This window comes from Lycium ferocissimum, unplaced genomic scaffold, assembly GCF_029784015.1.
Source record: "Lycium ferocissimum isolate CSIRO_LF1 unplaced genomic scaffold, AGI_CSIRO_Lferr_CH_V1 ctg258, whole genome shotgun sequence".
NCBI classification, from domain to species: domain Eukaryota; kingdom Viridiplantae; phylum Streptophyta; class Magnoliopsida; order Solanales; family Solanaceae; genus Lycium; species Lycium ferocissimum.
In genome coordinates this window covers 411,625-483,713 of record NW_026722498.1, presented here as the reverse complement: position 1 = coordinate 483,713, position 72,089 = coordinate 411,625, and the positions used below count along the sequence as shown (strand labels likewise).

Below are 72,089 nucleotides of genomic sequence, written 5' to 3'. Positions count from 1 at the left end.
TAACGGTTTGATTATAGGTTAAAGGCGAGTGGTAACATAGGCGACAATACATTTCAAAACGACAATTACTTCGATCTTCGGTGCCGACGGAATGGAAATCCAAGTATATCTTGTGTGATCGCCAGCAAATGGTGAGGAAATAGTTTCTTTTATCAAATGTAGGAGATATAAGGACCCCACGGATCTAAATGAATCAACTCGAAAAGCTTATCGGCTACAGAAATCTTCAAGGGAAATTGCATTCTAGTTTGCTTTGCCAAGGGACAAATCTTACAATTGTTGTGAACATTGTCATCAATCTTATTTGAATTCTACCATAGTCTTCGTAGTGGAGATAGAAGGATGACCAGTCTCCTATGCCATAAAGCTGCGTCTCTGCGCCAGTGCTAGGTAAACTTGTTTTTAAACTTTCTTGCTCGGCATGATCTTCGCACGACCATGAAAGATGTACAATCCTCCTTTGGTCTACCAGTCCCTTTGCTGCTGTACGGGTCACGAAAGATACGGTGATCGGGGAAAAAGTTGGCTTGACAACATAATTCCTTGGTCAATTTTGACACTGACAATAGATTGTACTTAAAATCAGGTACAAATAGCACATTTGATATTTTCCTTTCCGAAACGATTCGTATATCCTGTATGTGTGATTGGTCTTGTGTTCCATTGGGCCAGTCATTCTTAATTCCTTACTAGCATGTGTACTATGTATGTTCTTTAGTAACTCTTACGTTGCGATAACAGTGGTGAGAGGCACGAAATCGATATCCCGGCTGTCGCTTTGCTAGCGGGACATCGTCGGACGAGTTACTGATGCACTCGTCGTATGAGCTTGATATTCTTGAAGTCCTTGCCATACATGTTGGTGTCTTTGCTTGTATGCTGTTAACCCACGAGGCATAATGGCCTTTTTGCCATCAACTCACTGTATATCATCGGCATCGGCTTGGCTTATTAGAGTTTACTTTCACTGCATGTTTCCTTTGAGCAAAATGCGCATTGTTAGCTTGCTATGTGTGTCTCTTTCTCGTCACAAATTATTGTCTCTTTTGTATCTATCCTTGTATGTGTCCTTTCTCTCGTCCTTCCCGGTGGTTGTTGTACCATCTTGAATTTTTACCTCGTTTTACTGTTAGGTTTTATTATCCGCATTACCGAAGGATATCGATGATCTTATAACAATCGTTAACATTATGATTTCTCGTATGGCAATTCTCTGATACATGGAGCCTCTTCACTTGTAGTTATCATTTCTCTTAGCCTGCATTGCTATTGGATTAGATTTCTCGACATTTGCTGGCGACTTTCATCTTACCTTTATCGAAAGCATAAGCACGATTCATTCGGAAATTTGGTGCAATAGACTTCATCAGAATTTGCCTCTTGCTTTGATCGTATATTTCGTTTAAGCCACTTCAAAAAGCTAGGTAATCTCTGGCATTGCAGGTACTCGTATAGTCCTTGGACTTTGGACAACCCACGGGATTTGGAGAAGGAGCTATCGAGATCAGACTGCAAACTCCACGGTTCTTGATTTGAAAAATACTGCAAACCTTTGGATTAGTTCCTTGCTTAAGACTACTTAATTCTTTGTGTGCACTTGAAAAATTCTCCACGATTCTTTGTCAAAACTCTCAGCTTCAAATCTTCCCAAACTAAATGTGCGTACGATCATGATACCAACTGGCGATTTTCGATCTTGTGTTCATGATCCGTAAGAAAGAACAATCGCATTAATTTGTCTCCCATTGTTCGTAGACGATTCATCAAATGACTACTTCGTGCATGTTCCCGATCCTGAAAACTAGCTTAACAACCAGCTAAAGAGAAATTCGCATGGCTCGACTCCGTACTCCATGGTTTTCCGATCCGATGAGTTTCCATTGGTGCTAAAACTAATCCCGATGTGTCGATGGATGCACGTACAAGGGATGACCATGTTCTACAATTGTTATTCCACTCGGTGATTGGGATTGCGGAAAATCGGTGGTTCGATTTTGGTGTTAGTCATTGTTCTTGATTGATCTTCGAGATTCTTGACTTCGAGCTTGTTTGATCGTCGATTCTAGGGTTCCAACCATTTCCGATACCATGTTAAATTGGGATGATTAAGATGTATGATTGGTAGAGTTGAGAGAGAATTGGGAATTTTCTGGTTTCATTTTTTATTCAACTGAAGAAGAAAGAGAAAGGAATCCACTACATATATCTTTTGTCTAACTAACTTAACAAACTAACTAACTACTTATTAATGTGGGACCCATAGTAACTAACTACCAACTAATAGTAACTAACTACCAACTAATCTATTCCAATACACGTGATCACTTCCAATAGATCCGCCCTTGCCTATACATCACTACCAAAAAAAAGGTAATTTATGGAGGTTAAAGTTGTTAGCATTCGCGGGGTTTTAGCCTCCTCGAAGCAATTAGCGGACTCACAAACCCACCGTGCAACTTTCAACCTCCATGAAATTATCAGATTTTTTGTAGTGCATGCACATCTATGTAGGATAAAAATTGAATTTGGCCAGCCATTGCGCAATCTTCAGCTTCACGTTTCCTCGAAAATGAATCTCCTGGATAACTTGCTTCACTAGTCTATCAACAGGCTGTTGTGTGTTTTGGAAGATTCTGGAATTCCTTTCTTTCCAGATATAAAATACAGCAACAACAAGAGACATCCTGTAAACTTCAGCTCTAGCAGTCTTTCCTCTAGCATGCCTAATAGCCCATGTAACTTCATCTTCCCAACTTTTACTTATTCTAGTGATACCTTGCGATCTCAAAAGCTTTTGCCATACTTGTCCAAAGAACGTACAAAGAAAGAAAGATGTGAATGAGATTCATCCACCAAATCACATAGAGGGCACACCTTTATAGTAGTAACACCCCATTTACTCAACCCGTCCCTTGCATACAAATTACCATGAGCAGCCAGCCTAAGTGTGAAAATCCATTTAGGCAGCCCAATGTTGTTGCAAACAAGTCTTCTTCACTCTCCTTTAGGAAAATCACTCCTCAATTTCAAGTAGAATTGCTTTAATAAGGAACCGGTTCATCTGAATAATCTCATTAATTGTATAGCCAGCTGCAGAGTAGTACTTACCAGGCTTCAACACCTTCTGCATGATCCATGAAATCTGTTTGGGAGTACGTAACAATACATAACTCTTATCAAGCGTGTCAGCTTGATATGACAATTTGAAAACTAAAGTCGAAACTTATTATGCACCAGTTAAATTGCACATATAGTGTAACAATGCTTAAACCCAATTGGATATGTAACATGTTAATCTAAATGCTAGGTTGCCATGTTAGTTTGAGATCCATTGCAAACTATTTTTTAGTCGTTATGTCAAATCTTCCAAAAAAAATAAAATGTTTTAACATGTAAGTGATTTGATAATAAAATATGTGAGAACTTTGGAGGGCCATTTTCTTTTATTCAAATTGTACATTTTCTCCAAAATTGTTATGAAAAATTATATTCATGTTATAATAAAATCTAATGATAGAACAAAAAAACTTTATACAAGAACATAACTTAAGACCATGTGGCCAATTAAGTCGCGAGGTTCGCTGATGGAAACGAACTTTTTACGTAAATGCGAGATAAGGCTGCATACACTCTTGTGGTCCGATCCTTTTTCCAGACCCCGCGCATAGAAGGAGCTTAGTGCATCAGGCTGTTTTGTTTTTTCTTTTACACATAACTTAAGACTCACATACATATACAAGTTATTCACAAGCACCACTTTTAAATTATATAACATACAGGATATAGGCTGTATAAATCTGATTTCACAATTAAATTTAGTACATTACTGGATAATAGTCTATCTCAAGTCACATAAGGCTAAATAAGCATATATACGACTACGGTATATAAGAAGTGAAGTACAAGACTGTATAATCTCTATGGTCATTGTTGTGCGATACTATCATATGTCGAGCGGACTATTTATTTTGTTATCGACTTAGAGAAAACAAATGACTTACTGGCAACAACGATGTATACACCCTTTGGAGCCTTCTCTCTTAATTTTTGTTTTAGATATTTTACTCTATACAAATACTTTTTTACCTTACACAACATGGTTATAACGAAAATCTTGGCATAAAATTCGTATTACCGAAGTTTAGACTGCGTATGGAGAACTTTGATATTATAAAGTATATAAGTTTGCAAGGCTGTGGTTGAAAAGTTATGGTAAAAGCAAATCTTTAGTACATATATAAAATTTTGAATCTCCAGATTTTTTTAATTTTTAATTTTAGAGTTTTTTTAATCCGTCGCTAGTCACGACTGTTTTCTGTCTTTTTTTGGCACCTTACTCTCGTGCCTATCTCCCAATTAAGTATATAAATAGTTTGTCTCTATCTTGGATTTGCCACTAATGGTATGTATGCTAAGCTATAATTTTTTTTTTTTTTTTTTGACTTTGGAGAAAACCTTGTCTGTGGTTGAAGGTCAATTCTATACGCGGTTCATTTCTCCTTTATTTTTTAAGCTTTTGCCTTTGTAACAGCTACTCATGTAATAGATAAATAGAATGTGCTGAGCACCTCTGTATATGTACTAAAACGCTCTTTCAGAAATACAAGTTGATGTAATTTTGACAATTTATTTGTATCTTATTTCCCTTGAGTTGGTCAGTATTAGCTTATTAGGTTCCAGATAATCTATGTGAAACCTACAATAATATCACTCATTAATTTCTCACCAGAAAGGCAGAAGGAACGATAATAATAGTATTATTCTCGAAGTAAATAAATATTCTGTCTCTGTTTGGAATCTTTTAAAAATGAATATTTGAAATATAAGATTTTGGTATGTCGTATTAGTTTTGTATACGTTTCTAAATATGTATGTTTAATGTATAGAAATTAGTCAATCGGTCGTTCTGATTTACAGAAAAAAAGAAGAAGATAAATTTTACCTCTTGTTTGAACCTACCATTCTTTTGGGGTGTTGAATTAGCGGAAAATCAATATGTACAACTTAGCATTGGGTGTCGTCACCCAAATTTATACAATGTATGTTTAAAATCAATATTTTTCTAAAAGAATAATATGTTCATATACAATAGGCCGATACCACTTGCAAATAATCCAAGTGAAATATCTAATTAGGATAAGAAGTAAAAAGATTCAAATCCAACACAGTCCTAATTATAAGATGTCTCGTTTACATGTTGAATTTCGACAATTCACAATAGCTGAACACTTTGTACAAAATTCTGCAAACGTCACTGCTTACACATTAACAAGCGTAATTATCAGTCTTACAGAATTTCGATAATTCACGATAATTAATTGACACCATATGTACAAAAATTTGCAAACGCGTTTCCACTTCTTACATCTCTCTCACACACCTCTACCAAACATTCCTTCAAATCCTCTTCTCCATTATGTCCCCATTTTCTACGGAGAATTTCATAAAGAAGAAAAAAACATGCTCCCATCACCTATCCTCTCTCTGTCTCCAGCTAAACAAACATGGCTCATTCAGAAAATAATCAATTCATTCAAATTTTAATTAATTAGCCAGACAGATTCCTATAGTTAATTATATACGTATTTATAATGTCCATTCTCCATTAATTGCATTCTTGGGTCTCTGCATATTCACAAAAAGACCCGTGTTTTCTTTAACATTTCTTGAGAAAAATTTAAGGTTCGACGCTATAAAAATGAGTCTTTTATAGCAAGCAACCTTTTTGTCGTCAAGATTTTGAAAAAACAGCAAATAGCATCAACATTTGAGAATTTGCTTCTTTTTTGGTTCATTTTTTGTTATCTTTTTTGTTTTGAGAATTGGAAGTCATAGGTGCAGTGTGTGGATCTTGTATTAGAATAATAGACATGAATTGTTTTTCATGTTTTTCGTGTCGTGAAAATAAGACACCTAATAAAAAGAGATGTAACAAAAGAAAAGAACAATCAACTTCTGTTCATCCTCATAGAGAAAACCTCTCACCAGAACAAGCACAACCTTTGTCTAAGCCAAAGACGCAGCATAAGCCACATTCTCAACCGCCTCAACGAACGAATCCAGGTAAGCAGAGACAGATCCAAAATTTAAATTTGATCGTTGAATATATATATATATTCTTATCACCTTTTTTTAAATGTTCTTATTAGTGATCGTACTAATTTTGAAATTATGGATTTAGAATTCAATATTTATTGAAAATTCTAGTTTAAATTTGATCATTTAATCTATATGTTCTTGTCACCTTTTTTTTATTTTTATTTTTTATATGTGTGTGAAAAAATACTAATAAAGCTAACCGCCGCAGTAACAAGGTTGCCTTCCATATTACTTGATTGTTTAGGTAAATTTGAATACGGATTGTTCTGATTAGTGATCAATATTAGAGAACCTTTAGGATACGCCACATCTATCAATTTACAAAAATCAGGGGTGCGTTCAAGATATAAAAATAATGGATTGCGAATTATATTACATATGTCTATGTCTTAATTCTTTCCTTATTTGTATGTATGATTGAGTTTTCTATTGTACATTAGTTGTTGGACTGGATGTAGTCTCCTTATATAGAACAATTCTTATCTCATTCTCATAAGTTAGCTTTTTGATGTGGAGGTAAACTACTTACCATCTTCTTTGTATCCATTACTCACCCATCGAGATGCTTTTCACAGCCATCATAGCATAATTATTTTTGATAATCACATGCCAATAGAAATAATTCAGTCGATGCATTCATTTTCTAATTATAATTAAATGTTCAATTCTCAGAGAGCATAAGAAATGTTGCAGCAGAAACCAGAAACCAAAAGACTGCTAATAAGAAGGACGAAGGCAACAAGAATATTGCAGCTCAAACTTTCACTTTCAGGGAACTGGCAACAGCCACCAAGAATTTCCGCCAAGAATGTCTCATAGGCGAAGGTGGATTCGGACGCGTTTACAAGGGCCGCCTTGATAGAACTGGCCAGGTACTTCTAACATTAAAGTTAGACAATTTTGTGACACAATTGGTGATAAAATTTCAAAAAATTGCAACTTTTTAACTCCTGTAACTTGAAAAATAACCATTGATATGGAGTTTTAAATTCCAGCACATGAAATTCCAGGCGTTATCATGGAGTCTTACTTATGAAATTTGAAACTCCATGACAAATGGCTATTTTTCAGCTAAATGGCTAAAAAGTCGTTAACCCACATTATTACTACCACAATTAGTGGTGGCAAATGTGCAGTTTGGACTGAATTGGGCGGGTTAAAATGGGCTGGAACAATAATTTAGTCCACTGTTCAATTCTGCTCAAAAGTTAGTCAGGCTGGGTCATATGTAGCTCAACTCGTCCAACTTTTACCAAGTTCTATCTTTGTTGCTTCTTATAATTTGTTTAATTACCAAACATAATTAATAAGTTTTCTTCTTCTTTATTGTAGCTATATAGTTGCTCCAAACTTATTTAAGGTTTCTCAATTTTGCGCTACATAGTTGATCCAAATCAGTCCAACTTTTAGATTGTATGTATTTGAGCGGATTAAGATGAATTGAGTTAATAAAAGAACGGGCCATTAGCCCACCTAAAGTCGGCGGACATATTTTTATGGGTTAATTTTGCTGTCCCTAATATATATGTAAATAATTTGTCCTATCCTAAAATTCAGAATCATAAACTTAAAATCTTGGATATGCGTCTGCAATTGGAACAATATGAATTCCCTGAATCCCTCCATAATGCATTTGTACTTGAAATTGTACTATCATATTTCTTCGTTTTTTTCTTCAGATTGTAGCAGTGAAGCAGCTGGACCGTAATGGGTTACAAGGAAACAGAGAGTTTCTTGTAGAGGTGTTGATGTTGAGCCTTCTGCACCACAATAATCTTGTTAATTTGATTGGTTATTGTGCTGATGGAGAACAGAGACTTCTGGTGTATGAGTATATGCCCTTGGGAGCCCTGGAGGATCATCTTTTTGGTATGAGTTTAAGTTTTTATACAATTAGGGCACTTATAAAATAATTACAAATAAAATTCTATGACAATCATTAATTGTTAACCTGAGAAAAATAATGTAACTAGTATCCCCTTCATTTCAATTTATGTGACATAGTTTGACACGCCATGAAATTGAAGAAAGAAATGAAGATTTTTGAAACTTGTGATATTAAACATGTTATAACATTTACGTGCCTATAAGGCTTTTGAAACTTATTGTCTTCTTAAACATGCCATAACATTTGTATGGCTATAGAAGTTTCTCGTTCAAATGGGAAGTCTAAGTCAATTGTTTTTTCCAAATATAGAAGTCATTCTTATTAGAATGGACCGATAAGGAAATAATGTCGCATAAATTGGAATTGAGGAAGTAACATGTTATCACAAGTGAATCTTCACGAAATTTGATGCATTTTAAGTGATGCCGAATTCACCAAAAATAACAAAAGTTGAAGACTTAAGAGTGAAAGTCTTCTTACTAAAGCATGGAAAGATACACTAACTGATGTTGAATTATTTTTTTAGATGTTTCACCAGATCGAACTCCATTAGATTGGTTCACAAGGATGAAAATAGCAATAAATGCAGCAAAGGGTCTAGAATATTTACATCATAAAGCCAATCCACCAGTCATTTACAGAGACTTGAAGTCCTCAAATATTTTGCTGGATAAGGAGTATAATGCAAAATTATCAGATTTTGGATTAGCAAAGCTTGGACCAATGGGTGATAATTCACATGTGTCTTCCAGAGTTATGGGAACTTATGGTTATTGTGCTCCAGAGTATCAAAGAACAGGACAACTTACTGTTAAATCAGATGTTTATAGCTTTGGGGTTGTTTTGTTGGAGCTTATTACAGGAAAAAGAGCTGTCGATATCACAAAGAATGGGAATGACCAGATTTTAGTTGCCTGGGTGAGCCAAACGTTTCCCTCTTCCTCAATTTTTTTTTTTTTCACTTTAGAAGTATTTTCATGATTAGCTAGCAGTAGTGATCAGTGGCGGATTCAGTAATTATACACGGAATTCAAAAAAATAATTCCTAAAGTAAATTCAAAACCTTTTCCGATTCTAGAATCCTACCTGATGTAGTGATGCCAAAGTCAACAGTTTGCATATAATTAGAAATATCCATTTTTACTTTATTTGCACAATATAGTTTTCGTTGAAGGGATTCAGTTGAACCCCTTAGCTCTACTCTATATAGCTCCGCCATTGGCAGTAGCAGATGTAGAAGGTTTACAAGCATGATAGAATATCTGATTTTTTCCTTGAATATTGTGTATATGTGCAAAAAATAAGTATATCTTGATGGTAATATTCATTAAGCATTTGAGTTTTGTAAATTGACATGTTATAAATTTTGTAAATTGACATGTTATAAATTTTACACCTTAATAAAGGTTAAGTTGACTTATAATGACAAGTAACTTCCTTATGGAAAAAAACATGATATAAGTATAATAACTTAGTAAATAGGGTAATAATTTGTTATATCTTTGTTAAAATACATTGATAGATAAAAACTATTTACTTTTACATCTTAATAAAGGTTAAGTTGACTTATAATGACAAGTAACTTTCTTATTAAAAAAAACACTATATAAATATAATAACTTAGTAAATAGGGTAATAACTTGTTATATCTTAGTTAAATTACATTGATATATAAAAACTATTTACTTTGCGTATATAACTTATATCCTTCCACTAATTTCACGTCTAAGTGAGATTTTATACTATCGATATATTTTAACCTCTAATACCAAAATCAGTTAATACTATTTTACCAGATTATCAATTAATTTTTATTATAACAAGTTATTTGTAGAACTTAAACTCATCTATTATTTTCAGGCGGAACCAATTTTCAAAGACACAAGTAGATACATAGAACTGGCAGATCCACTATTTAAAGGAGATTTCCCAAAGAGAAGTTTCAATCAAGCGGTTGCTATTGCTGCTATGTGTCTACAAGAAGATCCAGCCGTTCGTCCATTGATCAGTGATGTGGTCACTGCTCTCACTTTCCTTTGGGCCGACTCGGATACGGGCTTCGGGTCACCCATTTCTCCTCCATTACCCGTTTCAGATAATGAAGAAAATCATGATAAAGAAAAAATAACATCTACAAAAGAAAGAGAGAGAGCAGTTGCAGAAGCCATAGAATGGGGTTCAAATTCAAGAACCCAAAATGAAAGAGTACCATAATATGTATTTTCTGCAGTGGCGTACGTAAAATTTTGCACGAACAGTGTCCGTTCTTGTCATAATTATTCGACTCGGAAGTGAGTCTGAGTCTGAGACTATAGTGGTCTTAAGGCTTTAATTACTTCATATGTCAAAATTGATATTTATTTTCTATTACTCCCTCTCTCTCAATTTATGTAATACTTTTTGCTTCTCGAAATTCAAACTGCATGAACTTTGACCAACATTTTAAGATGTATTTTTTTATAAAATTGATATGAGAAAAATAGCTGCTTATAGTAATTTTCATGTAGCTTTCAAATTTATAAATGTTAATATTAAATTATTCAGTTTAATCTAATCCAATTTATGGTGAAAGTTCATGCGATGTGTAGACACGTAATTTTGATCCTCCCCGGGTGTTTCACCTTATAGTGTCTAAATATGTTTTTAATTTTAATATTGATGTGTCAATTTTATTCTATTTTTATTTAATAGTCTTATTTGCTAAAATCAAAAAGAACAAAAATATTTGCTATTTCTAGAGTACTAGTTGGGTGTTTCAAAAGAATGAAAATTACAAAAATATGCTTTTCTTTTTAGGGATTTAATTTTGTTTAGCTAATTATTTTCTATTAAATAGTATATTGTCTCTATCTAGGAATAGTTATTAAATATTTCTCATTTTTACAATTAAATAAAAGGTAAAAAAAAAAATGACAAAAAGGGGGAAATGAGCAAATGGAATTATACCACCTTACCACAAAATGATAAAACTTGATACCAAACCCTTTTCACAAAATGGGAAAGGGGTCACGCTTTTGGAAGGATATTATTATTGGGGTTCTGTTTTGTTTTCAAAGGAAAACAAATGTGTACACACATCACAATACACATACACACCAGATGGGGATAGAGACACGGACAGATCAAAAGAAGAAAAATATCCATCATCTTCTTCAATTTTTTGGTTCACCGGAAGAATCCCATCATCCATTCCCCACCACTGTTTCACGAAACGGACCCTTCACCGCCAACCTGACCACCACCCTTCTCCACCGCCACGAACCCACCTGAAAAACTCGTAACCACCTCTAACCCGCCACCTCTCATCATCGAAACCACAACTAAAACACTCTTGAACCACCGGAAACAGCTCCATCTCGACACCTTCAACACATCTCAAAACCCCAAGTTGAACCGCCTTAAAACAGCCATGGAAATACTATAAAATACCGGACAACGATGAATCTAAACAGAGGGGTTGAGGTTTCTGTCTCTGTTTTCAGTTTGGGTTGCGGGTTGCCGTCGAGGTTTCGGATTCTGCTCAAGCAGCGGCGGATTTAGCTTAATATATGGGGGTTCCCAGCCCCCATGTATTTGTTCGGATCCTGAATTTGTATTGAAAAATTCAGTAAATATATATCAAATACGACTTGGGAACCCACAAGCATAATCATTCTCTTTATATTTTTTAATTTGATATGGGTTGGAATCCACAAGCATTAAATCCTGAATCCGCCTCTGCGCTCAAGTTCCATTATTGTTATTTCATCGGGTTCGTGGAGACATATTTGAGGTCCATCTTTACCGTCTAATAATATTTCTAAATCGTAGTTTTTTATGAGTGATGAATTATTTGCTTTGATCGTTTGGTGAAGACAAGTTGGCACAAGTTTCCTACTCAATTTTGTTAAACTTGATGTTATGTGTCGTAGAATTGAAATGAGGAATCAGTTAAGAAAAAAAAAAATTAATCGTGTGGTTTAGGCTAAGGAATTAAGATACTTAGGCTTGGTTTCATTCGACAGTTAATGGGTTTGGGAAGATAAATTTTGACTCGAACGCTGTTTGTTGCTCTTACATAATTGCTTTGACGAGTAGAAAATGTATGTTTTAAGACCGACGACATACTGGGTAGGCAAACTTTAAGTCGGATTAATTGCTTGTTTGCTTTTACTCGTTTTCAATCTCCTGTATTTATTTTCGGGTGGGATGTCCCGAAAGAAAACTTAATGTAAAAAATAGTGGCCATTCGTGGAGAAGACCCCGCGATGTCGGGGATGGCTTAGTACAGTTTAGCATAGTGTAGTATAAGTTTAGTTTCTCGCATTTTTTATTTATTTATTTTTCGGGTTGTAATAATTCGGACTTTATTTTCAAACTTTTCTTGTGCGCGTGCTTGTGTGATTGTTTGAGTTAGCTGACTGAGTTTCTATTTAAGCCGATACGAGTTAATTAAAGCGAGCGTGCTAAAACCACGGGACTCGAGGGATGTCTCACACCTTCCCCTCGGTCAACAGAATTCCTTAATCGGAATCTCTGTCGCTGATAAGTTTTTAGAGTCAAACTTGTTTTGAAAGGGATATTGATTTTACGGTGACTTGACACACCAAAACTCGATGCCAGGTGGCGACTTTTTTTCTCGTAAAAAAAAAAAAAATTCCTTTTCGAAACACAATTTTGTCACTTTTGATTTGAAAACCCTTTTAAACTTAACATAAATAAATCATGTTTGTGGGAAAAAAGGCGTGTGACAGTTTGAACTTCGGGAAGCGAAAAACATCACATAAATTGGGACCAGGGGAGTTTTATTTTCAAGGGGGTCTGTTTGTTGTTGTATATATAAGTATTGTTCCTTCTGTTTCAATGTATGTGCGGCGTTTGAGTGAGCACGAAATTAAAGAAAGAAAAGATTTTTAGAACTTGGAAGTCTAAAACAAGTTATAAATATTTCAGCAGCTATATTTCAATTATCATTAAAGCTAAAATGAAAAGTTTAAAGTTAAATTATTATATATAAGGAAGTATAACATTCCTATTTGCATAGATTGAACTATTTATTTATAAGGAAAGCATGACACATAAATTGGAACACAGATATATTGACCGAAGGAGATTCAATTGATGAATTCCTGCCGGGCTGTAGTATTTTTTTTCTACTGCAAATAGGGTATAAACAATTTTTTTTGGCCCATACAATTTTTTTAGATTATACTCATGACCAACATATGATTCAATGAAGGTTTGAATAATCAGTGGAAAGTATTTTCACCGGAAATCAAAAAAGAAAATATTTCTACAGCAACAAGCTGAAATGTCGGTATATTTGGGTCCAGATCAGTTTCAATAAAACCACACACACATAAAATAGTTACTACCTCCAGTTTATATTATTTGATATTTTTGACTTTGACACATCCCTTAAAAATTATTTATTCCTGAGAAATAAATTGACTAATTAAATTATCCTTAATGAAATTGGCATCTTTCTAAGTTGATAAGTATAAAGAGCATATGATAATTATACTTACACTATCCAAGCAACAAAGCATTAATTGATAAGACTAATAGCCTGTTTGGCCAAGCTTCTAAAATCAGCTTATTTTAAAAAGTACTTTTCAAAAAAGCACTTTTAGCGAAAAGCAGTTTGTGTTTGGCCAATTAATTAAAAAAACACTTTTGAATAGCAATTAGTGTTTGGCCAAGTTTTTAAAAAGTGTTTCTATTTGTATTTTTCTCAAAAGTACTTTTAAAAAAGGTGCTTTTGGGCAAAAACAGTTTTTTTAGCTTTTCCGAAAAAGCTCGCTTACCTTATATAAACACTTATTTTCTCCCAAAAGCTTGGCCAAACACCTCACTTTTTTTCAAATAAGCACTTATTGAAAAAATAAGTACTTTTGGAGAAAAAATAAGCTTGGCCAAATAGGCTATAACATAAAGAAGTCAACAAAAGAAATTTAGTGAAAGTATAACTCAAATATATTATTTCAATTATACTCGGTGAGATTTCATCTTTTAAAATATCTTTATAATAGTCTTATTAGAAAGTAAGTACAAGATACTTTTCTTTCTACGAAAGGTATTATGCAATCCCCTAAAGAATTTCATTGTCTATTTATATGTCATTCTTAATAAACTTCATTGCCGAAAAACTCTTTAAACAATTGCAATGACAATTTCTATTGTGATATGTAGTGGTATCAGCATAATTTTAGATCGAGGTCTAAAATGATTTCAATGTTATTCACATTAATTACTTAAGTTTTGAAAGTGAACATACAAAGTTTAGGTTTCGTTCTAACTTCTATGAAGAAAATTATAAAGGTTTCTATTAATTTCTAGCGAAAATTGGAATGTTATCTATATTTATATACATTAGATTACCTTTGGTTTCTTCCTAATTACAAATTTGATTGCATCTTTGAATCTTCTTGTCGGCAAAACTCATATAATAATCTATATTATTTTAAAAGCATGAATATAAATGTTGGTTGACCAAAATATCCTTTAAATATTAAACGATTTTTATACCCTTTAAAACTTAAAGCTGGAATCCAAGTCAGTTTAAGATTAAAACATTGTCTCACCCAAAAAAAAAAATTAAAACCAAAGGACTCCAAGTCAGAATACAAGACTAAAACCAACGAGGTGTTAATACACCCACACATGGTAAGAAGCCGGTGAAAAAAATATCAACGTGTTTTGCTCCAAAAAATTTATAGCACGAGTTTTGTTCCTTCCGGAGAAATTAAGGTGGTCTTATAGCTTAGCTATAGAAGAAGGATGAGCCGACCACTTCTACATAAAAAATAAAAAAAATAAAAAAAACCCCACTATTTTATATTTTTTTATCATGAACTCTTTAGCGAGTATAATTTTTAAGTTGTGTGCCACACAAGAATGTGATAAAACTCCGTAAAATTTCTCAAAAGATATTAGTATCAGATATGTCCTTTCAAAATACTAGTTGCAAAAGAAAGAGGGATTTTTAAAAAAAAAATTATATCTTCTCATGTTTGGGGTATTACGTGCAATATTCTTGAGGTTTCAAAAATTAGTAGCAATTTTATAATCATTAGAAAACCCATTATTTCAATTTCCAAATAAGTGACAATTTGATTCTATGACGAAGAATTTCTTATTAGCCAAAACCAACGAGCGTCGGGGATATACAGGACAAAGGAGAACCAGTCATACTATTATGAATTTCTACAAATTTTTGAAGCTGAAAATCTAATAAAAAACTTCTTATTTATGATTTTAATTTTATTTTTTAAGAACTATATTTTAATATATTTAGTTACAAATACTCTTCATAAGGGGTGTAAGTGTAAAATTTCTATTATATTGACATAAGTATTTGATTTTAAATTAAATACAGAAGGTATATAAAATAATGAGTCATATTATAGAAATGTTGATGTAATTAACACTGTATTTAACGTCGAGAAAGACAAAGGGGAAAAAGAGATCTCCGTAAGGAAGTAAGAATTTTGATCTTACACCTCGTAAATTTGCGTCGTTTGTGTGTCATAAGGAAACTAACGTAAGCCCGAAGAGGCCATGGAACTTCTATAAGGTTAAGGAAGACCTTTAAACAGTGTTAAGTAAGTATTTAAAGGTTCCGGGGTCAAGCGAATCGAAGGAATTAAGTTTGTTAAAAATCAAGAAAAACCTGGCAGAATTTTAGACAGGATTTTGGTCCAACTTTTGGAAGGTATATCTTCTACAATATGAGGAGTTATGGAATGCACAACCTATGTAAATTCAAGTTCAGAGAGTCTTCTTTCCAATGCAACTGACATATCTCAAATTTGAGAAGTATGGTATCATGTATGTCCCGTACAAAAAAAAAAAAAAAAAGTACGTATTACCCCCCCCCCCCCGCCTTATTTTTTCTGTATTTTTGTACCATTTTCGACTGACGTGGCAAAAAAAAATTATGGCTAGTGAAAGCAAAAGAAAAATAGTTTTTATATTTTAATAAAAATTTATTTATATTTTATCCTCTCACCCACCCCCACCCCGCCTTTCTTCCACATTTCAATTGTTAAATGCAATTTATTTTTCCCTTTCTTCTTCTTTCTCCTCAACCACCCCGCGCCGCCGCCACACACCGCAATAAAGAAGAACAACACACGCAAGAAGAAGAATAACAACAGTAAACACTGGATATGTTAGCCCAAAATAATTGGAGTAATTCGTTTCTGCATCAATATTGTGATCCAAATCTACAGTGAGATTTCAGACCAATATGAAAATGGGTCTGACCCATTAAAACATAATGTCATTTCGGTGGAGGAGTTATTTTGGTGTTTGATTTGCCTTCAAATGAATGTGTGTGTTAATGGAGGAAGAAAATGGGTTGAATGTGTGTGTGTTAATGGAAGAAGAAAATGGGTTGAATGTTTCTTGAAAATAAGCTCTTTATGATTGATGATTAAATTGAATGTGTACTGTTAATGGAGAAAGAAAATGGGTTGAATGTGTGTGTTAATGGAGGAAGAAAATGGGTTGAAGAAAATGGGTTGAATGTGCGTTGTTAATGGAGGAAGAAAATGGGTTGAATGTGTGTGTGTGTGTTAATGGAGGAAGAAAATGGGTTGAATGTGTGTGTGCTAATAGAGGAAGAAAATGGGTTGATGGATTTCTTGAAATGAAGAAGAAGAAGAAGACAAAATTAATGGTTAATTAGAGGTTAATTAGTGTAAATATAATTAATAAAAGAAAAATCAAATGAAAAAAAAAAGGAAAAGTGGCAGTGACGAGGCAATGACGTGGCAGTGACGTGGCACCAATGTGGCGGAGAGTATGCAACACTCTCCACTGTGCAACTGGGCATCAATTTTTTTTTTGTGCCACCTCAACCAAAAAGGGTACAAAAATATAGAAAAAATAAGGCCGGGGGGGTAATAGGTCGCCCGCAAAGGTTGGGTACGTCATAATTAATCCGGCTATACGTTGGGGTTTTTTTTTTTTTTTTTTATGTATTTTCCCTTTTTTTCATTCCCAACAGACCCTAGAGACCTCTAGAAACCCTCTCAAACATTTTCTAAGTAAACCCAAGAAAAATCAAAGATCAAAAGTGAGAATCAAGTGCTAAAGGTTTTCAAAGTATAGTTGAAGCTTGTTTCTCCTTCTTGTAGAAGCTTTGGAGGACACTTCAAGGTGAAGTAATCTTGGAATTGAAGTTCTTTTGAGTTATTGAGGTAAGATTCCATCTTATTTCCATGTTTATGAGTTTATATGATGGTTATGCTAGGTTTGGAGGAAGGGAAGTTGGAGGAAAGGTTCAAATATGAACTTGAGTTTATGTTGAGATGTAATCTAACTTGAGTTATGTTGCTAATGTGATTTTAAGCTAAAAATCTTGTTGTATGGATGGTAGTCGATGTTGAGATTGTGTTCGGGTTGTTATACTTGGTATAATTGGAAGAAGGAAGTGTATAAGTGTCGTATGCAAAGCGTATAACAAGCTGCTCTATTGTAGATCTCTAAATGTTAATGATATAAGTTTAAAGAGAATCATATGAGGTTGTTGTGTTGATTGTTGGCTATTGGATGTGTTGTGGTGATTAAGAAATAGGGGAAATGCTGAACGTTTCACTTTAGAATAAGTTATCATTTGATATACGTGATATACTAGCACCATCTAAGTTGTATATGTATTCCTTTATTATAGGATTGGCGCTCTAGTGGTGATAAGCTCGTTATTGGATTGCTTGGACGAATTGAGGTATGTTAAGGTTAACTGTCCTTCTTTTGACATGATCCTTACGACGAAACATAAACGTAACGGTACTCCATGATGAATTCTATTCTTAGTAGCTAGGGATATTCCATGTTGATTCATGCTCTAGAATGTTATTCTCAGTAAGTTCTTCTTCAGATTCAGTATGATTCATAGAGTCACTTATTGATGAAAATGCTATCTCATAACGATGGTCGGAGTTATAACGACTTTTCGTCATTCCAACAAATTCAGGATGTACTCTTATCATATTCTTGTACAGATGTATGACCCCTTAGGCGTTATATACGTGTATATTATGTATTATATATATGTATGGGGTATGAGGAAGGTAACGACGTTATATACGCACTACCACTTGATCAGATGATCACATGACGATGATGATGATGCCCACAGAGGCCGATATGATACGATGGGATGCCCACAAAGGCTTGACAGGCGTATATATATATATATATATATATATATATATGCATGCATATACGTACGTAATTTATGTATATCATTGGCCCACAGAGGCAGTTCAAACATATAGGTTGCACACATTTTTATGTTTCTTTCATGCCTTACATACTTTATCCATACTGACGTCCTTTTTGCGTTTCATGCCTGCTGGTTCAGGTAGACAAGTTGATGATCCGCCACTGTAGGCTGTTGTTCAGCTGTTATTGGAGAGCACTCCTCTTATTCCGTAGTTGATGTTGTGTTTTTGGTACGTTATACTTTTGTGTACATATGGGTACGGCGGGGCCCTGTCCCGACCTTGCTACGTCATATACTCCAATAGAGGCTTGTAGACAATCATGGTATAGTTAGACTTTGTACGGCCCTTCGGCCTATATTTTTGTTGTATAGTATTTCATGATGACCTTGTCGGCTTGCACAGTTTTGACCAGTATAGTCGTATAGTATGTCTTCTTGGGCTCATCCCTTTTTCAGCATATTTCTCATATGATTTAGTAGAATTTCATCTGGTGACCCCGGAGGTCTACTCTTGTTTATGATCATGTTAGGAAAGCATGTTTAGCGGTGCTCGACAGGTAGGGCTCGGGTGCCCGTCATGGCCCTCCAGTTTGGTCGTGACATTTGATACCCAACATAGAAAATCACTAAAAAAAAAAAAATATATAAGACTAGGAATGAACTATTTAGCTTATCTCGAAAATTAAGAGAAATGAAGGCATATGATTTCATGTATGATGGAGATCTGGATCTAATTTTTATGTTGCAAAATTGAAGTCCACTATGTGTTCAATTTATTTGCAAAGTATATTTGATGCAGCGTCTACATTTAGGACTAAAATAAGTAGGACTGAAATGCTATGATGCATAATGATTTTAAGGACCAAATCTTACTATAATTGAGTTGTTCGTTAATATGCAAACTCACTTTAGATTACTTTCTAATTATAGTTATGATATTTTACGAAGTATTTATTTATTTATTAAAGAACTTGCTAATATTGCTAATAGTTGACATGGTATTATCGTGCAAGGCACGATTGTAGAAACTAGTTATTTTAAAAGCATGAATATAAATGTTGGTTGACTGAAGTAGCCTTAAAATATTGAAAGATTTTTTTACCCTGTAAAGATAAATTATGTCTTAATAAAATAATTACATACCGGATAAAATTGTAAATTTGAAACTCTCCTCATATGTATGAACTTCTAATCTTAATGAAAGTTCCAACAGTTCGTTTACCACTATTATGTCAAATTTGTTATGGTTTAACTCCTTGAGGAGTTCCAATCACTGCCTAAGATATAGGAGTTTGAGACCAACTCAAATAAATAATAGAATGTTGGATTAAATTGTGCCTAAAATATCGGAATCAAATTCCCCATTATAGAGGTCAACTATATAATTTAAGATGTTATTGTATGTGGAAAAAATCTGTAAAATTTAGAAGTTAGTACCAAGGAGGAAAAATATTCGTTCACTTTAAAACAAGTTACATCAAAAAATTGAAAGATAAAAGTTTTTTTTATTCGTGTTTGAGAAAGAACTTGCAATATGTTGCTGAGTACTTGAGTACATTTAAATAAATATTTTTAGGAGGGAATCTCATGTTTTGCATCTTTCACTGATTAAGATTGTCTTAAGTGTGAATTTAGGAAGATCTAAAAATTATTCTTTGTAACAGGATATTTATTTAAGAATTCAATGGGGATGTGATAAGTCTAATAGAGTTGAGACAAATTTCAGTTTTGTGTGCGAACACATGAGCCAAGTGTTGGTAATTTTTCATTTTTTGAAAAGCTATTTCCTTTTCTTTATATGAAATACATATCTCAAGGTTTTGCTTTGAAATTGAGGCCGCTGATAATTCTTGAGCTAAGGCTTGATGGGAGAATTGATTTGTTAATTTAATTCCTAATAAGAAAAGAATTTAGAAAAGATAGTGGCGTGTTATAAAAAAAGAAGAAAGAGAAAGAAGCTGGTATGGGACTCTTTCCTCATCTTCATATGCAATACATGTTTAATGGTTTTGGGTGAAAAAATTTGTGTCTTGAATCCAGAATGCATTTGTCAGTTTAATTGCTAAAGAAAGATACTTTAATGGAAAAATGGTGTTTTTATATTTAAGAAAGAAGAAAAGGAAAAATATATATGAATTTGGATAAGTACATTTGAATAAAACGAGGAAGAAGAAAAGGGAATTTTTTTTGGAATAAGAAACAGAAAAGAAAAGGAAAACGAGTTGAGAAAATGGCTAAAAAAGGTTAGATATTCATTTTTCGGGCGAAAAATCCATATGCTATAGCAATATGTTCTCAATTTTGGAAGGAAAATCCGTATATTGTCATGTCAGCAATGTGTTTCCTTATAGCCACATTTTGCATAGTTGTTCGTTACAGAGGTTGTAAACTAAGGTAACCATCAAAAATATGTTAAAATAAATAGCAGTGATAAACTAATAATAAACATAGTTATGAGAATACTTCGGAGCACCTGCGGCGAAACATTAACTAATAAAAATAGTTATGTGGTTATTATTGTTGTTGTTGTTCTTATTATCAAAACATGCATCTACAAGGAAAATTATTGATTGATTATATATGTACGTGTAATTATTTATCAACTGAAGATCAACGTGCAATTATTAACGTGCAACCGCACGTTCGTAGAAACTAGTAGTGTATTAAAAAGACAAACATCTAAGAAAAAATCTTCACTGAAAATCTGACTTTCCTAGAACCAGCAAGGCGATCGATGAAACAATGAAAGCGTTAATAAAGAGATTATGACTTATTGAATTGTGAAAAATGGGTATAAGATTGGATTTTCAGTACTGTGGTGCTAATGGATAATTAAATTATTGATATAAGATGTTTTGAGCTCAAAGGTGTAGTATTCTGTTTGTAAAGCCACCTGGTAATTGAAATTGGTGTAATTACTAGGGTAGTAATTACACAGTCTAGTAATTACACAGTATTATAATTGCAACTACTTGTTTGGTTTTCATCACATAATCACAGTGTATTACAAGCGTACTGTTTGGTTGCACAAGTGTAATTACACAATTAGTTTAATTTTAAAATAAAATTTAATTATCAGAACTTAAAAATTAATATTTGAAAAATATGCGCTTTTATAAATTATATTAAATATGTATTTAAAAACACATTATTTTTTAAAAATATATTAATTAATAATCATATATTTGTAACTAATATTGTAAAACATATTTAGTTTTAATTAATTATAAAAATTAAAAGTAGCCTTTTTGTGAGAACATCATGGATTGGATGTTTGACAAAAAAAATAATTTTTTAAATATAATACCATAACATTATTCAAATGTTTGACAAAAAAAATCTATCAATTGTAAATGAAAAATAAACAACACGCAATGTGAAATAAAGCAAATAAATTAAAATCGAAAATATAACCTAAATTCAAAATCCAAAAAAAGGTTGACATAACACTCTCATGCCAAATTCCAACTTTATATAAGTAAGTTATAACGTAACTTAAGTAAATACGATGTAAAAGAAAGGGAGAAAATATAAGTCTATAATCTCATTCACAATGAAATTTACTTTAATAACATCACTCATTATATATCAAATTTGTTAATGACTCATTCTTTCTGATACTAAGAGGCGTAGTTTTAAAAATTAGAATAATAATACAGTTATGCTAATGAATAAAACAAAAAAAAATAAAAAAAATACGAGCAATTACATGGAATCACAAGAAGTAAAGGTTGGGAATGAGCAAAAAAGGAAATGAATGATCAATAATATAAAAAGAAAAATAGTATATTTTAAAATAAAAATAATTAAAAAGTAAAAATAATATAATAAAAATAAATTTAAAAAGAAAAGAAATTAAAATAAAATAAAAGGAAAAAGAAATAAACTAAAAAGTAACCATGTAATTACAGGGTGTAATTACATCCAATTCTCAACCCCTCCGCCCCCACCCCCCATCTCCCTTGAGAATTGGAGAGTGTAATTACACCCTCTCAATTACATCAAATTCCCACCTAACCAAGTAATTACTTGATCAAACAACCCAACTGTGTAATTACACCCAATTACAATTACGTCGTGGCTTTCCAAACAGGCCCTAAATGATGAAAGTACATAATTGTGTTCGTAAAATTTTCGCTATTATATGGGTAGTTTTGTCCAATTAATTTTCTCCTAATATTAAATGGGTCACATTTGGTATAGCTTTTGAGAGGGACGAAATATACACAGTGGTCAAAAGTGGGTCGTTTTTGAACTCTAACCACTATATTATGGTTAAAAGGTTGCAAATGTAAGAGAGACAAAATATAAACAGAGGTCGACGTTACCAAAAATTAAAAACAGTGGTCAAAAGTGGGGATTTGTTATAAAATTATATAATTGGAAATAAATAAGAGAATCAAACTAATAGATTTATAGAGAGGAGGAGCGATTGTATTTCACTTGTTGATGATGTTACAAATGAGTAGGCAAAAGTCTCAATTTATAGAAGAATTTTGCCCCTCAATCTACAATATTCAACTTGTCAATGGTTTATAACAAGATATATATATATATATATATATATATATATATATATATATTAACTTTAGCCACTATATTAGTACTATTGTTTTAATGGTTGGTTGCAAATATGTGAAGATAAGAGTTCAAATGGGCCCCACATTTAGTACCATATTTTTTTTTTTCCAAATCATATTGTACCATATTTCTTGATGGAGAGCCATTGTCAACCTTGGACCTATCTTACATCCCAAAAGCTAGCTATTAATGTGGGAGAGTCCAAGACAATTTAAATCAACATAAGCACATTATGCCCACCGATGTGGGACATAACAAACCACCACGCTCCTCATCCGTCGTCCTCGACAGCTGTGCGCTAGACATTACAAGCCCCGGGCGAACACTTTCATATCGGCGTCACCACACGACGGACACGAAGGGCGGTGGGTGGCTCTGATACCATTTGTAACAATCTTTGACCTAACTTACACTCCAAAAGCTAGCTATTAAGGTGGGAGAGCCCAAAGCTATTTAAACCCATATAAGCACATTATGCCCATCGATGTGGGACATAAAAGATAGTGGTTGTGGACTCACATTTTAGAAAAGATGCATTTCGCTATGTCTCTCTAGAGAGGATACAAGTTCATTGTGAAAACTGAAAAGACAGGAGTTGTGAGACCCACGTTTTAGATAAAATGCGCTTCATTACGTCTCTCTAGAGGGAATACAAGTGAATTGATAATGTAAAAATTATTTGTATAAAATAAAGGTCACTTAATCGATAGTTTTAAGTAACTTTGTTTAATAGCATTGGCCAATAACTTAAAGTAAATGATAAGTAACTATTTATAATAGTTTAAATTACACCCGATGATATAAATATTTATTAACATCGTCAATTGTCAGTGTATGTAATTTAAATTTTTTGTATATGCTCCACCAAGGTTTAGGTATACCTAATATCCGGCGCTTGATATTTTTGTTTTGAAGAGAGATGAAGGAATCCAAATTTTTCTCTCATTAATTTCATTAATCATACGTATTTATATAGTCACGTAAAAAAATAGTAGACTCCTCCTACTATTAAAGTATAATACACTTATTAAAATTAAAAAAAAAAAACTGAAAATTCTACTAAATTAATTAGACTCTTTCTATAATTGAACAATTAATTATTCTAGAAAATTCTAAGATGCAACATTCAACACAACACTCCAAAAAGTCGTTAGGTTTCTAAAATTATCCATTTAAACAGTGGGAGAATTTCAATAACAACAACAACATACCCAACAGGTCTCACAAGTGGGGTTTTGGGGAAGGTAGGAAGTACGCAGATCTTATCCCTACCTTTGTGGGATAGAAAAGTTATTTTGGATAGACCTGTGTTTCCAAAGACAAGAAAAAGATTTGAAGCTTCCAATAACAACAAAAGAGAATTAATTGTTATTTTCAGAAGCTGTCCCCAAGTATTACCAATGGCTCAATTATGTTTAGCTGGAAATTTAAAAAATATGGGCCAATGCCTATCAATGTTCAAAGAAGAAATAATGAAAATTGCATTGTCTAAATCGTTAGAGGATATAAGCAGCGGAAGCAATTCTCAGTATCAAACTTTCATGTAACATAAACAACATATAATCACAAATTTTAATTAAACATAAAATTAATATTTATTTTTTGAAGCGGGATCATGACTGCAAATCGAGCCTTCAAGCATAAACAAAAACCGTTTACGCAATCATCCTCCAGTTCTACAATTTTCTATTGTATTACCCGAACAATACCCGACATCGAGAAAATTCGTGTGGACAAATTTCTCCGAGAAATCGTGTGACCATTTTTCTACTATTTCATCTTCAATAACACCTAAAAAAAAAAAAAAAAAAAAAGGCGGGCCCCATACTAAAAACACCAAGCAATATTAAAAATAAAAAAAAGGAAAAAAAAGTGGACCCCACCATCTCCAAACTCATGAAAAAAAAAAGTAGACCCCATATTAAAAAAACAAGCAATGCCAAAAAAAAAAAAAAAAAAAAAAAAAACGTGCACCTCATATTAAAAAATCAAACAATATTCATGTAATTCCCAAAGTATCTCCATTAAGTCAATAATGGTGGATCCATTGCCACACGCGTATCAACCCATTAGTGAGAGCAAATGAAATTATTTCTTCAAAAGGTTAAGTAGTCAAACCATACAATTTCCTTCAGTCAAACCATACAATTTCCTTTCTTTTCTTATATTAGCTTGAGATCTAATCTAGATATTTAACTGTTGTATTTGCTATTCCGCTATGTCATTTATTTGTTATGTTTACTAAAAAATATACTTAAAATATTTATATTTAAAATAAGATAGAATTTAATTACTTTTTCATTTTTATTCTTTAATTACTTTTTCATTTTTATTCTTACTCTAATAAATGTGAAAAGAGATTAATATCATAAAAGAAAAAATAATATTAAATGGAGATCAAATAATTAATAAGGTAAATTAGTCAAATTATAATTCTCATTAACTTTTTCTTAAAAAAACCATGCAAAAGACAACATGACAAGTAAAATGACCTAAACCAAGAATATTTACCAAAAATTAAAAAATAATAGTTCTTCGTTTAAATAGAAAATCAAATTTCTACTTTGTTTCGTTTTAAACATGTAAAATTTATTTAATAATTAGAATTGGAATTATCCAAATCAAAATTTGATAAAAAATAATAAGTATTATTTAGGTTCAATCTACATACATTAACAATAGAATATTTTACACCTTTAAATCAATCAAATTAAAATTCAAAGTATCAACTGATGCTTAAATATTGCTATTGTTTTATCTCAAAGAAAGGAAAATAGTTTCCTTTTGAACAAGTCTTCTCTTTTAAAAAGTATTAATAAATTTTTGCCAACTTTGTATTCGTAGCAAACACTAATATAATAAAGTTTTGAATACGAAGCACAAACTACAATGTTATATTAATCGTGTTTTGAACATAGTATATATATGCATAAAAACAGTGCAAACTTATGTATGTTTATTAGCAATATAAAATATATATATTATCACTACCCAAACACAATTACATACACATAGATACACTATAATCTAAAGTATTGGGCCTGTGCCGCGAAAGGGCATACGCCGTCTGGTGTAAAAAGGCTGGTAAAAGTGGCCCACGCAAATAATAGATAATACTGCTAGTAGTATATATAGGTCACAGATAGTATCCTTTTTTCAAAACAATCTTACTGCAATAAAATATCTTGAATAATTGAGCCGCAGGAAACTTATCAATGGCAAAGATTGCAGGATCCAGATGGTCACTTACTGGTTTGGTGGCTCTCGTCACTGGCGGCACTAAGGGAATTGGGTGAAGCTCTCTATAACTTTTTCTCAGTTCAACTTCTATATACATATGAATTTTAAAATAAACAGTCAAGTTATTTGCTAGCTATAACATTTAGCATACACACATAGTTAAATGTCTTGATACCATGCTGACATATACTCCCTCCATCCCAATTTATGTAATATAGTTTGATTAGACACAAAATTTAAGAAAGAAAGGAAGACTTTTGAAACTTGCGGTCCAAAACAAGCCATAAATATTTGTGTGGCTGTAATTCATTTCATTAAGGGTAAAAGGGGAAGTTTAAAGTTAAATTATTTCTAGATATAGAAATGTATCATTCTTTTTGGAACATACTAAAAAGGAAAGTGTATCACATAATTTCGGACAAAGGAATACAAAATAGGAGCAAGTGATTTATACCTTGGAGAGTGGAGACCATATCAGGTCTTCAAGGTAAACAACCTCAGGTTGATGGATAACACAGGCAAGAAAAGTCATCGTTGAATCCGTAACTTGAAGAAAAGGATTGGATCTGATCGACGGTTAGACATGATTGTCATAGATTGCTCGAGCTGCTCCAACGGCGAGAGCGGGCCGCCGCATGCTGGCCAAGGGACTACCCGGAACGGTTCCTTCACGAGCCTTACCCGAACGTCGAATAGCCAACTCAAAGCTAGTACGGATAAGAGGAATTCGACTGTTTAGTTAAAATTATAACATATACGGATAATTAATGTAAAAAAATTACATGTCACTATATATAAGTTAAATCAAACTTTTTTATTATTTGAACTTAGGTTACATGTGCATAGCGCTTTTTTTTCTTTTTCTTTTTCTGTAGGCATGCAATTGTGGAGGAGCTTGCTGAACTTGGTGCAACAGTGTACACATGTTCAAGGAAAGAATCAGAACTCAATGAACGTTTGCAAGAGTGGTCTGCCAAAGGCCTTCAAGTAAAAGGTTCAGTATGCGATGTATCTTCTAGAGAGCAAAGAGTACAACTCATGGAAAGGGTTTCCTTGGCATTTGATGGAAAACTCAACATTCTTGTGAGAATTTTAATTCCATATATCCTCTTATTAACCCTATATTTAACTTAATGACACTGGCACACTGCGATAAAATTTTGTACAATTTAGTGAATTTAACCTGGCTAAGGTTGCGCATTATTTTCCAAGTTATTAATTCTACTTATTTGAGATATATAACTAGCTACTTGCAATTGAGTTTGATGTGAAAAGCTGATAGTTTTGAAAAATTACACTATCAAATACACAACTAATATAAAATTTTAATAGACTATCAGTAGTGTTAAATACATCCTCCATAGGAAGTTATGCATTACTTTAGAAATGCATTCCTTCTGGTCCAGAAAGCACCATTCTTAGACAGCCTGACAAATCTTTTGACCAAGGAAGATTTTTGAATTATGTGATCTTAAATTAAAGATGTGTGTAATGAATAAAATATCTTTTAAATCTCGTGATCTTAATTAACTCTTAAACATGTCATGTAGAATGTGAGGATTAAAGAAAGTACCAAATATAGAAGAGAGAATTCATTTGAAAACAGACTAAAAAACAACAGTAAGATACTTATATTAAAATACAGGAATTACCTTATTATCTTCTTGTTGTAGATAAACAATGTTGGGACAAACATGTGGAAGCATACTGTCGAATATACTGCCGAAGATTATGCCTATATGATGGCTACCAATTTAGAATCTTCATTCCATATGTGTCAACTTGCTCATCCTCTCCTGAAATCATCTGGAGCTGGAACTATTGTTTTCATGTCCTCTGTTGCTGGTCTTGTCCACCTGTCTGGGACTTCTATTTATGGAGCAACAAAAGGTGCTGTTATCCTCATCATATCATATATCTATCCTTTGATTAATAATTACTGATGCTAAAAGACCATATTTTTCTTCTTGTTAATTAACTGATGGCAGGGGCAATGAATCAGCTGACAAGAAATTTGGCTTGTGAATGGGCAAAAGATGGTATTCGGGTTAACGGTGTTGCACCCTGGTACATAAACACTCCCCTCGTCGAAAATGTAATATTTCTCTCATCTCTCTCCAATCAATGCTTCTACGTTTTATTATAGTATTTTCTTCACGGGCAGAGCTGTGTGGTTCGAAGGATATTCAATTGATGAATTCCCGTCCTCAATAGCTCTGGCTCATATACTATATATGTGTTAGAAAATTCATTAAATTTAAATAAGTATAAATTGATTTCGATCCCAGTAAATTAAATTAATAAAATGAGTTGTGCTAAAATTCTGAATTCGAACCCATAAAGTTGAAATCTTAATTCCGCATCTACAACAAAGGTGTCTCAAAAACTGCTTTAGGTTACAGGTTTCAATGACAAGTGCGTATTCTTGTATTTATTTAAACCTCCTTATTAGTAGAATTTTCACTTTTACTAATGTTTCACCAAATTTATCTCTCCATCATATATATGAGGACGGTGAGTGGTCATGGTGCTGATCATGGTTTAGGCAAAACGGGTTGGTGCAGTAAGATGCCATGGCCACCTCACCAAAATATTAGTATCACGTTAGGCGTCCACCCTAAAGGAGGAGGGGTATATCTGAGCCATTTGGGTAACATAGGAATATTTTTGTACGAGTAGTATAACAAGGGTAAACTTAATCCTTTCCAGATAGTAGAAGGACAAATTTTACCCTTTTCCCTAAAATGATCGATAACTCCGATTTTTTCTTCACTACATTACTCTTGAATCATTGAAGAATTTGATGGCTTTGTATTCACAGTTGCTGGAGGATAAAGCTTTTATGGAAGGAGTAATATCAAGAACTCCTCTTAAGCGTCCTGGAGAAGCTGAAGAAGTTTCATCATTGGTCGCTTATCTTTGTCTTCCTGCTGCTTCCTATGTCACTGGCCAGGTTATAGCAGTTGATGGAGGATTCACTGTCTATGGCATTTACAATATGATCTATCCATTTGGATAATGGGCTTCAGGGAATAAATTGTGCCGGCAACTATGTCTAAAGTAAGCTTTGAGTTCAAAAGTATGCTCTGCTAGAATGCTACTTAAAAATATAACAATCTTATCATATAGAAAAACTTAGCAGTAGATTTAATCAACCTCACTTTTTTCCCCAAGCTAGTACAACCTTTCTGTCACTTCTTCTCATCCTCATCTCCATCTCCATCTTTTTTAATAACATCTTCCATATCTTCAGATTCATCATCTTCCGCAGCCTCACCAGTAAACCATGACAGTACATGAGGAATTATTTTGTCCCCAGTTGTTCAACTACAAAAGCAAAACATATAACATCATATTTGTGATCCCAACAACAAATAATGATGCATAAACAAAAACTGAATTTCCTTGGACAAAGAGGAAAGTAAAAGTGAATTAATACTAAAGTAAGCATCCCAAACGAAGAAATCAGCAGCAGACCCAATCTAAAGGGAATTTTCCAACAAAGACTATATTTGGCCACTATGCATATCTCAAACTGTAAGCATGTAGCTTGATTAGGGTAAAAATGACAATAATGTGTATTTCACGTGTTGAGTCGCACGTCCAATTAGTAAGCATCTTTCTTTCAAATGAATTTGTATCTAGATCTTATACCTTGTAGTGATTAATGAAGTTGACTCGTTAGCCAACAAATATTCTTCTATCCATCATGAAGAGTGCTTTGTGAAGGTCAACCAACATTGCAAGAAGTGAACGAACAAATTACCTTCTAAATGAACAAAAATTACTTTGAGAGCTAAATTCTTATGAACTGGTGCTAAACCATGAAAGTATTTAGGGTCCTCTCCGATATCAATCTCCGCCCAAGATATGATTTAAGTTGCTGCATATTTCAGACACTAAATAGATGAAAAACCAAGAATCTATTTTTTTTTTTTTTTTTTTGGTTAGAATGACACATATAGCTAACATATCCTGTTTCCATAATCGTTAGGTGAAGAATTGATCGCGGCATACTGATAATCAACTGTAAAATCTTTGCATACAAACATATTACCCAACATCAGGCCACAAATGATAAGTACCACCCGAAGGTACAGAACCTTTTCCATGGCTTTCAACCTATAATAGCCAAAACCAGAAAACTGAACTTTTCTTAGGAAACAAGAGAACTGTATAGGCTAACCTTGAATGGAACAGAAATATCTCATTACAGTAAAAAGGATTGATTAAATCCCACAGGTTTAAGTCAATGGTCAAGACTATTATGATTGAAGCAGACTCTCGTATTTTTGTAGCTAATCTTACCACCAGACTAAAAAAGGTAATAAATTGTAACAACAAAATAAGGAAGGGGCAAATACTCACCAGAACCCAAAAATAAGCAAAGACCGTAGATTAAACAGAATCGAAGTAGCCTGCTACACAGTTCTACGTATGGAGTACAAAACATTACCTGTTGGCGGCAACTTATTTGAGTATATCCTTTCACCATCATCCATGACTCCACCGCCCTTGCTTTCAGCATCGGCATATTGTTATTACCATATCTCTAAAAAAAAAAATACAAGTTGACAGATAGAAACCAAATTAGACTAAAACAATAAAGTGAAATACAAATACGCTTTATAGTCGCATTATAGCTAAATATGCTTTCTATTTCAAGTGAACAAAGGCAACATAATCGATAACATGATTTACTGTTAATACCTCCCAATTTCCAAGAATCAAGAAGTTCCCACTGGAAGCGCAGTCAAATTCCGAGCAAACCAATTCAGCAAGCTAAGACAAAGTATTTAACTTCTGCTCAGAGCATTATAAAAGATCTTAAAGGGCTATGTGCTTCAGTTGCTCTGGTTAAAGCAATTTTGCTTTCCCCTTTTCCCTACAATATATATTGACAAGGAAAAGGGCCCAAGCATACAAGAAATCAGCAGGTTTAAGCTGATATATGACTCACATGTTGAAGTTCTCACTTTTTTATACTAAAAAACAAACACAATATACATAGGAGTAATGTAATATCATTTATGTAATTGCAGATATTGTGAATCAGTACCTGCTACAGCCATTATAAATTCTTGTTTTTCGTTTCATAAAGATAAAAGAAAGTACATTTATATCCTTCATTCAAATTCCGAACATTAAGTCAAGCCAAAAAATCAACTTTTTCAGTTAAGGAACACAAGCACATATAAGAAGCCTTTTATGAAGGAGATAAAAATACACATTTAATGGTGTACGTTATCAAAACTCTGGGAAAATCTGCCATTTATTGGTTTGTGCTCACAAGAATAGGTTAATTTCCATAATTAACAATTCTTTCAAGAGTCGTGGAAGACGAAGAGGGAAGATAACTTTTCACTGACAAAGTTTCAAGAATGGTACCTTGAGGAGGAAAAAAGTATTGGTGATATGCTTGAAACAACTTAATAGTAAACATTTTTCTTTTCTCTATTTTTTACGGGTGAATTTTTTCTTTTCTCTTTTTACGGATGTGTAATGGAGATTTACTTGTTTTTACATGCATCTTTCATAGTTTCGGGAATTCTGTTTGGGTGATCTTTTTCTCTTGTTGGTCTTTTTGGTTTTGTGGCTTCACACGACCGTGGAAGAAACCAGAGGAATTATGGGTTGTGAAAGGGAGAACTATATATGACAATTCTCCAGTTATTATGAGGGTTTTTTCTGTTGATGATCATGACACAATTTGTTAGAAGCTGCTGGATATGCTAAGCAAATGACATTACCAGAGTATCTTGTTTCTGTGTTTTTGCTTACACAAATTATTTTGGACTCTGATGAGTTGGTTTACAGGTGCGAATAAATGGAAGAGCTTTCTGAATGTATATCTAGGCTGATGCCTAATGAAAATATCTGCTTTGGAAGTTGTTTTTCGTTTCATTCTGAAAAGAAAAACAATCTTTTTTTCTTTTAGGTAAAGAAAAGCAAAACTCTTTTTCATTCCTTTATACTATAATTCTGTTCTGATTTAACTTTCTTAAGGAGAATATTAGTTGTTCTTTTTATCAGTAGGAGAATTTTAGATCTTAACTCCGAGGAAAAGGTGAATGAACCTTATCAAGAGAACAAAGTAAGTTCCGGTGGATTACACTTCCCTATTTTGAAATATTTGAATACGGCATAAACTGGTCAACACTGCTCGCATTTGAACTCCTGTCTCTGAATTTCCAACATACCATCATCTTTTTAACTAACCAAGAACTTAACTGAGGGAATAGAAGCAATGAAATGATCGTTTGGTACCTGAAAGGCTGAAACAGCACATAACCAGAAAGGAATTTCACGTCTTGAGCACTATAGCTGATGTTGCTTATTGTAATCTAGCCGTCGTGAAGTAAACAACCAAGATTTGATGTGATTCATTCTTTGACCGTTCTGCTAAAAAACAAATAGAGTAAATATTTATGACAAACAAGTAAACTGATGAAAATTAGCTACTGCTTTCATCAATACTGAAGAACAAACCTTCTTACTTTTTCCACCTTCCAATTCTTTGCTTACATCAATATATTCTAGTTGAGACAGGGGTTGTTGCACAAGTTGAGGAGAAGAAGATTTCGCCAAATTATATTAATCTATTAGGCTAGGAGAATCAGACTTCCTGTATATTTCCCTTGTAAGAAAATCAGAAACTTACTTGAATAGGTGAAGGTCCAAGAAAAAAAAAAATTAACATTTTCCCAACTATAAAGAATTTCTCAGAGGACATATCCATGTTTTTTCCTGATGAGTTTGACAACTATTTTGGCCTCTAAGAACCATTCACAATACATTTAATAAGATCTCATAGAGAGAATTAACTGATGCAGCAAGAAAGTATTTGGCGTATATGCCTCCAATGCTTTTTATAGCAATATACTCCCTTTGGGACAACTAAAGTATTCTTTTGTTTTTTTCGTCAATAGTTCTTGTTATTCCATTTGGACTCCATTAACCCTAAAAGACATAAAATAAAAAGGTTTTGCCAGCCAAATTACCTCGACAAAATAAGGCATATTACTATTGAAAAGCTGCATCTATATCACATTTCCCCTGAAAGAAACGATCTCGTAAGTAATATATACCATTCATAACTTCAGAAGCTCAAAAAAGTAATTAACTAAAACCATTTCCAGTATTGCTAGACAGTGAACAACTATTGGCGGAGACCTTACAAAATGTTTAGTAGTTCCACAATTCCCTCATGGTCAAGGTGATAGAAGAATTTGTACGATATAGTAATTTCTTCTGTTCACAGAAGATGAAATATCTTTAAAAATTGGAATTCTCATATGAAAATGGCTTTGAGTTGGAGTACTTATTCATTAAGAGGCAGCTCATTGTTGTTTGTGCATTACCAGAGTTTCAGAATTGTCATCAAGCTACAAATATTACCACAGAGGATTAATCCTCAATTTTATTATTTTGGGCTTATTTTAAGCACAAAATGGCTTATAAGCTGATCAGCCAAATACTCAAAAAAGCTGAAAACAGCTTAAGCCAATCCAAACGGGCTCTTAATCCATGGTTGATGAAACAAATTTTGTATCAACCAGTTATCCCTTTCTTCTCATTTTTGTTTACTTAATTCTTTTAATCTCTAACCTATCCAATAAGAATCATCTTAATCTCTATGCATTAACATATTGGTCTTTTTTTTTTATTGGAAATATCTCTGTTATAGCATGATAACTCAACCAAACAGTTATGAAAACTATATTACCTTTAACAACCCCGACCATTATCGAATCACTTATAAAGTCTATCATTTTGGTGCTACAAATTAAAAGACAATGTAGTTCCAGTACACTTTCATTGAACTTGAAGTCTCAAAAGTAGAGCCGTAGAAGTTACAATAGTTATCGAATATTAAAGGCTTTCAAAAAATTTAGCTCCTCGAAAAATATACACGAACCATATAAATTAAATTGATGACATTAGTGTTTGTGTATAACTACCACCTTAATTAAAAAGAGAATAGATTACTCTATGTATAGGGAATGTCGACTTTTCAAGTCTTCTTACAAAAATTTTAGCCATAAGCACCTTCCTCCTTCATGGTCTTTTATAGAAACATCTCAATAAGGAAAAGAAGTCCACCTTTAACTCTCTTAAAAAAGATTAATAAACACAAACTTCATAAAAGAATGATAAATGCATAAAGATGCTAAGGTTTAAACTTAAATGCATATAGTAGAACATCTTTTAATCATCCAAGAAGATGAGGCACCAGTGAATCAAGAGCAATTTGAATGCTCAATAATATTCTTCCCACGATTCTTCAAATTTATCCAATTGTTTAATATAAACAAGGGATATAAAAGTAAGCTCAAAAAATAAATTTTATCACCTTATTTTCATGGTACATAAAGGGCAAAATGGTAGTAATCTGATGTCATAACATTTGTCTTGATTCCCCTATGGATAGCAAGGAAAGAAGGCCACCCTTCATGTTTTTTGGTTGCCCGCTTTTCTTAGTTCTTCTTTCTCGATTAGGGCCAGTATTTGCACTGGTGCTCTAAATTCTCCTCTGATTCCATACAATTTCTTCCATTCTGTTTATATATAATGCTAACTGATTAACATTGGAAAATAAATATTACTAACACACTAACAAGAATAACTAAAACCCAGTACAACTTACCCAAATCAAGCAATGTAGATGAAAGAAATCGAGTTTAAAATGATCAAGATCAGTTAAGAATTAATACGGTAAAGAGATAAAAACAAAGAATAATGAAATTACAGAATGGAAAACACTGACACGAACTCATCAATAAGAAAATCACAGATGGAGAGAGCGTAAAATTGTCAAAAGGACTAACCAACTTCGGCAGACGGAGAACAAGCAACAATTTTGCTAGCACCCTTGAAACCAACATGTTGTTACCTCAGTAATGCTATAAATCAAAGATGACACAAGGAAAATAAACTAAAAACAAAAAAACACAAGAATTCTTCACAAGTTGTATCGCAACCACGCGAAAGAAACACATACCGAGGAAAACAAAGGGTAGCCAACGTAAGTATTTTGGTTCCTCGTCTTCTTAATTAACTTTTGAATTTTGCTTATACTATACCAAATTCACCCTACATAGGAAAAAATCTAATTCACTTTCAAAATTTCATTTTACCCAACCAAATCCAGCAAGAACTATATGACGTAGAAGAATCGAAATGTGCACCTAGATGTTTATTTCTAAACATACAAGTGCAAAATAGAAATTATTGACATATACGTATAATCTTAGTAAGAAACTATCAAATTGATATGAAATTTGACGATTTTCAACCAAACTTCCATTACCAACAAATGGATGCAATCTATCAATTTCTTATTACTAACAAATGGGTGCACAAACAAAGTAAAAATGGGACAAAACAATACAATCACATCTAACTGGACTGACATTTAAAATATAAAATTTAACTACTGCTTCATGCCTTCTAAGTATCTCTATATATGTATATGCATATAATCTTTAAAAAAAAAAAAAAAAATCCCAATTCACAGGAATGTACGACTTTGCAATTGTTGAAGGCAGTTCTAAAGAGAAACAAAAGAATTCTTACCAAATAATTTAGTTGTCTCAGGCATATCACCGAACACCTTGGGTTCATTAGCCTACATAATTTAAAATTTCACCATAAATCAACGATCAGTAACCCAAAATACTATACAATTACATGCACCAAATATGGATGTGCAGATCAGATAGAGTTACTGACATGCATGTTAAAAATTTAGCAAAAAATTATGCAAAAGAGTAGGAGAATTAAAATTGAAGCAAAATGGATCAACATGTTAGGCGGCTATCATCATCAAGTTAAACAATCAACTTCCTCGACACTCAAATAGTTAAATCAAGTTGAATCAAACTATCAATGTGTATTCCTGCTTTTGTCACTAATAATCATGAATATTAAAATAAAGAAAAGTGAAGGAGCAATTTGAGCACATGTAAGAATCTTTGAAAAATATTCAAAGCAAAATTACGTGTGTATAAACAAAAATGTGCAAAGAAATCGAAAACGAAAAGAAAAACGAAGGAATGGCTATAGCTTAAAGATGTTTGGCTGTGTGTGATAAATTTAAAGGGAAGCTAGACTAATAGTTTTAATGAGCATTAAAAGGTATTATAATGGTATTATAAATGTGCAAGATCTTGTTCAACAGTTTCAAGCTTTTCCTATCCATGATTTCACATAAATAGATAAGTTATTACTGGTGGAAAAGGAAAAGTTAAGTAATTAAATTTAAAAAGTATCTTTTGAATTCTAATATAACACATTTATAAATGAGAAATAATAAGGAAAATGCCAAAAAAAAGGAGAAAAAATATAATTATGTTTCCTGGCCATAGAGAGATGCCACCTCACTTTATATTGCCTAACTGTATATTATACATAGATTATAGCTCCGGCCGAGAATGTGCAATAGAAATAAGGGAAAAGGGCAAAAAATGCTGTTTAAATATGTATTTACATTCAATTCTCAGTTATTATGTTTTGTGGACCATAGATATGAGCAAGTACTGTCCGGTGGAGCTGGAGCCACATGTAAGGAAGTGAATTATTGCAATAGGGTAAAGATTTATATTTTCAAGTGGTCCATCATTTGATTGACATTGTTCAAGTGATACACGCAAGGTCATTTATTCTTGTGTTATGCAGCAATTAGTGGTAAATTTGACCGCACTTCGCGCAGTTATAAATCTAAATTAATGAATTTTAACAATTTTCTTTTTATTAATTTAGTCAAGATAAAAGGATACAAAATTTCATATATTTGAATATCTAATTTATTCCCTAAATTGAGTAACCTACATATATACCTATATTAGTTAACTTGACCGCGCTTCGCGCAGTTAAACATGTCTTTTCTAAAATTTATTTAGTTAATATAGAAAAGATAAAAATAGTTAATAACAAAAAACAAATAGTAGAATGTTAACTCGGTATATATTAGACGAAAATCACTACTCAATATTACTTCAACTTATAAAGCCATGACAAAAAAGAAGAACTTATTGAGCATAAACCAAGAGTTCACAAAATCAAAGATGTTTAAAACATGCGAGATACGTCTGGATCTTTACCTCATCTTTCAGCTTAATCTTTCAACATAATTTTAAAGATGGAGTTGATAAAGAACATTCTCACCAGTTGGAGAAATGCCTTTGGCTGACTGGCATCAAAACCATCATAAAATTTTTGTGCACTTTTTTCAAATCCCCTATTCATCCCAATGACCCAATTCCTCTAAGCTATATACATGACTAAGACCCGTTGAATCCACGAGCCTCTCCAATTTTGGTGTTTCTCGAAAGATGGTTTATTGAAACGAATGGTCTGATCAGGCATTGAGAATATGTGACTGAAAAGTGTATTCAGAAAATATTTACATTATCCAATAATGACCAAATTTATTTAGAAACACCCTCAAGTATGGAATACAAACAGGCATAAAAAGAAAAGTAACGTTAGAGATAGGAAAAGAACAGTCAACAATTATTGTTGCATGATAAATGCACAAAACCAGGAGTTACATCTCTTCACAAATGACGTGATTTTTAATTTCCTTAACATAGATATAAATAAAATAAAATAAAAAGGGAAAAAGTCAAAAAAATGAGAGTACGATGAATAGAAAATGGGCCATAAATGTGGGTATAGTGTCATTGTTGAGTAGTAGTTTGGAATGAATCATGAAAATGGATATGTTGTGATTGTAAGCAGGTCATGAATGACATTTAGAACATGAAATAAGCATTGTATGTGAAAGAACGCGATAGTGAACTATGATTATGATTATGGAGGAATTGGAGTGAAATTGTGAAATGTGGCTAATGTAAATGAATGATGATTGTTGCCTATGATATTGTGATTGTTGTTAGGGATGATTGGGAGTTGATATGTGATATGAGGGAAGTCGTAGAAACAAAGGAAGTGCTGCCCAATTTTCTCTAGCTTTAGTAAGCACGTTCTTATAATTGTGTAGCTAATGTCGATACGAATTCTCTTGAAGGTATAAACGTGGGCATTAAAGGAGGACAAGCAAGCGATAGATTAGTTAAACGACAAAGGTATGTAAGGCTAGTCCCTTCTTTCTAAGGCATGAATCTTATAGCATGATTTTCCTCCATCTTCAAGAATTTCCTACATCCCGGAAAGCTAAGAGTCTATGTTCATGAATAACCATATGAGATAAGAGATACATTACGAATACAATAATGATGAGGATAAGCTTAAGTTTAAAGATTCTAGAGTTCATGGTATGGTGTTCCTACAAAGCTAATGATGTTAACTATAATCCATTGATGTTTTCCTTATGTGTACTCACCTTAAAACATTAATCCCTCCAAGGTGAGATATAACGATTATGATCACTCCATAACGTAATCGGGGGTTTACGACCTCATGTCACCCCGACAAAGCTATAGTTGCCTTCAAGTTCTAATGTGTGGTTGGTGATAAAGGTATAATGATGTTAAGTTTATGATGATTATATGACGATACGATTCCACCGTGCCTAAATGGCCGGGAATGTCACCGCGAAGGCGGGCTGCGTACGATTACACCGTGCCTAGATGGCCGGGCATGTCACCGCTAAGCCGTGCCTAGATGGCCGGGCATGTCACCGCTAAGGCGGGCTTCTATGTTTACACCGAGCCTAGAGGGCCGGGCATGACACCACTAGTGGGCGGCATATGATAGTTACCCGGATGCGGGTTAACGATGATGATGTATGTATGATATGATGATGTATACGCTATGGTAACCCATATGATATGTTTATGTATGATATATGTATAAAATATATCCACTTAAAGAGTACGCAGGTTATGTCTTCATCTTATGCCTTATGATTTCGCTATTATGTTCATTTCATTCATGCCTTACATACTCGCACAATGTTCGTGCGACGTCCGTTTTCGGGACGCCGTGTTCATTCCGTAGACAGAAGGAGGCGATCCGTACACTGAGAGAGCTATTAGTCGATTCGAGAGCACTCCATTTTCCCAGAGGTGCCATTGATTATTCTTTTGGTATATTTGTACATATATATTTTGGGCACGACGGGGTCTTGTCCCGTCATATGTCTAGTACTCTTGTAGAGGCTCGTAGATACGCATGTGTGGGTAGCATGGTCTCACGATGTACTTATTGTATATATATACATATATATATATATATATATATATATACATATATTATTTTGATAGCCGAAGGGCTTATGTACATAAAGGTAAATATATTTCAAATGAAAATAGCTTTCTATGATTAGGAGCATAAGAAATATGAATGAACGTAGGATGAGTAATAGAATGAGTGGTGCTCGGTAGTTAGCCCCGGGTGCCCGTCATGGCCCTAGTTGGGTCGTGACAGATACTATGTGAGAAAGAAGAGGAAAAGGAGGGTAATGGAAACTAAAGTGAGAATTGCAAAAATGATACGGAGGTCCAAATTCCAATTCCCATCTCCTGATTTCTCCTGCCTTATTTGACTTATTTATGGGAAAAAAAATTTCACATTCCAATTGAATTCCATGTTCATTATACATTAAATTCATTAGAAATAGAGGGGGAAAGAAAGTATTAAACTGGATTAAATTAATAACTTTTGGAGTTATTACTTATTAGTAACACAATTAATATTAAACGAATTATGATGAATGAAATAAACTCATGTTATTGCCCTCAATTTTCTACAAATTATCTGAAAGAATTATGTGTTGTCGTTTACATCATCTTCTTTAATCTGACTCGTGACATTATTACACATAACAACAACAACAACAACAACAATAATAATAATAATAATAATAACAAATATAGAAGGAGAAGAATAATAATGGAGTAAATCATTTTTTCCAAGTAAACGGAGAATACTAATAATAGAGTAAATCAGATTTTTGAAGAAAAGAAAGTAGAGAAACTCTGGGAGAAGAAGTAAATAGTAGTAGTAATGAGGAATGTAACAAATAGGCTGTGATTAATTTGATGCAATAGTTTTAGACTTTTAGTCCTAATATAGGGAAATATTTCAAAGATTTTTTTTTTTTAAATATCGGAGAAACTTAACGCCACATATAGAAAGTAGATTATTTTTAGGAGAAAGGATAAATAACAATAATAAGACTGAAATAAATAGGCTGTCATTAATTTGTTGCAACGTTTCATTCATCTTTGGAAGTAAAAAGCACATTTAACATAATTAAGAGAGTTTAATGATGGTTAGGCAAGCTGGATGGTTAGGCACATTTAACAACTATGTGCATTCCTTAGCAGGCAAGCTGGATGGTTAGGCAGATAATTGCAGCAAGTGGAACTGTTGATCAGGTATCAGTGATTACTCAGCCTAATAAGAGTGTAATTAGAACTATCTATCTACAACTTATGGGAACTTTGGAAAGGGTCAGCTGGAAATGTTTGATCTTTCGTAATGATGCAAGGCCTAAGACAATATTTACAACGTGGCTATGCCTTCATGGTCGACTGCTAATGTACCGATAGGCTCCTCAAATAGGGGATGAGGGTGGAACCTGTATGTGTCCTTTGCCAGTCTCATGATGAAGATAGAGCACATTTGTTTGTAGCTTGTCCTGCCACACAACAACTCTTGGCAAGGTTGATGAATTGAATGCACAAACCTGTTTGCTCTTATCAGACATGGACTCAACAACTAACATGGATACTCAAGTGTGCTAAAGGTAAATCTCAAGGTGCTCGGGTCATGAGAATGTTTTATGCTAAAGTAATCCATTCCATATGGATTGAAAGAAATCTGAGGATATTTGAAAAGAGAAGTCGAGATATTGAGAGTATTCCAAAGAAATAGCATATGTTTGCACTGTGAGGGCTGGACCAAGCACTACCAAATTGTTCCAGCAATATCAATTCTACTCTGTATTGCTCCTCCATGTAACTAGGCTAGTTGTAGTTGATGTAGTTTTCCTTTTCGTTTGAGATAGTTGGTCAAGGATAGCTAAACTATGGTTATGTAATGTTTGCACTTGGTGATTAATAAAATGATAGTTACCCAAAAAAAAAAAAAAAAAAAAAGAGTTTAATGAGTGATTTTTGTGTTTTTTTTTTTAAATAGCACATAAATGGGAAACAATAGAAAAAATGCCAAAATTTGGAGGAAAAAAAGAAAAAAGAAAAACACAATTGCTTGCTATAGAGAGGTGCCACATCACCTCTAAAAACATTAACATAAGGATTAGCTTAAAACATTTGTTTCCTCTAAAAACGATGTAAACATGTCGAACTAATATGCAAATTAGCATAAAGATAGTAGATATACTGAAGAAAAAATATGAAAAAGAAAAAAACAAAAGGGAAATAAAAATACAAACGATTGTTAGCCTTGAACCTCTCCCTTAGGGCAACTGTTTAAAATAAAAATAAAAATATCAAGATCCTAAATCTAAGAATAAGTTGAAAATTACTTCCTCAACAACCGCGGAAATGGGACAAGTTTTCCAACCATATCATGAAAAGTCATCAATTGCAATTAATCAATAACATTATAACCATGCAACAGATCAAACTGCAAGCTCTTACCTTTTGTAAATAAACGTATATTTAAGGATGAGAGAAACTGAAAGAAATGACCCGCAAAGGTGGCCAAATTTCTTCAAGAGCCCGTGTGAGATTCGGTCATATCTATATAATAAATAATATCCTATTTTGCAATTATCTAAATCTCTTATAATGTCCATATTATAAAAGAAATAAATTACATGCAAAAGCTAAATATAAAATTAGTAAAGTGCCAGAAATGTTAGAAACAAATGTAGCATACCATCCAAAAGTAATAGCACTTCAGTCCATTTGTCGATTAAGTTAGTCAAATAGATACAAGGACCTTTCATCCCTTGACTTATTAGAAATGAAAATGGCGAAGGCAATTTGAAGAAGCAACCAATTTGGCCAGCTTAGGACTGCAAATTCAGATTGGAATCATTTATAAGAGGAGCTTTCTTATAAATATCAGTTTTACACGGCATAAATTGCTCATTAATTGATGAGGTGCATGATGAGAATGGGGGATTGGGATCCTCTCCATTTTCCCTAAGTTCTACATTAGATTAGAGACACATGGCATGAATTAATTAATAAGATTTAATTGACTAAAGCAAGAAGGCTCTCTAACCATGATTTATATAATTAATAACTTATCCATAAATATAGTAAAATATTTTCTCTCTCTTCCTATTTTAATATTTCATTTTTTTTTTCAATTATGATAGCTCTTTAATGGTGATATTTTCCGAATATAGACAAGTCTTTTCGTAAATATACAATTACCAATTGAATAATGAGGTCTATATTGTGTGAATTAGTAAGCATCATAATTGAAAAATGGAAAAATATCACCAATTGAATAATGGGGTCTATTTGTGCGTAGGGAAAAAAATGAAGTGAGAAAAATAATCGGGTAAAGTAAAAGATATTTTACTGCGTAGGAAAAGTAAAATAGGAAGAGAGAGGAAATAATTTTAATATATTTATGGATAAGTTATTAATTATGTAAATCATGATTAGGGCCTTGCTTAAGTTAATTAAATCTTAGCCATTAATTCCAACCCATGTCATGTGTCTCTAATCCAAGGTAGAACTTGGGAAAAATGGAGAGAAGGGAACTAGAGAGGAGCCCAATTCGAGAAGGGGGAGGGTAACCTTTTGAAACTGTAGAATAGCTCATAAATGGATATTAAACTACACTTAAACTTGCATGATTTATTTATGAGTGAATCTTGATTTTTTTTTTTAAAATAGCACAAATAGAAAAGAAATATGAAAATGGTGAAAATTAGGAGAAAAAAGATAAATATGAAAGGTGGCCATAGAGAGGTACCACCTCACATTGTCTATGCCTAGCTTTATATTATATATAGATTTGGTTAGCTTCAACACTCTTCATAAAATTGATAGATCCGACAATATTATTGATAATGAAGGCAATAAAAATCGACATTAAGACCAAAACATATGTACTCAGTTTATATTGTGTTAAGCTAAACAAAAAGAAGAAAGAAAGATAAAAAAGTTTCACCGAAATTATCATGCTTGGATTCACATAGTTCGTCAAAACATGAATTAAAAAGGAAGAAATAATGAACAGATAAAAAATGTTAATCATGTGTGATTTATAATTATTCAATAGTAAAAAATAGCAGATAATCAACGAATCAAATATGTGATGTAGAACCCCTAAGTTATAAGCCTGAAAATTCAAGTACATCAGTGTTGTAACAGACAAAATAGAAAAAAAAAATTGATACATAATATTTATTTCAATAAAGGTTAGAAGAAACTGAAACATATTTAATTGTATCATAAGTTCCCAGGCTCTTTGAGTTTGTGCCTGAAATATCTTAGGGTTAACTTAATCTAATAAAATATTTTGGGGATAAAGTATGCTATGAAATACTATGACATACCGTTCTGGTCCTAGTCCAAGAGATGTACAAATTAATGCTCGTAGAATTGATTTGTGTGTCACAACCAAAAGTGCTCTCCCTAACGATAACAATATAAAGAACTTACTGGTGCCGATAACATTTCTTTCCATGCATCATGTGCTCATCCCCCCCCCCCCCTTCCCCTAGTTTTTGAAGAGGGTATATACATCATCTACACAACTATTAGATGGATCTTCTCTCCAAGTTGTATACTCCTTTAGATTTATACAGTTGGCATCCTCTCCTTCAAACACTAAACATCATTAGAAAACTGCTAATAGTGTTGAGTGATCTAAATCGAAGAAAAACTAAAATTGATTATATCTTCCCGTTGTTAAAATATTGAGCTTAAAGTGACTCAAAAAGATAATAGTAAAATCACATTATTTCAATTTTACAAACAACAGAAAATAAATAATATCACCCTCTTAAATCATTGGAAGAACAAAAGAATAAAATAGCACTCTTATCATATGCAAGAATTTAGTTTGATGACCGCATTGAAAGTGGTAGATTGATGCAACCATCTTCATTCCATCTTAAATAATAGAAGAATTCTCATGCTCTATTAATTAAGAATAGAAAACTGTTATAGTGACTTTATCAGGGAAAACAAAAGAAAGCAAACAGATGTTAATAACTTAATTAATTAGGAGGAAAACGGTAGTTTAGACCTTTATTATGTAATAAACATATGCTGACCTTAAATATAAAGGCTTAATTGAGTGACTTTTAAAATAGTTCCAAACTCAATTATCCTCTTTAATTTTGTCATTACTCCCATTTCAACCCATTAAATCCTATAATTTAAATATAATTAGATTTTTTCATTTTAAAATTAGATAAAAGGCCAAAAAAATGAGAAGAAAGATAAGTAGGAATGGTGGCCATAGAGAGGTGTCACATCACCTTTTCTATGCCTAGCTTTATATTATATATAGATTGTTTAAACGGAAAAGGCTCAAAAATGCCTTAATCTATTGGAAATGGCTCAAAAATGCCTCCTTCTACCTATTAGGTTAAAAATGCCCTTAACGTTTTCTTTAGGTTCAAAAATTCCCTTCAGATTAACAGAAATATGACATGGAATTTAACTAAACAAGTAGCCATTTTTTTATTGGTCCACATAACATTTTGACCCAATAAAAAGATCCGACCCGGACCAACACCCAAATCTGTAACTTAACCCGGTATCTTTTACACCTATCTCTCACATGAAGCATTTTCTATCTTCTTTCTTCCTTCCACATCAACTTCATGCAGTTGAATAGCGGGAAGCGAAAATATCACATAAATTGGGACAGAGGGTGTATTTTTTTTTTCAAGCGGGTCTATTTGTTGTTGTATATTTACTATTCCTTCTGTTTCAATTTGCGTGGCGGCGTTTGAGTGGGCACACAATTTAGGGGAAAAAATGATTTTTAAGACTTGAAGTTTAAAACAAGTCATAGATATTTGCACGGCTATATATCATCGATTATTAAGGATAAAATGAAAAGTTTAAAGTTAAATTTTTGATATATAAGGAAGTATAACTTTCTTTTTTGCACAAATTGAATTGTTTATACATAAGGAAGGTATGACACATAAATTGGAACACATGCGCTATATATTATCATCATATTATACTAAAAGTGGAAAGCTCTTATATTCAAAGTTAGATTACCATTTTACCCATACACTAAATTAAAATCTAATTAATTTAATAGGTGTATTATTTTGCCCCTTAAGTAAACCAGGTGAATTTAAAAGTACCTTATTGCTCACACAAAAGTTTAGATATGAAGTGTAGTACTACATCAATGCCTCAACACAATTCAATGAATCCAAGGGTGAGGGCATTCGTTTTTTCATTCATTTATACCCAAAAACTTTTCTCATCATTATCATAAAGACAACTCATTAAGGGCTTTCTTTTGCATTGTTCCTTTAGTATCAACATAAAAAAGCATTTAACTATAAATAGCAATCAATAAATAAATGAATTATTCTTTCAAATTAACAATTATTCTCTTCATTGCAATGCAAAAATCTGGAGAAATTGAAGAGTTGCATTGAGAAATTCAAAATAGACTTAATTCACTTGACTAATCTATATACTAATATAAACATCTCTATGGCCTAGAAAGCCATTTATCTATTTTCTCCTCTTTTTTTTTTGGATTTTTCTTGCTTTTAATCCCTTTTATTTTCATTTATGAGATATTTTAAAAAGCCCAACAAACCACCTCATTAATTATCATTATAATTAAATCCTATCCTAACCGTCCTTTGAAAAGATTAGATTAAAGACTCTATTATCTCTTCCCCTTTCCTATAATTAGCATTTACTTCCCTTTAATTCGTATTTATCAGTAATACGTATAATTGATAATGTAGCAAGACGTGATATTCTGGGAAAAGAAATACTTATACCTCTTCCCCTTCCCTCTAATTAACATTAACAATAATTAATACTGGACCTTTAATACTATTTTTTTAAATTATTTTTTTATTACATAAGGGGTAGGGGAAGGGAAAATGGGGAAGAGAATTACAATGTGGGGATTCGAACCCTCACCAACAAGTTAAACTTTGTCACTTTATTTGCAGTAGGCTCGCCTGCAAACTTTTGCCCAAGATGGACCCTTCTATTATCATCTGAGGATTGAGGGTATGGGTCGTTCCGTCCTTTGTTTGCATATACAAATTTGTTATATACAAATGAAGCACAAGGATGATGAGCAGCTTACGGAAAAGAGGAAAAAGAAACAAATGAGAAATGGTGTCTTTTCTTTTTCTTTCCTTTTTTTATTTGGACTTCTAAAAGAAAACTCCTATCCATAGAATGCTACGATTATAGGGTATGGGTTGCTTGGTGATTTATATACTGCAATTGATGTGTTTTGGTACTCCTTTGACTATATGTGACTCGAATCACATAGCTACCATTAAATAAAATACATGGCTTGCTGAATTTACCACATTTAAAGATATTCCCCCCCTTATAATTTAGGTATTTAGACGACTTAAGTTTACTTCAAATGCGTCATATATGTGCTCTTTTTGATTTGTTGGTTTTGATTTCTTCTTTGTTCATCATTATTTTATGCAAGAAAATATTATTTTTTCCTTATGTTTTTGTGGGTGATCACAGGAAAAATAATTGTCCATGAAAAGGAATGTGTTGACAATAGTTGAGTATTGCTTTCACTAATCTTATTTCTCAAAGCATTAAATACCAAAAGGTTTGATCTTATTTGAAAAATATTGTCGATAAAATTATACTGATCTCTTCTAGAAAGAGTTGATTGATTGAGAAAAAAAATTTAAAAACTTAATTTTGTCATAAATAGTATGTTCTTCCTTTTAAACTATTGTGTCATCTTCATTTTTCAGATATCAAATTTTCCTCCAGGCTAATGAATATGGAGGTTTTCGAGATGAAGGCGTGAGCCAAGAACTCTTTAATAATAATATTATTATGTTGTTTACAGGTCATTTTTATTGTAAAAATCTTCAATTATTAGAAATAAGTGATGTTGCTAAATTGACTATTTATGTTTAGTTTTTAGACACGGAAGATATTAACTTTTAGTATGCAACGCCTTACATATCCAAGAATGGATGCTAATAACAGGTACTTTTTAGTTGTTTGATCTTCCTATTTAAGTTTTGTACACAATAATGTCCAATATTAACTGAAAGATGCACCGAACCTTTTGTTGTTTATTTATTTTTTGATGATAAAAATAGAGAAGCCATAGGGCTAAGGGAAAAAGATTTGTAATTGTGACTTAATTTATTATATGAAATCAATATCTTTTTACTTATACACATGAGTTTGTTCTTTTATCTAATTTGTATTTTTTTAAAGAAGATTTAAGTATTTTGTTGTAATGATTTATTTTCATGACGCGCGAAGCGAGGACAATTTTGCTACAAAATGAAAATGTTGTTTATCAATACAAAAGCAATTTAGGATAACAATTAAATTTGTTTGAAAGGGGTTAAAAATAAGTAAATCGTATTCGATCAAAACAATTTTTTTGTAATTAGACCAAGCAATGTATGTAAATGCAAGAATACAAATGGCATAAAATAAAGAGACAAGAATTAGAAGTATAGTGTGAAGCTTGTGGTATTTCGAGAGCTCAAATGATGGAGTTAGAATTTCCAGTGTGAAAATGAGGAGTTTGTTCCTTCTCCTAAAAGGTATATTTAACTACACAAACCCTAGACTTTTCAACACGAAAGTAAGTGAAATGACTACTTCACAGTGTAAACGTCCCATCGAACAACGAACCAAGGCTCGAGGTTGCTGGACGTTTGGTTAAGGAGTTGTTGGAAGTGCACTCCAGCTGTAAAAGGTGTCATGACTGGGTAGAATGATCCTGTGACAATGTAACGGCTCTATCGGTTCCTCGATCACGGAGTATGGCATGCCTTACTAGGATGTCAGTGGTCCAAGACATACCAATAATGATGCAGGGTACCCTTGGGTTGTGACCGAGAACTTACCTGTCAATCTGAATCAGGCTGAATCAATGTCTTCACATGTTTATTTCCGATTGGTCCATCTACTAAGTCCGAATTTTACTCGTACAAATGTGTATTGCAGACACATGCATCATTTGAAATATTTCAAAAAAAAAAAAATACAAAAAAACATACTCCCTCCATCCATTTTTACTTGTTATGTATTGTCTTGGCACGCCTATTAAGGAGTAAAAAGTAGAATGACATTTTTTCTATATCCCCATAATAAGTAACTCAATGATTGAAATCAATAAAACAACTTGCCAACCCAATAATTAATAATAAGAGTAAAATAGGTATGAAATGATGAATTATCTTTTAATTTTTCAAACTGAATAAGTAATGATGATAACCATTTTTAATATACCGGACAAGTAAAAATAGACGAAGTGAATATTAAACACTGCGTGACAGTGCGTATCATCTCGCAACACAAAGAAGCGTGTAAAGAGCTAGCTTAGGGGATAAGAATCGAGTCTTTTACATCCACTTACGATCCTAGTCATTATTTCTACACAAAGGAGCGTGTAAAGAGCTATCGTCAGTCACTCTTAAAAAAAAAAAAGGTGGGCCCCAATCTTCTTTAATAGTAGAAAAATTGTAAAAAAAAAAAAAAATTAAGATGGGGCCCAATCTTCTATAATAGTAGAGATTAAAAAAAATTAAGGCGGGGTTCGCGGAGAATTAGGAGACAATTGCAAAAAAAAAAAAAAAAAAAAAAAGAAGTTAAGATGGGGTCCACGTGAAGAAGTAAGAGACAATTGTGCGAAAAAAAAAAAGGATATTTAAATAATGATAATAAGTTCAGAAAATGGTAAAGGTACGCTTAGAGAAAATGTAAAGAAGAGAAGTTCGGGAAAAAAGAAATAACGATTTAAATTGAATACAAAAACTGCTAAAGAAGTCATAAAACCAAAAGATTTAAAACTTATACCATACATCTAACACCAATAATGAGGAATAACATCAAGAAGGCGAAATATAAACGGTCTCCTATAATAGTAAAAAAAAAAAAAAAAAGTGGGGCCCACTCTTCTATAATAGTAGAATTTTTTTTAAAAAAATAAGTTGGGGCCCACTTTTCTATAATAGTATAAATTAAAAAAAAAAAACAAATTTAAGCTGGGGCCCACTCTTCCATAATAATAGAGATTAAAAAAAAATTAAGGTGGGATCCACGTGAAGAATTAGGAGATAATTGCAAAAAAATAAAAAAATAAGGTGGGATCCACGTGAAGAAGAAAAAAATAGGATATTTAAATAATGATAACAAGTTCAGAAATGGTAAAGGTACGCTTAGAGAAAATTTAAAGAAGAGAAATTTAGGAAAAAAGAAATAACGATTTAAATTGAACACAAAAATCGCTAAAGAAGTCATAAAACCAAAAGATTTAAAACTTATACCTTTGTTTAGACACATACGTCTCACACAAATAATGAGGAATAACATCGAGAATACAAAATATAAACGGTCAAGAAATGTATACACATATTTTCTCAAAATGATGAAGTTGGTCTATACTTAAAAATTTAAGACTACAGCAGATGTTGACACATGAAAGCGCTTTTCAGTGTTGTTGATTAGAAAGAGATGATGACATGAAACTCGGTAGGAGAAAGTGTATTTCAAATCTTTCAATTGGAGAACCAAACAAGGAAAGTCATATATGGGAGAAGCAAACTAAGTAAAATAATTTGTTGATATTTTCAATTAATTGAATTATAGTACTTTCTGTAATAAAAATTCCATAATTATATTACTAAAAGGTACTCTCTCTGTCCTAATTTATGTGATATAATTTGACTAGGCACAAAGTTTAAAAAAGAAAGGAAAGATCTTTGAAACTTATGGTCTAAAACAAGTCATGGATATTTGTGTAAATTTAAATCATATCATTTAAATCAAGTTAAATGATTTCTAAACATAAAAATATATCATTCTTTTTTAGACAGTCTAAAAAAAAAGGTGGTACTATTTTTTACCTCCAACTCATGTAAAAAAAACGTGGAGCCCATATTAAAAAGTAAGCAATATCAAAAAAAAATGTGGATCCCATATTAAAAAATCAAGCAATATCCATGTAATTCTCAAAGTATTCCCAATTAAGTCAATAATGGTGCATTCATTCAATTGGATTTCTATACCACGTGCTGCATTTGCAGCATTTTTGAATGACTGTCCAAAAAAAGTGGCCCCTTTATTGGTAGATCAAAGTATTCACTTTCTCTTATTGCGTTGTTTTTCTAACGGTTTTATTGGATATTCCATCTTTTATTTTTAGAAATTTATGGATAACATGTATTACATCTTCTGATGTCGGCTTATTACAAAAACTCCTTCCTTCCCCAAACAAAAATTGATGGAGGTGATTTCATTGTCAACCTCCAACTCATGTAAAAAAAAAAAAAAAAATAATAAGGTGGGGATCCACATGTGTGCTGTAGGTCCTACCAAAACTTTCTCCACATTTTTTAGGCTCATTTTCACTTATGCCCTTACTTTTGTGTTCTTAATTTTTGTCCCTAAAAAAAAAAAAAAATCGGGGTATAAATTTATATTTACACATCATAATATCTCACAAGTTATGTTCCGCACCATTAAAAACTTATGGCCTCTAGGCATAAAATTTAGCAAAAATAACAGCCTATGTCTATTTGGAAAAAATATTTACTCGAAATAACTCATATTTTTAATATTACCCAAAATAACCCTTTTATACATTGTTATACACTTTTATATAAGATCGACACATTATTTACAGTAAGTGTATAATGTTGTATATCGTGTGTATAAACACTATTGTAAAAAAAATTGGCTATACATATGTAAATTAAAAATATAACTACGTGGATATAATATTTTATGCTGAAATGTATATTATTGAAATTATTTCTAAAATTAATTGCTAAAAGCAAAAATTAAATACCAGCCCATTTGAAGGACAATTCGTGCAATTTCTTCCATTTTTTTAGTTTTTAATTTGTAATAGACAAATTCTCTTTTTTAAAACTAAACTATATAAAAGCATGAGTTGAAGAAATGGATCGTCGACCAAGGGCAACCAAGGGCAATTTGGTCAAAGCACTTGCCATTGAATAATTCCATTAGTTAAAAGTAGAATCTTACTCTAGCTTAGTATTAAATATATTCGTACTTTTTCTATTTTGCCCCTGCCCATAAAAATTGCATCAGAACAGATGATGTCATTTCAAGTGGCAGGTATTAATTATGTTTTCGGCCATGTGTCACTTTTACACTCCTTTTACTTTTCACTGTTTTATCATGGTCACATAATTCCACTTAATAAACAAATAACATTTGTGTATATGTATTAATGTTCATCTATATATATGCATCGACAATGCAAATTTAGGTATGTTTATTAGCAGTATAAAATATATATATATACTATCACTACCCAATGCATAAATCTTTACAATTGTACACAACTACATACACATAAATACACTATATAATTCAAAGCACACAGGCATACGCTGTCTAGTATACAATATACAAATCCCCACACACAGCAACTCCTTTCAAAGAAACATCAAATCCACAGTGTTGTGTTATAGCTTTCCGTGTACCACCGGACACTGACCCCTTAATCTCCTCAAAGATCCCATGTCGATCCACCATCATTCTTAAAAAAAAAAAAAAAAAAAAAAAAAATCTGTCTCAAATTATTTTTTATTTTTAAAAATAAGAAAAAGTTAAGTATTTGATCTTACATTATTTATTGTAGTTATTAAAAATAATTATCTTAAATTATTATATTTTAGGGATTCAAGGTACGATTAATTATTTTTCCTCACTTTATTCTTTATAGAATTTTGTCATTAATGAAAATGACATATAAATAGAGTTAACATTTAATGAAGAAAGATTATGACTTAGATATAAGATTATGACTTAGATATATATAAGGATAAAGTTAGTCAATTACCACTCCTAATTATATTTGTTAAGGGGCGTGTAAAACAAAAAACGACAAATAATTTGAGACAGAGGGAGTAGCTTTTTCCCTATTTTATTCTTTATATTAATTAAAACATTTAAAATGAAATATATCATTGATGGAGTTGACATAGATATATATTGACTATCTCCGTCACAATTTACGTGACACTTTCTTTTTTAGTATGTTAAAAAAGAATGTTACCTATTTATAATTAGAAATAATTTAACTTTAAAATTCTTCTTTGACCCTTAATAAAATAATTTACAGCCACTCACATATCTAACTTATGTTATTTATTTTGGATCACAAATTTCGAAAGTCTTAATTTCTTTCTTAAATTATGTGCCAAGCCGAACAGTGTCACATCATTGAGACAGAGGAAGTAATACATATTTATTGAAGAGAGATAATATGCTTAAATATTTTAAGAAGGTGAAATAGTGAAGATCTTATTCATATTAATGGTTTCTTAAGAAACGTGCAAATGAAAAACACGATAATTATTTTGAGACGGAGAAAGTACGTTTTTCCATTTGTCCCATAGTTTTAAACCCAATCAGTAGCGCCTAGCACATAACTCAACTCCTCAGCACCATTTCAGTAACTTACAAAATAAAGCAAATTACTTGCCAGGTGTAATTTTTTTTTTTTTTTACGCAATTACCTTCTTTCTAACATGCTAAACTTTTTGAGTTGCTTCGTCTGTTTCTCCATTATTTCCAACAATTTTCTACAAAACCCTAGACTCTTACATGGTAGCGACTGATATCTGTAATGTCCCAAATTTAATACAACAAAACAGAAAAATCAGGAAAACAAAGAATGGTCTTGCTATGATAGACACAAAATTGTAGAGAAGTAAAGAACAAGATACGAAGAAGATTCGTGAATTCATGTTCTTTGACTAAATTTCTTAGGCTGTTGACCCAAATAAAAAGAGACCAAAAAACTGAATATATTACAAATTATCCAAATATTATACTTATGGTCCTCCATTTTGATCAGTAGGGTACATACTCCCAAAATTTCTGCAATGATTTTCAAACGATCCTCCATTTACAAATTAAGATTTAATTTTTCTATTTTCAGATTATGCTGACTCGAAAACTATTGAGTTCTCCCACATCGGTTGCAGATGGGTTACTTAGTCTCCTTATATGGACTTGGGCAATCCTCCCCTCATAAGCTAGCTTTTGGGGTTGAGTTAGGCTCAAGATCCATTCTTTACAGGGCAATTCGCAGGAATGCCCTTATTTTGGCATGACTACCGATCCATTCTTTACCAGGGCATGACTACCGATTCAGTTTGAGTAAGATGTGGGGTTTAGGAATATTTTTCGCATTAACAAGATAAAAGTCAAGTTATAGAGGATGTTTGCTACATTTGGAAGTAGTGAAGTGACCGACCACGAGTATGAATTATTTTTCCATAGTTGACTAATATGTGTTATGCTTCACCTAGCAAGAGTTTAAGAAAGATAATCAGAATGCTGATACTTTATGAGAAAGAAAAAGAAAAGTGAGTCGTAAGACGAGTTGTTATAGCTTCAGCCAAGTGGGGTAGTGTCTTATGGCAAACCGTGCCTATGGGAAGAGGGCATTTACAAATCTAGCCAAAGAAAGACCAGCGAACTTAATAAGTTTGGTTGAGATGAACGGAAGGTCAAGTTGAGCATTGATCGTTTGTTTTCATCAGATTGAAGCTTAGTCTCATATGGAAGTGAATGCACAGTTGCATTCGGGCAAGGTTATTCCTTTTATCAAAAGTTCAGTAAAGATCAAGAAGCGTGTGTTCAACATGTATGATGGTTCCTTGGACGCTGAAGTGGAGTTTTGACTCTTGAGACAGTCCCACGATTTGCAAGTTCCAACAGTAACTTTGAGATGTATATGATGTTTTACATAAGATAGTAATAGAAGTCTAACTCGATATATCGAAGTCTAACTCGATATATCGAAGCAGTTTTTTCATGACCTATTGAGATCACTACAAGTGTTTTGGGAAAATCTTTGACGTAGATGACTTATGGTTAGTCCTTATTGGGCTTAAGGAACCAAAGGTTCAAATTAGCGTTGGTGCTACTGCTATAGCATCGAGCATATCATAACAATTTCTACAGATACCGAGAGAACTATATGGGTCAAGTACTAAGAGAACAAAATTCTACCAGAATACCATTAGGTTGGTACGAGTCGAGCTAAATATAAGATCTAAAAGAATTATGACGAGATTGAGACAAGTCAAGCAGTGGATGTATATCATTTTATGTATTGAATAGGAACTTGATAGTTTCATGTAGCTGACTTGACTATCACAACACTTTCTACTTTCTTGACTTAGAAGACAATTCAGTTTTGATGAGAAGATGAGTTTGGACTTTAGATGTTTAAGACTGTAATCAAAACAGTCTCAGTATATGGCTTGCCTTCGGGTACGAAAAGGTAAAGGAGTAGCATAAACTTCTAAGTAGATGAAGAGGCATGAGGAGAATTACAACACCCAGATTTTTGAAATTGATCACGACAATTTGGTCTATAGAGTTATGACATACCAATTTGTACTGGGAAGTCATGCGGGTTCTATATTGATCCCTAGAGTTTACAGTATGTCCTTAAGATAAAAGGGCCATCTCAGATATAACAACAAAGATCCGCATTGATACACGATGTTCTTACACTATCCTTATGATATTTTCAGCAAAGTACGATATATGAGATCTATGTTAGCAGTCGATATATGATATATTTTTAGTATGCTCATTGGCAACTTTTTGTTATTATTCGGATAAGACATGTTACCGATGCACTGCGCAAGGCGGGTTAGGCAAGGGCCAATGCACCAAAGATGGGGTAAGACATGTAGATAGAATATCCCATGTCCCGTAAGTAGTTATTTATTAGTAGTAGATTATATTTAGCAGTGTTATTAGGTAAGTCGAGCAGTCTATGGACCACAACCGGTGGGTAGCCATGAGTTAACACTCTGAAAACGGGGTAAAACATGTGAATTATTCTTTCAAATTAACAATTATTCTCTTCATTGCAACGCAAAAATCTGGAGAAGAGTTGCATTGAGAAATTCAAAATAGACTTAATTCAGCTGACTAATTTAATAAATAATTTGAGGAGTTGGACGATTCCAACTGAACTAAGTAGCAATTTTAACATTTAATAATAATATTTTAAGGTGCCAAAAAGGTTGGAAGTAGCATTCACTTCTTTAATTAATCACACTATCAATGCATATGTAACTGGTAGAAAGGAAGCTAGAAAGATTCAAGATGAAAATAACTTGAAAAAGGAACATATGTCCATTTGGGCACTTATAAGAAGGGGAGTAGATGGTTTCAAAAAATTTTAACCAGCGGCAAAAGCAATTTGCCATGAGTCCATGACCAATTAACGGTTCTTGTATCAATGGAAAAAAAAAACAGTGTGGGAGCAAATCAAACTAACCCTTAAACAGTTAAACTTCGAAGACACACGGTTACTTCTAATCCCCCTCCTGTGATATTGCAGTTGCATCTTAATATTTTATTATTAGCTCTTCTGTACATTATTTTTTATTTTCAAAAAGCATGTAAATATTCAACTTGCGAGTACATACTTCAACTTATTATTTCTGATTATGAGTTGATTTTTCATACACTAATTGTTTTTTGTTGTTAATTAGCAGAAAGTGGAAGTTTCCAAAGAACCTAGGCAGCATTATGAAGATGTTAAAGTTAAGTGTAGAATATAATGGAGTACCTGCATGCTTGGCTGGAGAATCACAAGCAGCTAACATCCTCTTTCAAGCGACAAAAAAAAAGCATGCAGTTGATGCAAACTGTATTTTAACGAGGAAGTTGAAATTGCCTATCCATATCTACTTTACATTCATGATAATCATGTTGAAATTAGTATTCAACTCCAATTAAATGTTTTCTTCAGCTGATTTCGTCATTTACATCTAAATTCTCATTGTTTTTACTAAAGATTTTCCTTTGTGCTTAGAGGTTATAATTTTTTTACAATATAATCTCTTCTTCTGTTAATTCGATTACTTCTTGGTTAACATCTTCAGTTTCAGGTACTTAATGAAGAATAACAATTGGTAGCTTATTATTTCGTATTTTTAGGTTTCGGTTGCTATACTAATATTTTTCATACGCGATGTTATATTTTTCTCCTTATGGTCTGTAATAATTACTATACAATTATCTCCCCTTATTTTACTTTCTTTTTTAATATGCATTATTCGAGTCGAAGCAAGATTCATATGACTTCTGATCGCGTTGGGTTGATCATGATGGGATTGACTTGGTTTTTATTTTTTATGCATAATAGCTAATTTTGTGAGGTACATAGTTTTGTTATATGCATATACTTATATATGTTCCGATATGTATTTATCTTTAACTTGAAGTACTATATATGTCATTAAAGTAGCATCAAGTTTGCAAGATTTTCTAACTTCAATTTAGTTGTTACTTTTTTTGTATGTTTTGATTTTTATTTTATAGCTCAAAGAAAGTTCAAAAACGCATGTACTATTTAAAATATATCATTTGCAATACAAAGTTTGTATCAAGTATTTTGCGATAAACGTGCAACGCACATTCCCAGAGACTAGCATATATATATATAGACCGAAGGAGATTCAATTGATGAATTCCCGCTGTGCTGTAATATTTTTTCGTGCAAATAGGGTATAAACAATTTTTTTTACCCATACAATTTTTTTAGATTATACTCATGACCAACACATGGTTCAATGAAGGTCCGAATAATCGGTGGAATGTGTTTTCACCAGAAATGAACAAAAAATGATATCCAGCAACAAGCTGATATTGATCTCAGCTCTGAGCAACACTTTTATGCCCAGATCAGTTTCAATAAAACATATACACACAAAAAAATAAGTTCAACCTCCGGTTCGTATTATTTGATATTTTTGCCTGTGGCATATCCCTTTAGAAATTACTTACTCTTACGAACTAATTTGACTAAATTGGCTCTTGAAATATGGCTTTGTTTAGTTGCAAATGTTCAATGAAAAGAGCATATGTACGCATAATTACACAAAATTTAATATCCATTTCATCTATGTATATATTGAAGGCAGCATCTGTCTGCACATTTTTGGATTAAACTTGTCAACTCCAATAATTTAATTATTCTAAGTTAAATTAGATAAAATACAAGTAACTTAATTATTTAGAATAATAAAATCTGATCAATAATCCTATTTGTATGGTCAACGACTTAACATAATATTGTTGGTAGAGAAATTAAATTGGGTGGCAATAATCTGGAAAGCTATTATTGTGGACTATCACTTTCCATATGTAGTTTTAAGTTTTACTTAATGTTTCGGACTGTATTTTTTATACTTTGTCGTGCTGGTACATTTTGAAAGAGTTGGTGGAATATTATCACATGCATTATTTGCCGTTGATAATAAAATGCTACACATAATTTGGTTCAGGAAACGCCTATATTTTGAAGTTTGAACTAATCCATAAGAATAAACAAAAGGTTAAAGGACACAAATGGCCGCTGGGCCCAAAATAAACCCACGCCCTGGCCAAAGTTTTCCCAAACCCAAAAAGTAGCCCCTAAACAATTCCCATCCGGTAGCCAAAATCTGTAGCAAGCTTTTTGTGGCGACTTTTACAAAAGATTTAAAAAGTCGCCACTAAAGGCTGGCTGGCCCTATAGCCCAAGCACTTTCTTAAAACAAAAAAAAAAGTCAGACTTTTTGTGGCGACTAAAAGTCGCCACTAAAGGTCTGCTATAGAAAAATCAGGCTTTTTAGTGGTAACTATATAATGTATCAGGCTTTCTATATAATATGTATCATTTTTGTATAGAAAGTGTATATATAATTCCAGCATGTGTATATAAACTGTATCAGTCTTGTATAGAAAGTGTATCATAAGTATAAAAAATGTATCATAGGAACCGTATCATTGTGGTATATAATATGTATCACTATTGTATATGTAAAAAATAAATAATCATATCATTATTGTATAATATGTGTATAATAAATGTATAATTAACATATAATTTATGTATAATAAATGTATAATTAATTCCAAAGATATGTGTATAAACTGTATCATTCTTGTATATAAAGTGTATATGTGTATAAACTGTATCATTCTTGTATATACTACTAAATATACACATATTACACATATTTTGGGATATTCTTACTAAATATACACATATTATTCATGTTTTGGGATATTTAACCTTTAATGGCGACGTTTTTAATTGCCACTAAAAAGCCTAATTTTTCTATAGCAGGCCTTTAGTGGCGACTTTTAGTCGCCACAAAAAGTTTGACTTTTTTTATAAAAAAAAAGCGCTTGAGCTGTTGGGCCGGCCAGCCCTTGGCATTATTTTGGACCGACCGACCATTTTTTGGCATTATTTTGGACCGAGCGGACTCCTGGGATATTAGGCCCAATTATTGGCCAAATGTGGCATTACTTTGGGCCATTGGACACACAATGTCCTTTTCCCTAAACAAAAAGCTAGTGGTAGATAGGACACAACTAAGAGTTCAAATGGGCCGGCCTCAAATCTGTACTATTTTTCTTGAAATGGGACCTACTTTTTAGAGAAGAGGTATTTCACTACGTCTCTCCAAACAGGATAAAGGTAGAAATAAATAAAAGTGATCTGGTAATTTCGTCCAAACAACAAAAAGTACACACACAGTAGGCATTTGAACATGCGGTTTGAAACCATGAGATGAAATCAGCGTTTGGACGTGCATTTCATCCCATGGTTTGAAACCCTATATCATCTAAAAAGGCATGATTTGGGTTTCAAATCATGGTTTCAAAAATTTTAAATATAAAATTTGACTCATAAGTTTATATTTTATAAAAAAAAAAAAGACCCATAAGTTAGTAAATATTTTTAACAATTACTCCCACCAACCATTTACTAACCTCATTAACTTCCACCGACCTTTATTTATGTCTACCATGTGGGAAGATTATATTAAAAAGTAGTTACATTACTATTCATGTCAAAATTTTCGTTTTTATTGAACTAAAATTTGATCAATTGGTGTTGTATTTTTTAGAAAGGCCTTCTAGTAATGTATTAATTTTGTTATGAACTATGACTTGGTCATTTGGTAAGATTGTATAAGAATTGGGAATGTTTTCATAGTTTTCACAACTTGTGGGTTTTTATGTCTATAAGAGAAAGTACAACTTAAGATATCCAAACATGGTTTCAAACCATGCTTATTCTAGAAAATATTGTGTATTTGTGTTATATCCAACCAGGATAAATGTTAGAGCCGTTTGGACATGGTTTGAAACCATGATTTCAAACCATGTCCAAACGGCTCCATAATGTCATCGAGTGCAAAGAGAACTAAACCAAACAAACTATGAAATACCAAAAATGCCCTTATGTCGGCAAGCTAGCATGATTGCCGAGAGCTGCTTCTAGCCTCTAGAACTATATTATTGTCCATTGTTTACACGCTTTATTTAAAGGCAAACTTACTCAAATGATTACCTTATTGTAGCTTCCTACCATTTGTAGCTACCCTTTTAAATATTACTATTTGTAGCTACATTTTAGCAAAATAATATATGTTTTCGCGTGTATTTGTTGCCAACAAATACATGAGAACACGGTAAAAAAATCAGGATCCTTGATTTTAGCCTTTAACGGTGGAGCTATTAAATTAGATATTAATATATATTTTTTGATGTATTTTAGTGATTTTTTTTTTCTTTGATGTATTTCAGTGATTTTTTTTTTTTGCTATAATGTATTTCGTGTCTTTTTTTTTTAATGTATTTCGGTTTTTTTTTTTTTAATGTATTTTACATATTTTTTTTTTGATGTATTTCAATGGCTTTTTTTGATGTATTTCAAATACATTGTGTACATTCCAACTACATATGAAGCCAAATATATTCAAATTTTTGTGTATTTGAATGGATTTCAACAAATACATTCAGATACAAAGACAAAAATTAACAAAATACACTAAGAAATACACTCAAAAAATACAAAAACGAATACATTCAAAAACAGTGTATTTGTGAGATGTAGATTTTTGAATGTATTTGTATTTGGCTTTTAACAAATACACACGGCCAAATCTGAGACACTACCACCACCGAAAACCCTAATCTTCCCACCACCACCAAAATCCTAATCTGAGACACCACCACCACCAAAAAACCAAATATGAGACACCACCACCACCAAAATCTTAATCTGAGACACCACCACCACCAAAAAACCAAATATGAGACACCACCACCACAAAAAAACCCTAACCTTTCCACCACCAACAAAACCCTAGTCTCTCCACCTCCACGTCATCTTCTCCGCCGCCACCACCAATAATACACACGGCCAGATCTGTGCCATCGCCTCGTCGGATAGAGTGAAAAGAGAGAGAGAGAGAGGGGGGGGGGGGGTGAGCACAGAGGGAGAGGGAAAGAGAGAGGGAGAAGAGAGAGAGGGGTGAGCACAGAGGGAGAGGGATAAGAGAAGAGGGGCGGCGCGGCCATGATGGTGGTGGTTGAGAGAAGGGGAGAGAGATTTTTTAGGGTTTTGAGAAATGAAAAATCTTAAATGGGTAGTGATTGGGAAAAAAAAAAGATATATGTGTTTGGGTATGTATTTTTGATATAGCTACCATTTGTAATTTAGAAAAGTTAATTAACTACTAAATATAATTAAATAAAAAGATAGTTAATATTAATAATTAGGTCTTAAAAGAAGCTACAATGAGTAAAAATTCTTTATTTAATGTGTGAAAATAAGAGTTCAAATGGGCCTCACATTTTGTACTATGTTGATTGTAAAAGCTAAAGAGATAGCATTTCTCGGACCTACGTTTAAGATAAGATGTATTTCACTTTGTCTCTCCAGCGAAAATAGCAAATGTATGAATAAGACTGAATATTCTAGTAAATCAACAATTAGACTCCTGTTATAACTAAATAAATAATTATTCCAGAAAACATGTATCAATGCAATATCCAACACAGCACTCCGAAAAATCCTAAGGTATCTAAAATTATCCATTTAAACAATAGGAAATTTTTCAAAAGAGAATTAATTTTTATTTCAAAAATCTGTCCGCAAATAAAATCTGTATCTCAATTATGTTTCGTGGAAATTCATAAATATGGACCATCCTTATCATGCTTATAATGAAAATTCCATTATTTCTTAAAAGTTAGAAAAAAGTCATAATTGTTATTTTTGGTGGTAATACTTGAAATTGCGTATAAACTCATAACTTTTGAACTGAAGAAGACAAGATAGCAATAATATTTAATATTTATAGGTCACAGGTAATATCTTCTTTTTGAAAACAATTACTCGCTGCAATAAAATCTCTTGAATTAAAAAGCCGAAAGAAACTACTCAATGGCAAAGAATGCAGGATCCAGATGGTCACTTACTGGTTTGGTGGCTCTTGTTACTGGCGGCAATAGTACTCACGGAATTTGGTAAAGCTTTCTACAACTTTTTTTAGTTTACTTCTATATATACATAAAATAAATAAGTCAAGTTATTTGCTAGCTACAACATGTTAATACAAAAAGATAATTAAATGTCTAGATACCATGTTAACATATACAAATAAGTCATTTAACCTTGAAGACAGCATCAGATCTTCAAAGTGAATATCCTCTGATCGATGAAACAATGTAGGCAAGAAAAGTCAACAAAGTGAATCTGTAAATCTGTCTCTTGGCTCTTCCTCGAACGTCAAATAGCCAACATACAAAGATAATGAAGGAAAATTTACATGTCACTTGCTATATATATAAGCTCAATCCAGCTTTTTCTATGTTTCAACTTAGGTGACCATATGTCTGTAGCTTCTTTTTCTTCTTGTTCTGTAGGCGTGCAATTGTGGAGGAGCTTGCTGAACTTGGTGCAACAGTGTACACATGTTCAAGGAAAGAATCAGAGCTAGAGCTCAATGAACGTTTGCAAGAGTGGTCTGCCAAAGGCCTTCATGTAAAAGGTTCAGTATGCGATGTATCGATCATCTAGAGAGCAAAGAGTACAACTCATGGAAAAGTTTCCTTGGCATTTGATGGAAAACTCAACATTCTTGTGAGAATTTTAATTTCATATATCCTCTTGTTAACCCTAAATTCAACTTATATGACTCTGCGATAACTTTTTGTGCAATCCAGCGAAGTTAATTAACCTGCTAAGTTGGGCATTATTTTCCAAGTTACTACTTATTTGGGATATATAACTACTTGCAATTGCGTTTAATGTGATCAGCTGATAGTTTAAACATTCACACTATCAAAAACACTGCTAATAAAAAAAAAAAATATTACACTATCAGCGGTGTTAAATAGATCCACCATAGGAAGTTTTACGTTGCTTTGGAAATGCATTCCTTCTGGTCCAGAAAGCACTATTCTTAGACCTGATAAATCTATTAAACAAATTACTTAGTACTCTCTCCATTTCAATTGAAGTGCTTTGGTTTGATTAAGCACGGATTTTAAGAAAATAAAGGAAGATTTTTTAATCTTGTGATATTAGACAAAAGATTTGTTTAATGTGCCTTTAAAATCTTATCATAAATTTTAAAGATAGTACCAAATATAGATCAGAAGAGATAATTCATTTGAAAACATACTAAAAAACAAAGGTAAGATACTTATATTAAAATAGAGGAATTGCATCATTATCTTCTTGTTGTAGATAAACACTGTTGGAACAAACATTTGGAAGCCCCCTAGATAGTACCAAATATAGATCAGAAGAGATAATTCATTTGAAAACATACTAAAAAACAAAGGTAAGATACTTATATTAAAATAGAGGAATTGCATTATTATCTTCTTGTTGTAGATAAACACTGTTGGAACAAACATTTGGAAGCCCACTGTCGAAATTTATGCCTTGATGATGGCTACAAATTTAGAATCTTCATTCCATCTATGTCAACTTGCTCATCCTCTTCTGAAATCATCTGGAGCTGGAACTATTGTTTTCATGTCCTCTGTTGGTGGTCTTGTCCACGTGTCTGGCACTTCTATTTGGGGACCAACAAAAGGTACTGCTATACTCATATATACTCACTCCATCCGCTTTTACTTTTCCTGTATACTAAAAATAGATGTCCATTTTACTTGTCTAGTTTAAAAAATCAAGAGATAATTTATCATTTCATATTTATTTTACCCTTATTATTAATTATTGAGTTGGAAAATTCAAAAAATTCTTAGTGACTGCACAACTTTTAAAATATGTTTGATTAATTTCAACCATTTTTTTGGTAACTATGTATATTCATTAACAAGTAAGAACTGTACAGCACAAAAAACCAGCTGCCAGACAGGTCCTAGTGCCAGTTGCAACAAGTTTCACCAAGCTAACTAAACTTATCAGTTAGTCTCTACACTCACTACACCTATCAGCACAGAGTAACAACCTTCCTAAACAATCAGCTCATCATCAGAATCTACTAAGGATAGTAATTAAGCTGCTCTATTCTACTCCTCAGCTTCATATCCAAGTGACCTCTATAGCATATTTCCTGGATAATCAACCAGATTTGACTCTCTGCTGGTCTGGTCTTGTGTTGAAAGATCCTTTTATTCCTCTCAAGCCATATGTGATAGACAGTACACACCAGTGACATTCTTGCAATAGCAGCTCTAGGACTCTTCCCCTTCATATGACTACAGGCCCACGGCAGTTCATCTTTCCACTCCATACAGGTCCTCTGTATTCCCTGCCAATTCAACACCTTACTCCACACACTTGCTGCCCACTCACAGCTGAAGAACAAGTGGTTGATATCTTCATTGCCTGTATTACATAGTTGGCATATTTGCTCATCAATAATGCCCCACTTTAGCAACTTGTCTTTGGCATGCAGTCTCTTTTGAGCAGCTAAAGTAAATATAAAGTTCCATTTAGGGCACCCCTGGTTGTCCCAACTGATATGTTTCCAAGGGACTTTTTGAAATTCCCCTCTCAACTTTTGGTACATGTCCTTTATAGAGAATACATTCAGGTTCAGTAAGTCAGTGATCCTCATTCCAGCTTCTATAAGGGACTGTTTGGCCTTCAATATCTTCTTAGTCATCCATGATGCTTGTTTTGGTTCAACGTCCCAAATGTTTCCACACTTATCATAATATGTGTGTATCCAAATGACCCAGAGCTTGTCCTTCTTTTTGCACACATTCCAGTAGAGTTTACCCATAGCAGCTTTATTCCAAGCATAAATATCAATCACATTGTACCCTCCAGCTGCTTTTGGTTGGCATACTGAGGACCAAGCTAGCAAGGCTCTTTTGGATAAATCTATAAGTTAATTATGGGACGGTACCGTTCGGTGATATAATTTGCCAAAAGTAGCCAAACTCTTTGATAATTACCCATTTAACTTAATCAATATCATTCCTTGTTTGCTTGCCATTATTCTCCTATTTTCTGTCTTTTCCAACAGGTTATTTGGAATTGCTGATATTGAAAATGAAGCTGTCAGATTTTTGTAGGATTACGGTGCTAATTTTATTCTTCTTCTTTGCCTTAGATTAAAGCGCCAAATTGTCTTTAAAGCAATCTATACAAGTTAAACCCAATCATGAAAGACAGGTTAGAGCTGTGTTTTCATTATTCGATGCATTCAAACGTTTCAATCTTTTAGAGTCAAAGAGCAAATAAAAAACTACTAACAATGATGAGAATTTTTTACACTGAAATTGTTGATAGTAGACTAAAAAAACCTTGTCCCTTCCAGGACATCTGATAAAAAAAAGACTAAAAAAACCTCTCTTTTTTCTGTACATTCTCTTTGTAGGGCTTTAAATTCCTATTCAAAAGTTATCAATTGAAAATTTTGTTTGTAAAATCTCAAATGGGTGTTGTATCATTTCGTTGAAAATGCTAAAGGAAGTCGATTATGTAGTGTGGGTTCGATTGAGCTAGGCTTGGTGATTATTTAAGGGTGAAAACTCATAAATATGAAGGAGTAGTTTCATTAAAAAGGCATCAAGCAGATGCAAAAGTTACAAAAAAGGTTGAGCAATATATAGAACAGATGCATTATCTAGACTCTGCTATTTGAGTTAATTTCGTGTGTTCATACATGATTATACAAAATATATACGTTATATATACATAGTATATAATGTTTATATATAGTTATACAGAATATATACATTATCTATACACCAATAATACAATGGGCTATATCAGTACGCAAACTAGATGTGTAGGCCGTATATATGGGTTATTTCCCCTAAATCTATTCGTCCAGTCCACAAGAAAGTCCTACAGATTGGCTCAATCATCTTAATGAGTTTTTTAGGAAACAAAAATATTGGAGCCTAGAATATTTGCACCCCTAAATAGTACACTTTGAATCAATTGAAGCCTCACTGCATAAGACAACAACTTTGCAGTCTAAGAAGTGATCCTACCCAGCATTTTATCCAAAAGAGTATGACATTGCATTATAGTCATTTTCTTACTGCTTAATGACACACCAAGATATCTAATGGGTAGTATGCCTTTGACAAACCCCAAAATGTTCAGAATCTCTTCCTGGTCCTTATATGGAACACCTCCAAAGAACACAGAACTTTTATTCAAGTTAGCTTTAAGCCCATATGCATCTGAGAATTCTAGGAAACACGCATTCAATATTTGTATTGACCATTTATCACCCCTACAAAACAACAATAGATCATCTACAAAGCTCAATTGTATTATATTAAGTTTCTCACACCTTGGGTGAAAGCTAAAATTGGGAATCCTTATCAGTAGCTTTAGTCTTCTACTCAAGAACTGCATGAACAGGACAAAAAGAAAAAATGAAAGTGGGTACCTTGTCTTAGCCCTTTCTTGGCTTGGAAAGGCCGAGAGTAGGATACAGTTGAGGCACACTAACCGGATAACAAACTTATTAGGGAAATTCAAAGTATATAAGGTATGCTTCAAAAACCTCCAGTCCACTAAATTATAGGCTTTTTACATGTCTATCTTGAGCATGCATCTAGGTGACACACCCTTCCTTCCATACGCCTTCACCAATTTATGGCTTAGGATGATATTATCAGAGATCACTCTATCTGGCACAAAAGCATATTGACTGTTATCGACCAAACTACCTATGGTTCTTTGCATCCTATGTGTGAGTATCTTTGATATGATCTTATAAAGAACTGACCCTCAAGATATTAGTCTGTAGTCTTTTATAGACTTGGGATTTTAGACTTTGGGATATAGAGTGACAGAAGTGTAGTTTATTGCTTTGTGCAATTTTCCTGTTTCAAAGAACTCTAGAATTGCTTTAGTGATATCTGGGCCTATCCTACTCCAAGCTCTTTTGAAGAATAAAGCATTATACCCATCACAACCTAGGGCTTTCAGATCACTAATACTCTGCAGGGCCTGGTGTACTTCCACCTCAATTATTTCCACCATAGAAATCAATAGCCTCTTGTTCAATGTCCCTAGCTTCCATGACTACAGTCCCATTAGCTTTTGTTAGACTTTTTATACCATTTTGTGCCAGCCTACTTTTAGTACAAGTAAAAAAATAAGAGTTTTTTGAATCACCCAGCTTGAGCCACTGGTTTCTAAATTTTTGCTTCAGGATGCTCTCCTCAACTAAGAGCCATTTCTCTAGGTTATATTTAACTTGTCTTTCCTCTTGGAACATGTCAGGTGGGTGATTATAATCTGACATTTGTTCTTGAATAACATGTAGCTTCTCTCTAGCTTAATAGACCCTATTTTGTACTCCCACAAACTCCCCTGTGTTCAAATCCTTAAGCTTCTGTTTGACATGTTTTAGTTTTAGCCATACTCTCTTCATATAAGGATGTTGATTGTGTTTGCTCTATCCTGCTCTCACCTTGTCTAAGAATACAACATAGGTTGCTAGATGATTGAGGAGTCTGAATGGACTGGCTCTTCTATTTTGGCGAATATTCATTGTGAGTCCTAATGGTGTATAATCAGAAAAGGAAAAATTCATAGCCACTACTTCCCATGTAGGCATAGACATCATCCAAAGGAGCATTTACCAGGGACCTATCAATTTTGCTATGTACATGGTTATTAGTCCAGGTATACTCTCTGCCAGCAACAGGCAGTCTTTCATACCAGTATCTTATAGGAATTCCTGAACATCCCTTATTTCATTTTCCTGCATAGGGGTGCCATTAATCCTATCCTCTGCATGAAATACAACATTAAAGTCTCCTATACAAAACCAAGGCTCCTGAATACTATTCTGCAACACCCTAAGTTCATCCCATAATTGTTTTATGTCCTCCATTGTATGGTACCTATATACTGCTGAGAAGAGAAACTTTGTTTGTGTGCCAATCAACTAAATGTTACCATGGATATATTGGGCAATTATCCCAAGTAGGTTAAAATCAACTTGCCTCTGATCCCATAGAATCCATATCCTGTTCCGAGGTGTTACTGCATAATTTGCAACCTAACTCCAATCCCTAGTGATCTTCTGTATGATGCCTTTTGCTTTATTCTCCTTGACCCTGTGACACTTGGATATATCGGGGCGGAAGGGTTGGATGTCTTCATCACCCTTGTTACTTTGCCCAAGTTCTGTACTGCTAATGGGCTCTATCTGTGTTTGAGTTCCACCAAGATGCTTAAATCCATTGCCTGTACTGATTATTCCCCCTCTCTAAGTGGATTTCTGATCCTTAGCTGCAGACTTCCCTTCAACTGTTATCCATCTAGATGGGTTGTCTGATTGTTGTGTTATTGTGCCCTTGTTAGTACCAATCCCTCCTGTCTGGACCTAAGAATTAGTAGGAGCCTGTTTGGGTTGCTCATTGATCATTTGTTGTTATTCAGTTGATACACTCGATTTCTGCTCTTTCCCTCATTTGTTCTTGGCAGCTTGTGGTGCCCAAACTTTTGGTGGAGCTTGTTTGGCCTGTGGTTTAGCTTGTAGAGCTCTTGCAGGAAAGCTATGCCCAGTCATGCAACAAGTGCTACAATAGATGGGCTTTCAGTCATATGTAACTTGCTGCTTAAAACATTTGCCATCAGGATCTTTCACTAATATTAAACTAGGTAGAGGTCTAGTGATATCCATTTCTACTATTAGTCTTGCAAAGGATATCCTCTGCTGGAAGTACACTCATCGGCATAAACATGCACTCCCAAAGTACTCCTAATCCTGCTCAATGACTCCATTCCCCAACAGTTCAGAGGTAAGTTAGACAACCTCACCCACAATGGCAGGACTTTAAGAACTTCAACATCAAAATCAAAATCAGCCATCCACGTTTTCACTATAACATGTTTCTTTCCAATTGTGCGTGGACCAGAGAATAATATGGCCTCCCTCTCTTCCAAAGTGTTAACTCTCACGACAAAGTATCTATTACTATGGTAAAACACAGCGGGTTTAATATTTGGTTTGCCATGTGTAGCAAGGAATCTCATGATAGCACCTATGGTAGGTGAGTCTCCTAGCACCATTGCATATTGCCACTTACTATTCTCCCTAGCCATCTCATCCTTCTGTAGCTCAGCTATCTTTTCCCCATCCTTAATCAACGGAGCAATAAATTATAAATCCATACCTCTGGCTGTCATTCTCCCTGTTACAAAGTTTGCCCAGGTTGGAGCAGTTCATTCATTAAATAGCTCCAATTTCCTTTATACGTCAGGTTTCTGATATTCCCCAAGCCCAGCTGGTTGCGCCTCTGCAGATTTTTGCAATCCACTATTGGGGTTAGGGTTTTAAGGCCCCGACTCCGTATTGACCTATTGGCTGATGTTTGGTTGATTCAGAGGTGTGAGCATTCATCCTTGCGATCCCGGTTCTACGAGTTGCAGCTCAGCAATAGGGTTTGTGTTCCCTATTCCCTGTGTTGAATGTGACCTCTGTGCCCCTTCCACAACAAGTCCCTGACTCATCGAGGTGCTCAACCCATCCCTTCGTACTGGCAGTGCTGGCCATTGTTTCTGATCGACTGTCACAAATATTGTTTTCGGTGATGGCTGTCCACTGAAATCCTTCGCGATGGAGATGGCAACCACCTTCTACATCCCCTTATTTCCACCCTTCTTTGGTCACCCTCTGGCCATTCAGGCGGCCGGACGTTACCTTAACGTATGTCAATGGAACAATCGAGAGAGGAGAGGGGAGAGAGAAGAGAGAGAAATTGTCAGATTTTAGATAAAAAGTTAAACTTAATTTCAACCATTAGATGACTGAGTAATAATTAGGGGTGATATCGTAAAATTTTTAATTTATTTATGACTCTCAAGTCAATACATGACAAATAAAAATGAGCGGAGGGAATATAATATATCTATCCTTTAAAACATTGAAACAAATTAAAGAAAATAGTAATATACTGCTAAGACTATGTTATATACTTCTTCTTATTATCTGATGGCAGGGGCAATTAATCAACTTACAAGAAATTTGGCTTGTGAATGGGCAAAAGATGGTATTCAGGTTAATGGCGTGGCACCCTGGTTCGTAAACGCTCCCGCCGTCGAACATGTAATATTTCTCTCATCTTCCCAGTGCTAATATAATGCAAATAGGTACTAACAAATTTTTAAGTACATATAAATTATTGAATTATCTCATGACTAATATATATAAGGAAAATTTTTAGTATAGCAACAAAAGCAAAGGTGGCTAAAAGGTGCAGACGTTAATAGCCTTGACTCAGATACTGTTTAAATGTTGGGAAATTTACTAAATAAGTACAAATAATTGATTTCGAATCTAGTAAATTGAAATGATTGTGTTAGAATCTTAAACTCAAACCCATAAAGTTGAAAATCTTGAATTTGCATCTACAAGAAAAGTTAAATATTACTTTTGGTTACAGGTTTCAATGGCAGTAGTGTGGCATTATTGTATTTTTATAAACCACCTTATTAGTAAAAATTTTGGCTTTGCCACTTTTATCAGTGTATCACCAGACTTATCGGGCATTGAGGTGGTGGAGAGGGAGGAGGTGCTAGCTAGTGGTTGAAGACGAAGTGGAGGGAAGGGAGTAAAAAGGGGTTGGGGGGGGGGGGGGGGGATGTTGTAATATGGCATATCACGTGGTGTCCACCTCACCAAAATATAAGTGTCACATTAGGCATCCACCTTGGATAGCCCTGAAGGAGGAGGAATGTAACTGATCAGCCACTTAGATAACATCAGAATACTTTTATACCAGTAGTATAACGGAGGATAAACCTAATCCTTTTACCAACAACTCAGGTTATTTCTTCATTACGTTACTCTTGAATCATTGACGATTTGATGGCTCTGTATTTACAGATGCTGGGGGATAAAGCATTTCTGGAAGAGGTAATATCAAGAACTCCTCTTAAGCGTCCCGGAGAAGCTGAAGAAGTTTCATCATTGGTCGCTTGTCTTTGTCTTCCTGCTGCTTCCTATGTCACTGGCCAGGTTATAGCAGTTGATGGAGGATTCACTGTCCATGGCTTCCAACAGCCTGGCTATTAGTAATAGTTCTAGTTTGAAAATGGTAGCAAAGTTTCTATCTAGCTAGTACCTTTGAAGTACTTTTTAATGTTTGTATTAAGTTGCTCACGTTCTGTGTTTCTTAAGTGTGTTCCAGTTGAAACCTTTATGAGAATAAAAATTGTGATTATGTCATATGTTAACTTTTTCCCTCGCTTCATGAGAGAACATTTAAAAATAAAAAACAAAAAAAAAAAACATTTCTCTCTTACTTTACAAGCTACCTAGCAAGTAGGATTTTAGGGTGTGTGTGTTGTAAAGGATACATTTTTTTCAGAAAATATTTTCTACGGTAATTTGTTTCATGTGAAAGTCATTTTCTACTTCCACCACAATGTGGTACCAAGAGACCACCCAAAAATAGAAAGTAGAAAATGACTTCCCCCATAAAAAATGAATTTACTATACGTAAGAATGCAAAACAGGTGGATATTAATTATATTGTCACCCTCCATGATTTAGAGATACCTAACACTATACTCCAAAATCTAAACGTGGGATTCTGCAAGATTCTTTAAACTAAAAAAACATATTAGTACCTTAGTGGCAAACAAGCAACTAAAGTAGATCTCCTACTCAACTATTTATAAAAGGACAACTAGATCTCGAAACAATCGCACAGCAAGAAAGTAGAAGTCAATGGCGAAAGTTGCAGCTTTTGCCGAGAGTTCCAGATGGTCACTTAATGGTTTAGCCGCTCTTGTCACTGGTGGCACTTCCGGAATTGGGTACTCAAGATTTTTATTTTTAGTTTCTAGTTTCTAGCTACAGCGATGATGTAAAAATTCGTTACACTGTTAGTTGTTAGTTGTTCGTGCATAGAACTTAAAATCTTTAATTTTATTTTATTTAGGCATGCTATTGTAGAAGAGCTTGCTGGACTTGGTGCGAAAGTGTACACATGTTCGAAGACAGAATCGGAGCTTAAAGAGCCAATGCAAGATTGGGCAGACAGGGGCATTCAAGTAAAAGGCTCAGCATGTGATGTAACTTGTAGGGAGCATAGAGCTCAGCTCATGGAAAAGGTTTCCTCTGAATTCGAGGGAAAACTCAACATTCTTGTGGGTACCATAATTCCATCTACTTATTTTGTATTAAAATCCCTATTAACTATACACGAGTTGAGGCGAAGCATTGGATCTGCCCCTGCCCCTATTAGTGAGGATTCAAATAGCCGATTGGCCTAATTTACTTGGATCAATTGGGACTACGGGTTTGACTTTTTATTATACTTTTTAAAATTTATGGGATCAGATCTAGCATTTGTTGAAATGTTAGTGAATTTTCAAATATAAATCTATACATGAGTGGATCCACCATTGTTAGCGTGGATTATATTTTGCCTTAACTTGCTTGGATTGAGACGTAGTAGATGTTGTATTCTTAGAAAGATTCAATGGTCAAAATTAATACAAAGACCAATCCGAGTTGCTCTTCTAGGTGGGCAGATGACTCTGTTGGATTGTTGAAAAGAGCTGCTCGAATGTGAAATTAAGAGATCCAACGCTGAAATTTTTAATTCGCTTCACACGCAACATTTAATTTTTTGACCAAGTTATTGCATTATTGATGTAGATAAA

General features: G+C 33.2%; 3 protein-coding genes, 1 long non-coding RNA gene and 1 pseudogene across 34 annotated transcripts in view; 4 read left to right on the top strand and 1 right to left on the bottom strand.

Moving 5' to 3' along the window:
• Window positions 1-5,364: 5,364 nt before the first annotated feature.
• On the top strand, window positions 5,365-10,425 carry LOC132043536 (probable serine/threonine-protein kinase PBL25). Its single transcript, XM_059434016.1, has 5 exons — window positions 5,365-6,063; window positions 6,772-6,971; window positions 7,779-7,968; window positions 8,514-8,905; window positions 9,848-10,425. The coding sequence occupies exons 1-5, from the start codon at window positions 5,871-5,873 to the stop codon at window positions 10,199-10,201; spliced, it is 1,329 nt and encodes a 442-aa protein (XP_059289999.1). The 5' UTR covers window positions 5,365-5,870; the 3' UTR covers window positions 10,202-10,425.
• A 15,558-nt stretch (window positions 10,426-25,983) lies between these two features.
• On the top strand, window positions 25,984-29,165 carry LOC132043543 (tropinone reductase homolog At5g06060-like). The gene is made up of 5 exons (XM_059434022.1): window positions 25,984-26,073; window positions 26,897-27,104; window positions 27,695-27,911; window positions 28,010-28,116; window positions 28,843-29,165. The coding sequence occupies exons 1-5, from the start codon at window positions 25,997-25,999 to the stop codon at window positions 29,038-29,040; spliced, it is 807 nt and encodes a 268-aa protein (XP_059290005.1). The 5' UTR covers window positions 25,984-25,996; the 3' UTR covers window positions 29,041-29,165.
• A 10-nt stretch (window positions 29,166-29,175) lies between these two features.
• LOC132043545 (uncharacterized) lies at window positions 29,176-35,759 on the bottom strand. 31 transcript variants are annotated; one of them, XR_009411863.1, is made up of 8 exons: window positions 35,598-35,758; window positions 35,023-35,114; window positions 34,850-34,924; window positions 34,375-34,599; window positions 33,023-33,406; window positions 32,511-32,658; window positions 32,289-32,420; window positions 29,176-29,348 (listed from the first exon to the last, which is right to left on the bottom strand). It is a non-coding gene; the product is annotated as an uncharacterized LOC132043545 (long non-coding RNA). The 31 variants fall into 31 exon arrangements; XR_009411839.1 differs by having other exon boundaries at window positions 34,375-34,579; XR_009411848.1 differs by having other exon boundaries at window positions 33,023-33,077; window positions 33,200-33,406; window positions 34,375-35,114.
• Window positions 35,760-61,327: 25,568 nt separating this feature from the next.
• Window positions 61,328-70,535, top strand: LOC132043544 (tropinone reductase homolog At5g06060-like; annotated as a pseudogene).
• A 521-nt stretch (window positions 70,536-71,056) lies between these two features.
• The window catches only part of LOC132043542 (tropinone reductase homolog At5g06060-like), a 2,732-nt gene continuing 1,699 nt past the window's right edge, over window positions 71,057-72,089 (top strand). The window contains exons 1-3 of the mRNA XM_059434021.1: window positions 71,057-71,237; window positions 71,363-71,570; window positions 72,085-72,089. The exon at window positions 72,085-72,089 is cut by the window's right edge and continues 212 nt beyond it. Coding sequence (XP_059290004.1) covers window positions 71,149-71,237; window positions 71,363-71,570; window positions 72,085-72,089 — 302 coding nt within the window. The 5' untranslated portion in view covers window positions 71,057-71,148. The remainder of the gene's footprint in view (window positions 71,238-71,362; window positions 71,571-72,084) is intronic.

Bases quoted from the DNA above. Each gene is read 5' to 3' on its own strand.
- LOC132043536 (XM_059434016.1), top strand. From the start codon at position 5,871: ATGAATTGTTTTTCATGTTTTTCGTGTCGTGAAAATAAGACACCTAAT. The intron at 6,972-7,778 runs GTACTTCTAACA...TTTTTTCTTCAG, and splicing joins GCCTTGATAGAACTGGCCAG to ATTGTAGCAGTGAAGCAGCT. The intron at 7,969-8,513 runs GTATGAGTTTAA...TTATTTTTTTAG, and splicing joins CCTGGAGGATCATCTTTTTG to ATGTTTCACCAGATCGAACT.
- LOC132043543 (XM_059434022.1), top strand. From the start codon at position 25,997: ATGGCAAAGATTGCAGGATCCAGATGGTCACTTACTGGTTTGGTGGCT. The intron at 26,074-26,896 runs GTGAAGCTCTCT...CTTTTTCTGTAG, and splicing joins GGCGGCACTAAGGGAATTGG to GCATGCAATTGTGGAGGAGC. The intron at 27,105-27,694 runs GTGAGAATTTTA...TTCTTGTTGTAG, and splicing joins ATGGAAAACTCAACATTCTT to ATAAACAATGTTGGGACAAA.